Source organism: Callorhinchus milii, unplaced genomic scaffold (assembly GCF_018977255.1).
Source record: "Callorhinchus milii isolate IMCB2004 unplaced genomic scaffold, IMCB_Cmil_1.0 Scaffold1, whole genome shotgun sequence".
In the NCBI taxonomy this organism is placed as follows: domain Eukaryota; kingdom Metazoa; phylum Chordata; class Chondrichthyes; order Chimaeriformes; family Callorhinchidae; genus Callorhinchus; species Callorhinchus milii.
The window spans coordinates 60,510,288-60,579,247 of NW_024704742.1; the positions used below are offsets into that span (position 1 = coordinate 60,510,288).

Genomic DNA, 68,960 nt, shown 5'->3' on the forward strand with positions numbered 1-68,960 from the left:
ACCTAAATAGATCTGAACTTACTATCTGTGACATTACTATCAAGTTAGTTGTTATGTGAGGAGGAATACATCAGATTATAAAATGTGAGATGATAGAATATTCAGAATTAGAAATATACAGACATTAATGTTTGCAAATGTTGGGGTGAAATTACCAGCATTTCATAATGTGTCCTTCATCCTAATAATAATATAATAATGATCCTTGCATTTGATTAGAGCCATATCACACTATTGAGACATCTCAAAGTCTTTCATTGACTATATATTTTGTGTGCCATTACGACAGTCAATTGAGCACAGCAGTGTCCCACAAATAGTCGTGGGTTGAGTGATCAAATTAGTATTATTATTGTACTTATTCTATTTCTGGAAGGGACTTAGTTATAGTTAGATTACCATGACGAAAGTACTATGAAACATTGCAAATTTCACCCCATTATTTCTTAATAATGGCTGCCGCATTCGCCCACAAATATATACAGTCAATTCACTTTACAGTATATTCTGTGAAGCGCTTTGGGACGTCCTCCCGACGTGAAAAGGGCTATATCAAATGCGAGGATTATGATTATTATTTAAAGTGAAGGAACACTAGTCTTTAAATGGTTAAACTAATGACCATGCTTTGATGCATTGAAGGACAAAGTACTTTCTGTGTAAGTATCTCTCTATGTGTCTCTCTCACGCCTGACCTCTTCACTAACTCAGGGGTCGGCACTGTGCTGTGCTGTGAAGTGTGAGCGAGCTGTTCCATTCATACTGGCGTATTGCAGGACCAAAACCAGCTGGCTCCATCCTCCCATAGCCATTACACATGAGAGTCAGGGTTCCTATATCCATCAGGTTTTATAGGCAAATAATTATTTTATCCTTGCTGAGCAGCTGAGCCCCTTTCAAGGCCTGGGAATTTCATCCAACATGTTTCTTTTTCTTCTTCCAACCCATGGGAGTCCTGAACATCATACAAGGTAAAATCGCACTCAAAGCTGTCTCATCAACTTTAATGGATCTAGAAACAGAAAGAGTGTGAAAACCTTTAGTTCTAAACATTCAGAACTTTGAATTATGTATTTAGATCTGAAATTAGGGATTTCTAATGGGTTTCCTTAATAAGAGTCACTCAAATAGAAATTCCTCCTTGTAGCAGAATTGCATTAGACCAACCTGTGGGAACTTCACTCTGATGTGACCTACTTCCAAGATGGAATTGCTCCTCAGCAGTGGCAATTTCTAACTTATTAAGGAATAACATCAGAAATTCTGCATTTTAGACTCCATTATATTAAAAAGCACAAACATTATGCACTCTGATTCCTGAAGTAATAATAATAATAAAAATATCCCTACATTCTTTCACGTTGGGAGGATATGACACATTTTATATTCTGAAGTGTAATAGCTATATTTTGTAGACAAATGTGGCATCCAATTTGTACACAGCAATGTCCCATATTTCTGCTACATTTCTGACACAATGCAAATCAATATTGTGTTGTCCAAAAATAGGCCTATAAATCAATGATCACGTTTTGTTACTTCAAAAGTACTGTGATTGCTAAACATGGTAATTGTTTCATTAGGTCTTTATAATGAGATCTCACATTATAAGATTTAGTTGAATTATTTTTATATTGCCTGATCAGGAATTGGCGCCCTTTACCTAAATATTTAGTCAACATGTGGGCTTTTTATTTACTACCTCAGTCCTTGCCATTATTCTCAATATGTAAACCTCAAACACTGAGTTTAAATGATATGGTAATGTCCCATGTGTTGCCTTTTTATGAACGTGGTTAATATTTGATTTTTTTCACGTTTCTTCCTAATATAGTCTATGCTGAGACCCTGATGCAGTGCTGGGGGTGTGCTGCGTCGTTGGTAGTGCTATTCTTCAGATGAAATGTTAAACCGAGGTTCTGTTGAGGTATCGCTGTTCGAAAAGAGAAAGAAGTTGCTTACTGTGTCCTGGCTATGAATCTCCCAAATAAATATGGTCATTCACTTCTCAGCTGTTTGCACAGAAATGTAGAAATCTACAGCAAAGAAGGAGGCTACTCGACCCATCAAACCTTTCACCGGCTTACAGAGCAAGGATATTGTTTCAATCCCACCATCCCTTCAAGCCTCTTCAAGAATTACTGCTCTCCCCAGCTGAGAATTGAACCCCGATCTCCCCCCGTGACAAGAGGGGATACTAACTACTATAATACCAAGGACATTGGACATTGTTATGCGCAAATTGGCTGCTGCGTTCGCCCACAAACTGCACAGTCAATCCACATTACAGTATATACCTTGAAGTGCTTTGCGACAGCCTCCCAACTTGAAAAGCTCTATACCAAATGTCTGTGTAAGGATGTCTTTGCTGCCAGTCAGATGTCCTCCGACATGAAACGCATAATGTAAGTGTCACTTGTTGGATCTTGGCCGAGTCTGATTTACCCTCCTTAATTCAATAAAGAGACTTCTCCAGACCAAATATTTAAGTTCCAATAAAGGGTCAGACCTAAAATGTTACCAATCTTTCTCATTCAGATGCTGATTAACCTGCTGTTTATTTCCAACATTTTCTGGTTTGGTCTCAGATTTCCAGTATTCATGGTTTCAATTTTGACCTCAGATAGAGTCAAAGTTATTTGCTTTCAGTTTCATTTTAACAAAAGAGTCTGACAGTATGAGACGGCAGGCAGCTAGGTTCAGCCTTTGTAATTGTACTGGGGCGTGAGACTGGGGGAATAAGGGGATGACCCCATATAAAGGGGATGACCAAGCCCCCGAGAAGCTTTCTTTGCCCTGGAATGTAGCATGGTGAGGTGGTGTTGCCTCAGGAGGAGAGGACAAAATAGTGGGTTAGAATTTGGAAGAGTTTCTGTATGCCAGAGACCTAAATAAACCTTGAAATCTAGAAATATGTCCCTGTATGCACATTCCATTCTGTCTGACCCTGATTGGTGTTACAATATGTACAAATACAATCATTGAAAGATAACCAGCATCAATTGAGGAGTCAGAACATAAGAATTTGCTAAGCAAAAGAAGACCAAGATCCATCTAGTTCGCCTTCCACCATCCTGGCAGTCACTTAATATATTGGGTCCCAAATTATATACTGTATCCTGAGATATTATTTTCTATAAAATAATTCTATATTTCCATTACAGAGAATGAGTAATACTCCATAATTTGAAAATTGGACGACCTTCACAGGCGAGAGCATCTGCTCATTCTCTGCTAGTGGGTAAATTTACTGACCTTTGCAATGGGAGCTTATACTGAAATGTTCTTCTTCGGAGTTCAAATAACCACAGTTGGAAAATGCACAAATTGTCAAAGAATCATCCTGGAAGCCTGCGTGCATCAAATTTGAAAAATATTTAGACTTGGTTTCTTTTTGCTAGACCTGTGCCCTGAATATTAAAAATGCAAATATAAGATAGCAACTCGGGGGATCTAAAAGAGAAGTTAGGAGGAACTACTTCACACAGAGGGTAGTGATATTGTGGAACTCGCTGCTGTAGCGGAGGTTGAATCAGATAGAATAGAAGCATTCAAGAGGAAGCAAGACCTTCATATAAGGGAGAGAGGAATAGAAGTGTGTAGGAATGAGTATGGCATGGGTGAAGATTCAAATGGAGTATAAACACCAGTACAGACTGCTTGACGAGAGGTCTGTTTCCATACTGTACATTCTTTGTAATCTTTGTAATTTGCCTATGTTTATTTGGGTTGGTTTACTTTCGAACCTGTCATATTTGCAACACTATCAGAAACACCCAATGCATCACATGGGGTTTAGGTCTACATATCCATGAGCAGTAGTATTTACACTGCCTTTCTTCACCCCCACCTTAAACTGGCTCTTCATTGCTGAACCCCAATAATACATTGCCACAAGATAACCTTTGCTAACTTCAGTGGTGTGTATAACAATCATATTTCTGCCACGCTAAACACCCCAAACTACCACATGCCTGTATGACAAGATGCACGGCAGAGCACACACAGTGCGTTCACCAGAATGAAGCAATTATGCTGCCTCGATTTTCCAAAACCAACTTAAATAAACTGCTAAAATCACTTAATGTGTGGTATAAACAAGACAAATGAAGGGATTTGGTGGTTTTACAGAATCATAAATCACCAATGATTCAGGCCTGCAGAGCCCAGGAGATGTGGCTGGCATCACTCAGCGGTCTATTTTTCTCAGTAAACCATCAAATATTCCTGATTTCTATAACATGCTGCAATCTTTTAAAGTAATTGCTTTTGAATTTGACTTTTATTTCTCTGTGTGTAGTATCGTCAGTCGTGTCACTGATACTCAGTGCACTGCATGAGCAACTAATCAGTGAGGAGTCTCAATGCGACACACAGGGAAAAGGAAAAACCTTCAGACAATTTGCCAGATAAAGATTGATGGAGGGTTGTGGCTCCCGACCAGTCTGTGCAAGCTGTTGTATGTGGGCCAGCTTCTCCCTAGTCCTTCCCTTCAGGTCATTTCATCATGTCCTGAGGCTTTTCCGCTCTTCAAGGCACATACATAAGTAAGATGTTATTTTGAACAATGATTTTGACGTTGCGCTTGTGCAAGGTCAATGATTGCCTGACTGGTCGTCTTTGATTCTCATGGTCTCTAGCAGAGGCCAAACCTTTTCTCATAATCTCAGCTTTCAGATGAATGTCATCAAATGCAATATTTGGGGAAAAACATATTTAAATTTAGTTTTGTTCTGCAAAACTATATTCCAAGTTGTAATAATGAAAATAAAAAACAATAATAATCTGTAGGCTTGATACTTCATTCATGTTGGTAGGATGTCTGAAAAAGCTTCACAGCATTTACTATAATGTGTAGTGACTGCATTTTGTAGATGAATGTGGCAGTCAGTTGATAATAATAATCCTTGCATTTGATATAGCGCCTGATCATGTCGTCTCAAAGTGCTTCACACAATATATTGTGGAATGGATTGACTGTGTATTTTGTGGGCGTTTTGCAAACAGCAATGCCACGCAATCAGCAAGGTCAATTGTTCAATTTTATTTGGGGAAATGTTGACCAGGACACCGGGAGAAAGTCTTTTTGAGTCTTGTTGTGGGATCTTTAATATCCACCTGAACAGGCAAATGGAAATTTGGTTCAATGACTTATACGAAGCACGGCATCTACAACACAGCAACACATTGCCAGCACTGCACTGGAACATCAGGCAATGAAAATTAAGACGGAATTCCTAAAATTCTTTAAGATCTTCGATTTTAAGGCAATGATCTTAAGACAAAGACCATGAAGGGTTTCCAAACCTCTGATCTTCATGTTAAATTGAATATTTCTGCATTATTATAATGTTTAGACGCTAGTACCATGAAATGCAATGGAGATCCATGCAAGATACGTAATATGGTAGATAAAGAGGCATATGTACCCAGTGGACAGTATAAATCTTGCCAAGGGGTAAAGGGAAGAACCTTTATTGGGACCATTCCCTGAAAGAGATTTAGAAATTAGTTGGCTCATCACTTACCATGTCAAAAGAGCATGAGGCAGCAATAAACAAGCAGTGCTGGGCTTTATTGCCAAATCAGAAGTCATACTCAACTGCTCTGGTCAGGCCACACAGAGAGTGTTGTGTACATTTCTGATCACTGAGAACTGCCCAGATCCAAAGGGCAATGTGCAAAAGACCAATGCTCAAATCCCACCCACCCCATCCCTCAAACACACCAAGACATCAGATTTCAAAGCTGAAGAGCCCTACCTTGTCTAATTGTTGCTCATCATTCATTCCTCCAACACTGGGGATCATCCTCAGTGTTCTCCTCTCCACTGCATCAAATACTCCTTTCAGCATGTATTATTCCCATGAAAATAATATATTTTGATTTTTTTTAATTGCCATGCTGAGAAAATGATCTGGCATTGAGTAATTCAGCACCATGTATTATTTTGCTTGTTGGAACTTCATCATTTATCATTTCTGCCAATTTTCACTCCTCTTCTTCTCCTGAAGCTATTTTGAGTCCTCTGTTTCTCCTAGTTGAGTGTACATTCTATGAGCTTGCCCACTGGCACCTCCTCGCTCCATGTTGCTACTGACAGTGTGAGCCTTGATAGTTGGTGTTGTCGGCCCAATTCTGTCCTCACCTGACATCCACACTTTCCAACCGGATTTTCTGGATCATGATCAGTAGGCTGAAACTCCTGTCCGCATTACTAGCAGTGCCATTGATAATGCAAGATTATAATGCAGTGAAATCTCATTGAAAACTGACACTGCCAATGCTGCTACTCTTAATGCCCTCAGGAAATTCAGTCCTTAAGAGATGGAATCATGGCTGATTTTTCTCTCTCATCAATATAGAGACTCTGAAGGCAATTGTAGTGCTTCAGCTGCTGTCCCAGCAGCATTTATATTATGTGATGCATTTTTCCCAGCTCTCAACAGATATTGGGCTGGTTTTCAATAATAGAATATAGTATTATCATCGGGAGGATCTTAAAAGCTTACTTTTGTGGCAAATTTACTTCCTTGTCTTTGTTTTTTTTAAAAAAACTCTTAATGGGAATCAAAGACAATCCTTCACCTTTCATCAGCATCCGAAAGCAATAATGAAAGCAACTGTTTTCATTCTTGAATAAATTCAAGAATAATATTCGTGAAGAAATCAGGTGATATACGTTACTGGAGTGAACAAAAATAAGACAGATCAATGCAGAAAATTACCCAGTCACGTTTTAATACAGGCATCTTTTGCCCCCTTGTGGCAGTTGTTAGGTACTATTCTCAACAATGCATTTATGTCTCAAAGAAAACACTCACATATTTGTGGCAATATTAAAATAAATTGACAAATGAGTTAACGGCAATTAGACCAGTCAACCGTTTGAAGTATTTTTATTTAATTTAAACTGTAAAAATATATTTAAAATTTTGCTTTCAATTGCTAGCTTCTAGTGACATAATTGCAACAGAATACATATATTCTACATCTCTCTGTCGAAGCACAAGCCTTAAGATTATGCAGTTTTAGAGGACACGGCATAATGAATAAGTTTGTGCTACATTAAACCTTGTTGACATTCTTTTATTTACACGCGTTTGGTCTGATACCTTTATTAGGACCATCATTTTGGTAGCAGAGTAATAATAATTTTAATCCTTGCATTTTATTTAGCGGCTTATCATGTCATCAAGATGTCGAAAAGCACTTCTCAGGATATGCTGTAAAGCTGTTTTATTGTGTGTATTTTGTGAGCAAATGTGGCAGCAAATTTGAGCACAGCAATGTCCCACAAACAGTGGTGGAGTGCCTGACCAATTTTATTTAGGAGATCGCTTGGCCACTTGGATAAAACTCCCTTTTCTTTTCAAATAGTGCCTTTGGGAACATTAAAGTTCACCTGGATAGGCAGACACAATCTCAGATTAACACCTCAGCTGAAAGTCGGCACCTCTGATGATAAGGCATACCCCTAGCACTGCACTGGGGAGTCCATTTAGACTATATTGGTACCAATGTGGGGCTTGAATCACAACTTTCTGACAGAAATGAGAGTGCTTCCAGTAAGTACTTCACTATTGTCTTTGCACAAGTTGTTATTTTTCCACATAAACAAGTTAATTGTAAACGTGCAGCGATATATGAATGCATTTAGAAAGAAGATACACTTTTATAGCTCTTTCTCACTTAGAAGTGTTTCATAGGTATTTACTGTAAAAATGTAGTGACTGATTTTGTAAGCAAACTTAGTGGCAAGTCCCCAAAACAGCCATGAGGTGAATGATCAGGAACTCATCTGGAGAATTGTTGGTCAGGGCACTGGCAGAACCAGAATACATTTTAAATTTAGAATTAAAGTAATTAACGAGAGATCAAAGGGAGAAGGCAGATTTATTTTATGACGTGGAATGCTCTCCTTGGAGCCATAGTTGAGGCAGAATCTGTGTTCATTTTTCTGAAGGAATTAAACATGAAAAGGAGAATCTAAAAGGGTGTGGAGAAAAGGTTGTCAAAAGGGTTTAAGTGGATTGTTGTTCCCGAGAGCCAGCACAGGTATGAAGAGCCGAAAGGCCTCCTTTTGTGCTGCAAATTCCTAACCTTTCAATTGTAAGGTCAACATTTTTACCCTTACAAAGTTAGAAATTTGAAATAATGCAGAAAATACCAACAGTTAAACTAATAGGATGACCACCTCAAGAAGCCAAAGATACTGGGAGGAAATAACAAGCTTAAACCTACTAACCCACAGACAAAGAGTCAGCAAATGTGTAATTAACCGCCTGTGACATTTTGTAAACGGGTCATAAATAGTAGAACTGTATCAGTGAGAGGAAGGGGAAACTGAGAGCAATTTAAAATTACATCCCAATACAGTTGCACAAATTAAATTACTACTTCAAGTAAATATTGACCTGATTTCCAGAATGTTCTTCTTTTATTTTGTCCCCTCCCTTGCCTCCTTCAAGGCCCATCTCAAGACCCTTCTCTTCAACCATGTCTTTGATCACCCTCCTATCCCCACCCTTCCTGCCCTCCACCCTCCTGATCCCAATCTCTTGCTCAGGTCCAAATCCTGACTGTCCAATGCCTTGGGATGTCCTCTCGACTTGAAAAGTGCGATACAAATGGAAGTTGTTGTTATTTATATTCACACAGAAGCTATTATAATACTTAACATTATACTGAAAGGTCAAAGAAAGATTTGGAAATGCTACACATAGTATTTTTTTCAGAGCAAAAGAAAACAATTGCCTTAGGATTTTTCTCTCTTAATGCAAACCAATTCTAAATTTTCAATGGAACGGACTCTGGGAGTCTTGTGGTATGAATACAGGATGCATGCAGTTTCTGCTTTGATATCGGATAAATGCAACTTCATCCATTTGTAGCCCTGATTGTGATTGTTGTGATTTGACTGTAAGCCTCCAACAGTAGTTAAAAGGATGATTCTGCTCAATTTAAAATGATTTGTGTTGGATGACTTATGCCTTATTATTGATGGTATGCAGCTTTTTTTTGGATTTCAAGGCAGGTTCCTTATACCATGGCTTCTCTGCGGCACTTGAAGAAATTTTAAACCCATACCACTTCTGATAAGAAGGGAATTTCAGAAACAGCGTGTGATGTGTTTTATGAATGCAACAGTGATTTCAGCTGCAGTAAAATGACTTCTCTGCTGCTCAGTGTGGCATATATATCCAGCTGCTCCCCTGCTAAGATGTACTCCCAGGCAATGCCTTTTAATTTCCTGAAGTTGATTGCATTGTGAGGTTCCTGGTAATGTATTTGATTGGAACTTGCGGAGACGACACCAGTTGGCTTACGTTTCCATTGAAAATATGCATCAGGAATTCATTCCTCTTGTCCCTCACAACACAACAATTTCAAAAAGTTAATGTGTTTTTGGTATAAACTTTTGCATATATACTTGGCAACAATTGCTCTCAGTATCATGGAAATGTTAATAACCTTTTTTCCCGCATTTCCATTAATATGGTTAAGAGACATAAACAGGCCAGCAGATGGCAAATGAAGTTTAATGTGGGAAAATGAGAAGTAATTCAACTTGGTAGGAAAAATAAAGGAACCATCTATAGTCTGGATCAGTGGTGACCAACCTTTATGGTCGGCCACAAAATAAATGTTACTGATTAAATATTTCTTGTAAATCAAGAAATATTCAATCAAGACAAAACTGAATAAAACTACTGATAAACACAAGTGATAAACACAAGCGATTTCCTAAAGATAAGAAAGTTTTAATAATCAGTGACGGAATAAATGTTAATGTTTATAGTGAAAGAGAAATGACAGCACCTTTTACACAGCCCCCTTGTCCTGTAATAATATTAGTTATGGATATTATTAACTTTTAATGCTCACTGACACTCTAATTGATTGATGCTGTGGTTTCCCCTATTATTTGACAATTCTTAATGGAGTATTACCTCTTAAGCACACTAACCCCAGAATAGCATGGCCACTCAGTAACTTTTATGGCACATGAGATTGAAATTAAAGCGTTTATAAATAAATTCAGATGAAAGAAAGAGAGAGAGAGAGAGAGAAAATGTATTAAATGGTCATGTTAAAGTCAAATTGACTTCAAGCTTATCCTTCCAAGGTAACTCTTTCAGTGCTGAAAAAAGCCCATTTTGCTTTGCATTAAGGTCTTGCTCGCTCTCTTTCTGCCTTTATGTCCAACCTCAAATCCTTCTTCTTTGAACCTACAAGCACTTCCCACTCTTCCATCGGCCTTACTCAGTGTCCGACTCCATTCTTGTAAAGCTCTCTGAGGCATGCCCGAGGTGAAGGGCATTTTTTAAATACTATACAATACAATTTACATTTATATAGCAGCTTTCACTGTTTGAAGGACATCTCAAAGTACTTAAATGTAAGTTGTGTATTCATTCTGGAGTACATATGAAGCTTCCAGCAGGAAGCTGCTAACGCTCTATAATAATCCTTGCATTTGATATAGCGCCTTATCACGACTTTGAGATGTCTCAAAGCACTTCACAGAATATATTGTAAAGGGAATTTCCCTTTAAGTGAGCCAGGTTTTAAATGTGGTAGAAACGCTCCACTATTAATTACACCTGAACCCTCTAAATAAAAAACCTTCAGCACTTGTTTCAGTAACAGTCTATTCAGGATATGCTCTATTTCCCACTTAAATGGCTCGGAAGTGAAGCGTTGGCTGCCGTATGCAAACAATGAGAATTAGGCAACCGGAGCAATCAAAACCCTTGTTCTCCTGAAGTGTCTTCTTGCTTTTCATTATTCGACAATTAGGAGCATGACTGCAAGCAGTGCCTACACACTATCTCCAGCAGGTTATTTCCACTGTTTCTGGTTCTCCTTGATCTTGATCTGCCCTATTTTTCTCTTCAAATTTTCTTTTTTCTTTGTGGATTTATTATCTTACTTTTCTTTATTCTCTTTATGCAAAAGATAATCCGTGACTGGAATTGGTTGCCGGGAAATGTGATAGACGCCAGGACACTGGACTCATTTATAACATAAGAAATGTTAGATGATAAAAGACCAAATTCCATCTAGTTTGCCTTCCACCTTTCTGTTGGTTGCATGCACATATTGCCCAAACTTACCTATGTGCTATATCCCATTATGTTATTTCCTAAAAGAAAATCTAATCTGTGTTTGAAAGAAGCAACACTTCCTGCTTCAACCGTCTCCTGAGGGAGTTTGTAGGTTTACTAAAATAGTGCTTGCGCAGATTCGTTCTGAATTTACTCCCTTTCAATTGCGTGCCGTGTCCTCTGGTTTTAGTATTCTGGACAAGTTGAAACAGCCTGTGAGATGCTGTGATGGGGGGACAATAGGCTTGGTGTTTTGGAAGGATGACATTGGATGGGCCGAAGAGCCTTCTTAATAATAATAATAATAATCCTTGCATTTGATAAAGCGCTTTTCACATCTTCTAGACGTCCCAAAGCGCTTCAAGAATATACTGTAAAGTGAATTGACTGCATATTTGTGTGCGAACGCGGCAGCCAATTGTGCACAGCAATGTCCCACAAACAGTCGTAGATTAAAAATGACCAATTTATTATTGTTTTGTTTTTTTGGAGGGATTATTATTAGTCGTGTGAAGTAAGGAAACTTGCCCAAGGTTTCGCACTGCCTGGAATTGAACTTAGGTCTCTCACTTGCAAAGCGAGTGCTCTAACCACTGAGCTACAGGACTCCAAGAAGACTCCTTCTTCATGCAGACCAATCTTGTGATCGAATGTAAGAATTATTTGAGGAGAGGAGGAGATAGTGGCCTTGTGTTCTCACACCTTGCTTTTCTGCCATGCCTCTTGCCCTCTTCCCACAGTGCTTGTTGCTCTATCACTTGCTGTCCCATCATCTCCTTTCCCCCTGGCCAGCCTTGCTCTTGCTCTGAGTGGCGATGTATAGTTGGAATCCTTGCTGCAAAGTAGGACTGTCAGGCATGATGCGGACGTGTTCGTCCCTCATGTTTCTCACTGTCAATATGGTCATTTTTTAAATTTTAGACAGTGACAATTTTTGTTGATCTCTCAGACACTAGAATGGCTTTTTAACTTTAAAATTTTACCTTCAATAATATATTTTTTAGGAAAAGTACTGGGAAGTTGCAGGATTAAAGTCTTCCCAATCCACTAATATCAGGCATGTATCTTGCTTAATGTACAATATGAATGTCAGTCAATTAAAAGATCCGATCTCTTTCAATTTCTTCTTGAAGCTCAAAAGCTTAAAAGAAATGTCACAGCCTAAAATATATAACGGTGTTCAAATAAAGGGTGTATCTCGTGTATACTTATCTGATGAAGCACAGTGCATAATGTTACAAGAAAGCTTTAATTGTGTCACTTTATTTTTATCTCTTCTGAACAGAATATGCCTAATTAGCTTTCCATCTCCAGTAATCCTACTAGTGTGGGATGCACTTGTATGAGCAATGGTTGTGAAATGCAGAGAAGGAAACTGGATGAGGCTTGTTGAAATAATCCCATCTGCCAAATTGCTAAGGTTCCTTCTCTGGGCTAATAGGCTGCCAAAACATTAGCTGTGGATCAACAAGCTATTACCACAAACTGTGTAACACACCGCATGGCAGAGCGAGGGGAGCACTTGGAGATTAGTAAAACACTAATAAACTACTGAACAAAGCCAATCCATCAATCACCAAACTACTTGAGACAGCACCTTGACCAAATGTACACTGATGTACTGGTAGTGCAGATCGCTGTGTGCAATTTGGCTATCGCTTTCACCTACAAGATACACAGTCACACCACTTTATAGTGCATTGTGTATCTTTTTTAAGCTTTTGAGCTGTGCTCCTGACGTGAAAGGCGCTGTATCAAATGTAAGCATTATCATTATGAAATGTAAGCATAAGCATTTTATTATGTAAGGATTATTAAAGATTACAATGAGCCTCACTACTCTTGATTCCAATCCCCAGCTCGGGTGCAAACCCTTAGATGTCCATTGCTTTGGGATGTCCTTCCAACATGAAAGGTGATTTATAAATGTCACTTTGTGGTGTTTGTTATTGTTGAAACTGAAGTCTAATATTGGGAATGATGCATGTCTGCTTGGCATAAGAACATCCAGCAAGCACCCAGGACAACAGTTTAGAGTGAACCCCGTGAATCATTTTGAGATGTCCTCGCAAAGTTAGAGGTGCTATATCAAATGCAAAGATTATTATCATTATCGAAGCACTGAACCTTGTCCATAGAGCTAATGTCGGTGCTATCTCCTCTCTTGGAACTATCTACTCTGATTTCAATTCCCTGCTCTATCCCCATACTCGTTAACATTATTTCTTTTCAACAATTTATTCAATTCTTTTTTTAAACATAGTTATGATTTTAGGTTTAATAGCTATGTGTGACAAAGCATGCCATTTTATCTAACCTGCGCATCAAAATTTTCTTCTAACCTATCCTTATTTGTATTTGTGATATTGATAACTGTCTCCGTCCTGAAGGTAGTTAACTTCTTTCAATACCAACGCCTGTGACTCTGACCTTCACTTTTCTGACTCAGTGACTCAGTGTCGTTAATGAAGACCTGGAGCAAAGAATATAGTTATGTGGCACATACTGTGAGTAATGATTTCTGCTGTAAGAACTTCAGTGCCTTTCAATTCAACTGTGTTTTTACAAATTTACAAGCTTTCATTTGCCCCCATGAAAGGTATATCCTCCTGATGTGAAAGATGCTATATAAATGCAATGTGTTGTTGATTTTGTTGTTGTTGAATAAATGGGAGAGCACAGTTATGGGCCACAGCAGCTATAATTCAATTGTATTACAAAATGTACCACTATCTTGAAGAAATATTAAATATGAACTGTGCAGTAGAATAAATTCTGTGCTGTGATAATGATAATATTCTTTACATTTCATGTAGTCCCTTTCACATCGGGAGGATGTCTCAAACCGTTTCACAGGATTTATTGTAAAGTGTGGTGAGTGTATATTTAATAGATGAAGAATATCCACACTTAATAAAAACTGGAGAAATTATATCTTATAAAAGCTTGTTTGACATATATATGGAGGTATACTAACTTATAATGCTCAATATTCGGACCAGATTTTATATGTGTCAGCTTGATATAGATGGTAACAATTTTGCCTCTGAGTCAGAAGGTTGTGGGTTCAAGACCACCTTAGGACTTTGAACTTATATAGTCTATGCTGATACTCCAATATTGTGCTGGGGAATACTGAATGGTTGGAGGTGCGGTCTTTCAGAGGAGACATTAAACTCACCTTTTTAGCTTCAGCTAATATAGCTTAGATTTTTTATGTTCTGATGATACTGGGGCTAGACTTTGGAAACCATCATAGCATCAGTTATTAACAAATGTAGCAATTTCCCAGGAAACTTGCTTCCTTGCAGTTCTAAAGGTCAAAGCAGTACCTGTGATAGGTGATGATGTAGTACTTACACTGTGTCGCGCCTGATAAAACAGGAGGCTTTTAGAAGGGAACTAAATTGAATCAGGTTTAGGTTAAATTTATAATAATCAGTATTAGATATTACTAAATCAGTTCATGGCTGTACTTCGTTGTTCTCTTTCAAAAGGTTACGAATCCTGATATTTCTTTCATTGCTCTGGAACATGTGAGCTTTTCATCTAATGACACTATTAAATGTAACGTTTGTGACTTTGTTCATTGTCAGTTTTTCTTTAAAGGGCAGCAAAGCTGAATTTTACCCTGGGCGAGCAGAAAGGTCACCCATTATCTAGGTCATTCACACATTACAATACAATTTACATTTATATAGTACCTTTCATGTCGGAAAGATGGCTCAAAGTGCTTGGCACTGCTGCCTGGGTACTCGAGCTGGGAATGCAAGCCAAGTGGGAAGGGAAAAGATGAAAGTATGGTCAAGGAGGTATATTTTGAGATGGCCGCTGAATGAGGGGGGTGAGCAAGCAAGTCGGGGACCTCTGGGATAGACTTCTAGAGAGTGGGGGCAGAATGGCTGAAAGCCCACCTACCATTGATACTGCACGAGACATGAAGCATAATATTAATTTATCGTCTCATCAGAGCAGAATCTGATTTGCAAGATTCACGCTGACCCTTTGGAACATCGTTCGAGCATTGAGCTCAATCTTATGAAACAGTATTGGAGCCAAGGACAGGCTTCAAATTCTATACATGATAGTATCTTTGTCACTGTAAAATTGGGCATCAAAGCAATAAGGCATTCCTACCAATGTTCCCGACTCTTTGTGGGAAACTGCTGTGCGCAATTGGCTGTCTTGTTTTGCCTACAAAATATACAGTCAATCCACTTTACAGTATAATCTGTGAAGTGCTTTGAGATGTCTCAATGACGTGATAAGGCGCTGTATCAAATGCAAGAATTATTATTTAGCATTATGTAAAATTCTTTCTTCCCAACTTTGTTTTGTTACAAAGTACAAGAAAGAGAAATGTATAATAGCAATAATGTTACATGTAAAACAGTTGGCTTCATATTTGTAATTTGGTATTTCAGAATTTTAATGATTACAAGACAGGCAAGTACAAATTTTGTGGCATTAGAGTTTGTACTTCTCTTATTGCATACTCTATGCTTGTAAAAATGCTAATTTACAGCTCTCTTACAAATGGATAGTAAAGCTACATTTCTAACTGTGGGCGATAGAATAGAATCACATCAACTGATATAGCACGTAAAAGATCATTCAACCCAACTAGACCCATGAGTCCCTACCACTCCTATTCCCCTCTCCCACATCCTCCATTTCTCCTTCCTCATCAATACATCACATTTCCTCTTAAATACTTAATGCTTTCTGCCTTCAACAAAAGCTGATTGCGTGTATAATATATAATCACTAACTACACTTTTAGATTGGATCCTGTGAAGTGCTTTGAGACGCCCTCCTGATGTGAAAGGCACAACATATAAAACTCAAGATTTATTATGATAATCAGTCCAAACAAATGTATATCAGAAATGTGGACCGTATGTGTAACTGACTCAGAGGAGTGGGAGACAAATCTGTCTAGGATTAATACAATACAAAACTTAATTTGTAAAACCCCTTTCATTCAGGGGGATGTCCCAAGGTGTTGGACAGTCAAGGATTTGGACCCGAGCGGTTAGCAGGTCAGAGAGGTAGGAAGGGGCAAGGCCATGAAGAGGCAAATACAGTGATTATGGGACTTTGCTGCCATTGCATTCATACCATGTATCTTATTCTTGGTAAGGGAATAAAGCTCTGTACTTGAAGATGTGAAAATCACATAGGAACATCATGCTTGTCAGAGCTCTGGCAGTTGATCACAAGACCCCTCTGCACCAATATGGTTTCTAATAATATATTGTTAAAGGCTCTATCTCATGAAAACATGTTTATTAACCCAGGTTTTATTTGGGGAAGGAGAATAGCACAAGGATCTGTTGGTGATTTCATTAAATTGCCATGTGCCTGGACACAACGATGCACTTCATCACAATTTATGCCATTTCAGACAAATGATAAAAGCTCTGTTAAATAGCTTGCCATGAGGACAGTTCTCCATTAATGGTTTTATAATATATCAGTGCAAATTCAAAGGGTAAAGGCAGGACTCATACATTTTTAAATACAGTACAGTGATGGGTGATAGCCTCAATACAGGAGCAGTTTTATAGCCAACTCTAAACCATTAGTGGTGGTGTATAACCCCTGGGGTGCTGGTGATGAAATAACTCATTTCAGTGTTCTCGCTCTTGCTCTGATGGACTGTTATCGAATCAAGCAGACAGGGCCCCCAACTTTGTCGCAAAAATCATCACAAGATTGACTTGGTTGCTTCAATAACATGCCTGGAACAAGCTTTAATATACTTTGAAACATTATTGTTTATGAAAGGCGCTATCTAAATGCAAGTTGTTGTTGTAGCAGATGAAATAGATTCCATTCTTCAGATGAGATATTAAACTGAGGCCCCATCTGCCTGTTCAGGTTGATGTTAAAGATCCATGGCCAAGGCTATAAAAAAAATCATGTGCCTAGATGTTGTTGCGGAAACTGCAACCTTTAACACACAGCAACTTTTATGGTTGCCACAACGTTTAATGGCTACAGTGAGTACGCTAGCATTGAATCACAGAGTCATAGAATTATACAGCACAGAAGGAGGCCGTTCGGCCCATGGTGTCTGTGATGGCTCTTTGTAAAGAGCTATCCAAATCAATCCCACACCCCCGCTCTCTCCCCATAGTGCTGCAAACTTGTCCTCCCTAAATAATTATTTGGGGACCAAATGAACCATCAACCCACCCTTCATTCCCATTGATTCATCCACCTGTCAATAGGATGGTCTGATGAGAGTGTGGGATGAGTTGATGGACAGGTGAATGGTCGTATAGGAATGTGTAATTGAACTTCAACTGTCCTACCAAAGCCACAACTTTAACAAACTGAGGCAGCAAAAGGTACAACTTTCTTACAGCCTTACCCATGGCTGTATTTGAAAAAGGAAGGGACTTATTCCTGGTGTCCTGGCCAACAATTTCCCAGATAAAAAAGTGGTGTCTCACTTTATGGCAGTTTGTGGGACATTGCTGTGCACAAATTGGCTACTGGATTCACCTACAAACTACATTATCACTGCACTTTACAGTAAATCCTGTGAAGCACTTTGCAACATTTTGACATGACAAGGCACTAGATCAAATGAAAGGATTATTACTATATTATATTATAATCAATTTAAGGCTATTTTTCCAAAAGTGAGTGGAGGTCCGAAATGGAAACATTTTTGTATAAAATCTTAGTCTGCTTAAACTACATCGCTAAATTAAACAGACTTCAGAACAATTTATAAACCAGTTGCTCTCATTTAATAAGGATTCATTTGCCATCCCTCCATACTGTATTTGTTTTGTTAATTGAAATTTACAGAATTCTAAATTGCCAGTGGGCAAAATGAGAAATAGTCCAGGATTTGATTCCCGCCAATCTTTTTTCACCTTAGATTTGCAGGGCAGAGCTTACAAACCAGAAATCACAAAGTAAAAATTGTGACAAATCTGGTTTCCAAATCAGTCTGCTGCGTGGAAATGCTGATCTGAGTATAAAACAAATTAAAAGTTATCTTAAATATCAACAGCGACTAGGTGTTTCTGATGTCAGAGCATGTGACCAACGTTCATACGTCTATATTGGCAACATTCAGTTATCAGCTAAAATGTCACGCTAAATTTGTTCTGCATTTATCAGAATGCAACTGTGTAGCTTGACTGACCTTCCAACAACAAGAAGTTGAATTTACATAGCGTTATTTCCTGGGGTACCGTCCTGGAGTGATTTGTTGTTGTTTTTGTTGTTTAGACCTTAGAATCCTCTGGAATTGTAGCCTGTTATGAAGTCCAGTATTTGTTATTATTATTGAGATACATTAAATGCATTCCACTTTCATTAATACAAGCTCTTAAATTGAGAGACATTGGAACTTATAATGTGCTATTTGCTAACCGTAGCAACATGTTTTATTGTGCACTTATAATGGGAAATCCCATTACAAGCCTGCAATAAAACATTTGTAATAACTAAAAGACACATTACTAACCACAAGTGCCTACTATGGAATGAAAGGTATAATAATAATAATCCTTCCATTTGATATAGCATATTGTTGAGATATCTTAAGGTTCTTCACATGATATATTCTAAAGTGTATTGTCTGTGTATTCAGTAGGTGAATATGGTAGTCAATTTGCACACACTAATGTCCCATAAACTGCTATGAAATGAATCTGGAGTGAAACTCCATTTTCTTTTCAAATATCTTTAACATCCACCTGAACAGGCAACCAAAATTTTAGTTTAATGTTGCATCCAAAAGATGGCACCTCCGACAATATAGTGTAACCTAGTCTAGACTGTGACCTCAAAGTCCTGAAAGAGGCTTGAACCCACACCTTCTTTCTCAAGACGAGAGTGCTACCAACTAAGCCAGGGTGTTACCTGTGTAATTTAAGTGGAGCCATACATATTTCCATATATCAAAAGTATAATGCATAACAAGTACTTTTATCAGATTAAAATCACTTTACTAAAGACCATTGGCTGAAGCAGTTAAATTAGCTGTTGCTGCTCACTTCTAAGCATGTGATTATAGAACAGCATCTGCAAATATGAAGCAGTAGGGAAAATGCACAGCACAGATTAGAAAATAGAAAATGCAGCAAATCTTTTCCGTTATTTTACATATTGGCAAGTGTCAAGCTCATTCAAGTCCTTTGACATGAAAGGATCTCTATAAATGTAAAATTGGATATTATGGCAACACATATTAAAGACTGGGGAATGATTTTGCTATTTTTAATGTACATTTCAGAATCACAAGAGAATTCCCCAGGTGAACTTATACAGCAAACATACTGGCAGCAGAAAGAAAGTTTTCTTTCATTAGTAGTAAAGCTCACAGGCAACTAATACATGTAATTTAGCTCAAGTTATTTCAGGCAATGATCTCTTTGTAACTCCAAATAGTTTGCTGCAGCCTCTGGTAAAATAGTTCCTTTGTAGATGAATAGAGAACGCTGTGCCAAAAGATTGCTGGAAGATATGGGCTATCTAAAATCAATTTGTCTGACTCCAGGAGATAGGCCATTGTAACTTAACACATTGCACTTAATGGAGATCTTGGACACATGGGTTTCACCAGGATGTCAATTGCTCTGCTCGTATCTACTGATTAGATGCTAAAATGCTATTTGGTTGACATTCACAAATGGCACTTAAAAGTCTTTTAAACTGTCGGTACCTCAAATTACTATACAATATAATTTTCAAATTGAATGGAAACCAATACATTTTACATTTAAGATTTCTTTATCCTACTGTACCACAGGATACTAATGATATCCACAAGTCAAAGTTTCATGGGAAGATTTAAAAGTTGCTTAACATGCATGACACTTGGTGGACATTGTCAGCCTGTTGGGTGCTATCAGTTTGTTTCTCTCATTTTACTAGAGCTACATATTAGTTTTCCAATATTTGTATGTACTTTCGTTGTTAACCAGTTTATTAGAAGTTCCTCCAATGTATGTAAAGGTATCCCTGTTGATTACTGGACTGGATAGTTTAAAATTCATATTACTGTATTATTTCATACTAATATCAGAATTGTTGTATTTTTTAAAAAATTGTGTTTAAAATATATGAATCCACACAATAGATAAATGGAATTAACGACCAAAGCGTTGGTGGAGGCAGAATGTGAAAACAAATTCTAAAGGAAATTACATAGTTACAGTACTTGGTGAACAATTTTGTTGAGGGTTATGAGAGAAATAACGCAGCATTATTTAGTTTTTTTAAATGTATTTAGTTCTAATATTTTTTAACTTTGGCGACAATAGATCATAATGGTCTTTTCTGGACCTCTACATTCCTATGTTGCTGTGATTAACTAAAATAATACATCTATATTGTATAATGTACACCTTTGAAAACTGCTTAAAAATAAACAGTTCAACAAAATTCATTAACTGAGTACTTTCTTACCTTAGTTGAAGTATGGGAAATATATATTTTAATTATTAAGGAAGCTCTTTCAATATATTTAGCATTTTCAGTTCAGTCATTTTATTTGTGATGCACAATTATCAATATTTCAGAAATAAAGAATTTTCGATGAACAGTTTAGGCAATTCAGTGACTTGAATAATTGCGATGTAAAAATTCATGACAAGGTACTGCAATCAAACACATCCTTATTTAATTTAAAATCTAAAATGTCTTGAATCAGTTTTAAACTGCTGTATTAGACAATGGTCTTTCTGTAGAGCGTAAACAGCTGTCACTCTTGCCGACCATTAAGAGACAATTATAACATTACATTTTCTGTGCCAAAGGCTACAAGCCTGAGGGAGAGGAATAGACGTTTTAAAACCTTTGTGATATTGAAGTACCATTAGCCGGTGGTATGAACCATTTTGGATGTCCCTTGAGAAATGCTCTGTATGGCAATAAACTCCAGTATGACTTGTTAAACGAGACTTCCCATTTTCCAAAGACATTTTTGTTGGGCCGCCGGATGTCTGACACATGCGGAAACCCATCAATAGGGTTGAAAGTATCCAAGCCAGACTGAAAAATGAAACCCACGCGGAAACCGATTGCCGTGTTCAACGATTTCCGAACTGAACCGAGATTTCCACTTTACGCTTTGGCAAATCCCCTGAATTGGAAGGGAATGCGCGCGGCCCCGGAAGCGCGTGTCCTGCTTCTCTAATCCAGGAGTGCATCGGTTGCCGGCGGGAAAGAGCTGCGGCTTGGGGACCGCGGCAAGTGCATCGGGGAGAAAACCTGTGAGTGTAACCCGACTAAAGCCGCGTAGCTCCCCAGTGATGTCAGTGTCTGACAAACTTCCTCACTGCGTGTCACTACAGCGAGGACCACCGCACCCTCCGGGGCTTGGGTTTGCAGTGGGGGGGGGAGGGGCTGATCACACAGTGGGGGGAGGGGGAGGGGCTGATCACACAGTGGGGGGGAGGGGCTGATCACACAGTGGGGGGAGGGGAGGGGCTGATCACACAGTGGGGGAGGGAGGGGGAGGGGCTGATCACACAGTGGGGGGGGAGGGGCTGAGCACACAGTGGGGGGGAGGGGGAGGGGCTGAGCACACAGTGGGGGGGGGGAGGGGGAGGGGCTGATCACACAGTGGGGGGAGGGGGAGGGGGAGGGGCTGAGCACACAGTGGGGGGAGGGGAGGGGGAGGGGCTGATCACACAGTGGGGGGAGGGGCTGAGCACACAGTGGGGGGAGGGGGAGGGGCTGAGCACACAGTGGGGGGAGGGGCTGAGCACACAGTGGGGGGAGGGGCTGAGCACACAGTGGGGGGAGGGGCTGAGCACACAGTGGGGGGGGAGGGGCTGAGCACACAGTGGGGGGAGGGGGAGGGAGGGGCTGATCACACAGTGGGGGGAGGGGGAGGGGCTGAGCACACAGTGGGGGGAGGGGGAGGGGCTGATCACACAGTGGGGGGAGGGGGAGGGGCTGAGCACACAGTGGGGGGAGGGGGAGGGGCTGAGCACACAGTGGGGGGGAGGGGGAGGGGCTGAGCACACAGTGGGGGGGAGGGGGAGGGGCTGAGCACACAGTGGGGGGAGGGGGAGGTGGAGGGGCTGATCACACAGTGGGGGGGAGGGGGAGGGGCTGAGCACACAGTGGGGGGGAGGGGGAGGGGCTGAGCACACAGTGGGGGGGAGGGGGAGGGGCTGAGCACACAGTGGGGGGAGGGGGAGGTGGAGGGGCTGAGCACACAGTGGGGGGGAGGGGAGGGGCTGATCACACAGTGGGGGGGAGGGGGAGGGGCTGATCACACAGTGGGGGGAGGGGGAGGGGCTGATCACACAGTGGGGGGAGGGGGAGGGGCTGAGCACACAGTGGGGGGAGGGGGAGGGGCTGATCACACAGTGGGGGGAGGGGGAGGGGGAGGGGCTGATCACACAGTGGGGGGGGAGGGGGAGGGGCTGAGCACACAGTGGGGGGGAGGGGGAGGGGCTGAGCACACAGTGGGGGGAGGGGGAGGGGCTGATCACACAGTGGGGGGAGGGGGAGGGGCTGAGCACACAGTGGGGGGAGGGGGAGGGGGAGGGGCTGAGCACACAGTGGGGGGAGGGGAGGGGCTGATCACACAGTGGGGGGAGGGGGGAGGGGCTGAGCACACAGTGGGGGGAGGGGGAGGGGCTGAGCACACAGTGGGGGGAGGGGCTGATCACACAGTGGGGGGAGGGGGGGAGGGGGAGGGGGCTGATCACACAGTGGGGGGGAGGGGCTGATCACACAGTGGGGGGAGGGGGAGGGGGAGGGGGCTGATCACACAGTGGGGGGACGGGGGAGGGGGAGGGGCTGATCACACAGTGGGGGGAGGGGGAGGGGCTGAGCACACAGTGGGGGAGGGGGAGGGGCTGATCACACAGTGGGGGGACGGGGAGGGGAGGGGCTGATCACACAGTGGGGGGAGGGGGAGGGGGAGGGGCTGAGCACACAGTGGGGGGGAGGGGCTGATCACACAGTGGGGGGAGGGGGAGGGGCTGAGCACACAGTGGGGGGGAGGGGCTGAGCACACAGTGGGGGGGAGGGGGAGGGGGAGGGGCTGACCACACAGTGGGGGGAGGGGGAGGGGCTGAGCACACAGTGGAGGGGAGGGGGAGGGGCTGAGCACAGTGGTGGGAGGGGCTAAGCACACAGTGGGGGGAGGGGGAGGGGCTGATCACACAGTGGGGGGAGGGGGAGGGGCTGAGCACACAGTGGGGGAGGGGGAGGGGCTGAGCACACAGTGGGGGGAGGGGCTGAGCACACAGTGGGGGGAGGGCTGAGCACACAGTGGGGGGAGGGGCTGAGCACACAGTGGGGGGAGGGCTGAGCACACAGTGGGGGGGAGGGGCTGAGCACACAGTGGGGGGGGAGGGGCTGAGCACACAGTGGGGGGAGGGGAGGGGCTGAGCACACAGTGGGGGGAGGGGGAGGGGCTGAGCACACAGTGGGGGGAGGGGAGGGGCTGAGCACACAGTGGGGGGAGGGGAGGGGCTGAGCACACAGTGGGGGGAGGGGGAGGGGCTGATCACACAGTGGGGGGAGGGGGAGGGCTGAGCACACAGTGGGGGGAGGGGGAGGGGCTGAGTACACAGTGGGGGGGAGGGGGAGGGGCTGAGTACACAGTGGGGGGGGAGGGGCTGAGCACACAGTGGGGGGGGGAGGGGGAGGGGCTGATCACACAGTGGGGGGAGGGGGGAGGGGGAGGGGCTGAGCACACAGTGGGGGAGGGGCTGAGCACACAGTGGGGGAGGGGCTGATCACACAGTGGGGGGGAGGGGCTGAGCACACAGTGGGGGGAGGGGGAGGGGCTGATCACACAGTGGGGGGGAGGGGAGGGGCTGATCACACAGTGGGGGGAGGGGAGGGGAGGGGCTGAACACACAGTGGGGGGAGGGGGAGGGGCTGATCACACAGTGGGGGAGGGGGAGGGGGAGGGGCTGAGCACACAGTGGGGGAGGGGCTGATCACACAGTGGGGGGGAGGGGCTGAGCACACAGTGGGGGGGAGGGGGAGGGGGAGGGGCTGATCACACAGTGGGGGGAGGGGGAGGGGCTGAGCACACAGTGGGGGGAGGGGGAGGGGCTGAGCACACAGTGGGGGGGAGGGGGAGGGCGAGCACACAGTGGGGGGGGGGGGGGGGGAGGGGCTGATCACACAGTGGGGGAGGGGGAGGGGGAGGGCTGAGCACACAGTGGGGGAGGGGAGGGGAGGGGCTGAGCACACAGTGGGGGGAGGGGAGGGGGAGGGGCTGAGCACACAGTGGGGGGAGGGGAGGGGGAGGGGCTGAGCACACAGTGGGGGAGGGGCTGAGCACACAGTGGGGGGAGGGGCTGAGCACACAGTGGGGGGGAGGGGGAGGGGCTGAGCACACAGTGGGGGGAGGGGGAGGGGTTTGGTATCGCTGCCGCTGTTGTGAGCTCAGGTCCTCGGCAGCACTGTAACAGCGGGACTGAGAGAGAGAGAGAGAGTACAGACACACACACACGGACACACGGACACACAGGCCATGAGGCCGGGCCTGGGCCTGGGGCTCGGGCTGGGGTTGGGGCCGGGCCTGGGGCTGGGCCTGGGGCCGGGCCTGGGGCTCGGGCCGGGGCTCGGGCTCTGGGCGGCGCTGCTGCTCGGGCGCGGCTCCCGCTCTGCCCTCCTGCCGCTCGTCATCAACACCTGGAGCTTCAATACGGCAACTCAGCGAGGTCAGTGCCCCCCACACACCCTCACACACACACCCTCACACACACCCACACACACACCCCCACACACACCCACACACACACACACACCATACACCATACACACACACACACACACATACACCCACACACTCACACACACACCCACACACACACCCACACACACACCCTCACACACACCCTCACACACCCCTCACACCCCCCCCACACACCCCCCCACACACCATACACCATACACACACCCACACACCCTCACACACACACACCATACACACCCCCCCCACACACCATACACCATACACACACCCACACACACACACACACACAACCTCACACACACACCCTCACACACCCTCACACACACACTCACACACACACCCACACACACACACTCACACACACACCCACACACACACACTCACACACACACCCACACACCACACACACACACCCTCACACACACACTCACACACACACTCACACACACACACACACTCACACACACACTCACACACACACCCTCACACACACACCCTCACACACACACCCTCACACACACACTCACACACACACCCACACACACACACTCACACACACCACCCTCACACACACACTCACACACACACCCACACACACCCCCCCACACACCATACACCATACACACACCCACACACACACACACACTCACACACACACACCCTCACACACACACTCACACACACACCCACACACACACACACCATACACACCCCCCCACACACCATACACCATACACACACCCACACACACACCCTCACACACACACCCTCCACACCCTCACACACACACTCACACACACACCACACACACACACTCACACACACACACCCTCACACACACACCCTCACACACCCTCACACACACACTCCACACACACCCACACACACACACTCACACACACACCCACACACTCACACACACACACCCTCACACACACACCCTCACACACACACCCTCACACACACACTCACACACACACACCCTCACACACACACCCTCACACACACCCCCCCACACACCATACACCATACACACACACACACCCTCACACACACACCCTCACACACACCCCCACACACACCATACACCATACACACACCCACACACACACATACACACCCTCACACACACATACACACACACCCTCACACACACACACCCACACACACACACTCACACACACCCACACACTCACACACACACACCCTCACACACACACTCACACACACACTCACACACACACACCCACACACACACACTCACACACACACTCACACACACACCCTCACACACACACACTCACACACACACCCTCACACACACACCCACTCACACACACACCCACACACACACACTCACACACACACCCTCACACACACACTCACACACACACCCACACACACCCCCCCACACACCATACACCATACACACACCCACACACACACACACACTCACACACACACACCCTCACACACACACTCACACACACACCCACACACACACACACCATACACACCCCCCCACACACCATACACCATACACACACCCACACACACACCCTCACACACACACCCTCACACACCCTCACACACACACTCACACACACACCCACACACACACACTCACACACACACACCCTCACACACACACCCTCACACACCCTCACACACACACTCACACACACACCCACACACACACACTCACACACACACCCACACACTCACACACACACACCCTCACACACACACCCTCACACACACACCCTCACACACACACTCACACACACACACCCTCACACACACACCCTCACACACACCCCCCACACACCATACACCATACACACACACACACCCTCACACACACACCCTCACACACACCCCCCCACACACCATACACCATACACACACCCACACACACACATACACACCCTCACACACACATACACACACACCCCTCACACACACACACACCCTCACACACACCCACACACACAGACCCTCACACCCCCCCCCACACACACACACACACACACACACACGGAGGCTAATAATTGCTTCAAAAAATAAATAATAATAATAATTTGGTCACTTCAATCCACAACTGTTTGTGGGACACTGATGTGCGCAATTGGCTGCTGCGTTTTGCCCACAAAATATACAGTCAATTCACTTTACAGTATATTCTGTGAAGCGCTGTAAGACGACTCAATAACGTGATAAGGTGTTGTATCGAATGCAAGGATTATCGTTGTTTTTATTATTATCAAAAGCCATTCCTTATAGGTGTAGAGGAGATGTTCAAGCTGCATGCCATGTAGACGTTGACGCACAGCAACCCGTGACAAAAAGTTTCATGAACACGATGAAAGACATCTCCTATTATAGCTGCACACCTATGAATGTTACCTTAAAAAAGAACATAATTAATAATTAAATCCCTCTGCCTTTCCCCCTCCTTCGCCTCTTTTAGTTCACAACTAAAGACCTTCCTCAGCAAACTCCTGCCTCTCCCCGGCTCGGTGTCAGGCTCCACCAATGTTAATCTCTCTGAGACGCTGCCCCGAATGAATGGGTGCCATATAAATGCAAGTTGCCTCTCAGGGCTTTCTGACTTATTTCCTTGAGCCCTACAGTACATTAAAGGGACATTTAATGTGCAGCCTAATAATAATCCCTCCTAAACCAAAAACAATCATAAATTGGTCATTTTCAATCTACGACTGTTTGTGGGACATTGCTGTGTGCAATTGGCTGCCGCGTTCGCCCACAAATATACAGTCAATTCACTTTACAGTGTGTTCTGTGAAGCACTTTGGGACGTCCTCCCGACGTGAAAAGCGCTATATCAAATGCAAGGATTATTATTGTTATTATAGCTTCAAGAGATACAATGTTGACCCCCAGAGCTGTGATTTGAATGAAATTGTGCAGTTCACACTTTCGTTCAAATCACCTTTAGCACGCACTCTCTCCTCACCTGAAAACAAAGCCACATTACATTTTTTTTACCAGCAACCATTAAAAAAACAGACAGGTGGCCATCCTCGAGACATTGTTAATTGCAAGGAGGTGGTGTAGATTTCAAACAAAAGTTTTAGTGATGCTGGTTGCTGCGCTCAGTTCCTCCTTTTTTTTTATTTGGGAGAGTTGCGAAATTGAGAGATGTGTCAGTAGCAAGGAAATCCAGTACTGGAGATGGCATTCGTTGTCAGAGTGCCTGCCTTCAGGTTAGACGTTAAACCAAGGTCCCATCTGCCTGTTCAGGTGCACGTTAAAGATCCCATGGCATAAAAACAGAAGGGAGCTCATCCAGCTGTGGCCACAATCCCCCCAAATAAAATTGGTCACTCACTCCATGGCCATCTGGAACATTACTGCGTAAAATGGCTGCCACGTTCGGCTGCACATAGTTACACCACTCTACGGTATATCCTGCAAAGCGCTTTGAGGCAGCGCGGCAACATGATGAGGCGCTATACGAATTTGCAAGGATTATTATCAGATTTAGAACAACTACAATTCTTTGCGCCTGTAAGACAAAAATCAGATGTGTTGATTGCTACTTGGTTCTTATACCACTTGTTTTTCAAGAGTTAAGTAGTTAATGGAAATTTTGCAAGTGGGATTTGTGATATACTGTGCAAACACGTAATAGTGAGTAGATGGTAATTCAGTCTGTGGGCACTAAACCTTTTACCAACGTTCTCTTGGTCAAGGTTGCTTCTTGTGAGTGAATGCAGCAATTTCTGCTAATAGGTGACTTAATTTACTGCCAGATTATCTCTTTGCAGGTAATTTGTCACATTTTTTTCACACTGATGAGGAGGTTTCGAAACTGAATGATTAAAGGGGATGAAAGTTAGTAACTCAGTGCGATAAATTAACCAGAACTGCTGGAATTGTATATTTTTTTCACGTGAGATTGTAGTAGCGAAACATCACTATTGCCTCAACAACCAATGACAGTCTTAGCCCCAGATGTGTGAAGATCGTGTTGACGATTCTAAAAGTCAGGATTTTCGGAAACAGCCCCGGTCAAGGTGACAAATGACATTCTGCCCATCAGTGACCAGGGCTCCTCTGTCTCCTTAGGAAGGAGGAGATAGCGGGAGCCCACATCACCATATCAAACTATCCACTCCCTCTGCTCAGCAGATGTCCCTTACCCGGACCACCTCACCATCAGCGGATGGGCCTTCAGCCTCTCTGTCCCCACCCTTTGGAACTCCATCCCACATTCCCTTTGCCTGTTCCCTCCTTTGGCTCCTTCAAGGTACGCCTCAAAAACCCTCCTTCGACTCTGCCTTCGGCCACCCTCCAACCCTTTCTGCCCTCCACCTTTCCTGATGCCAACCATCCCCCCCCCCCCCCCCCCCGCTCGGGTCCTAATCCCTGACCTTTAAGCACCTTAGGACGTCCTCCTGATGTGAAAGGTACTTTACAAATGTAATATTGTATTGTATCTTAGCTATTTGTAATCATTAAACTCATATTTTTGGTGGGAGGCCTGGGAGTATTATTCCATGCATATGTTTCAATACTCTTCACGGAGTCCTGTCTTCTGTAACTTAGTTATAACAACAACAACAACAAAATTACATTTGTATGCAATGCCAATGAGTACAGCGAATGTGTCACGTGCATCGCTGTGAAAATACAACCCATGCTGCATTCTTGCACAAATGATTTGGACAATCAGTGCAGATTAAATCATTTATTTGATGGAGTAGGGAGTAACAACAACTACATCAATTTGCAATTATACATCGCCCTCACGCCTTCAGCCACTATATCCCGTAACTTTGGAAAAATCCCTGCATCAATCCTCCACCTTGCCCCTCTGCCCGTCTTTAGATCACACCTCAAAACGTTCCTCGTCTATGGTTACCTCCCCTTTCTCCCAGGTTCGGCTTCGTGCCACAACATTATTAATCTCTCTGAGACTCTACCTCATGTGTAGGGCTCTCTATAAATGCAAGTTGTTGTCCTTTGCAAGTTGCAAGTGCTTTGAGATACCCTCCCAACGTGTAAAGGCTCTTTATAAATGAAAACTATTGTGTATAAATTATGTTTTGTTATATTTTACGCTCTGCTACTGAAAATGTATGAACGTTTGTTATTGTTAAATGTTTCATATTACAGCCCCTGCAAACTCTGACGATAAATATCCATATCTAGTGTCAAGCAGTCTGTCACTGCTACATCCTGCAGCATGATATTCTAGAAATGGGAGACCTCTTTTTGAGTTCAAGCCATAAAATGGATTATTTTGCTTTCACATATAATTGATGAAGTGAATGTTTTCAAAATACTGTATTGTGTTGCTGTTTAAAAAAAGCAGATGCCTCTCACACATCCTCAAGTAAATGTTCAAGCTTGTGCTTCCGATGAATGAATCGGTTTAAACCTTTTTTTGGAAGTGATGTGTGTCATCGCCAGTTATTAAATTGAACGTCTTTTGTGTTTTTTTTAGCCTGGAGCACCCTTCAGTCTGGAGGCTCAGTATTAGATGCCGTGGAAAAAGGTTGTGCTCAGTGTGAAGTTGACCAGTGTGATGGCAGCGTGGGATATGGGGGAAGCCCAGATGAACATGGAGAGACGAGTTTGGATGCTATGATTATGAATGGGTAGGCAATGACAGTAAATCCTGTTAAGTTCTTTGAGATGTCTTGATGACGTGATAAGATGGGCCCATAACAAATTGCGGCTGCAATTTTTCTGTGGAATCTGCAGAATCCAACATTTCTATTGGTTCGGCAATAAGGCAGTATATCAAATACAAGAATTATTATGATTCAACGTTTTATCCTATCTTTAATGACATTCTACTCAGATGCTCACATCTCTCTTTCAATCCATACTGGCAAATGTGAATGTCTAATATTTCAACTTAATCTTGCAATAATTTTTCAAGGCACTGAATATAAATCATGTAAATATTAAAGACTACTTTTTCATTGTAACTATTTATGTCTTGTCACCGCGTAATGATATGCAAAGTTTCAAATGAAAGCGCAACAGATGTGAAAATCATAGACAAAATAAAAACGTGGAAGGATTAAAACTCACAACATGTCACCTCTTTAAGGGATTAAAATATGATATGTCTGATATCCACTGCTGTTGAACATGTTCGGGTTTGATGTGAATATTTATCTAAACTGTGTCCTTCAGCAACACAATGGAAGTTGGGGCAGTTGCAGACCTTAGAAGAATCAAAAGTGCAATCAGTGTGGCTCGAGCCGTGATGGAACACACCAGACATACACTGTTAGTGGGAGAATCAGGTAACCAATGCTATCCTCTTTATTAGACGTTTCAAAGTGCTTCATCGAATATATTGTAAAGTTACTATATTTTGTGGGCAAAATATGGCAGCCAATTGATTCTTTAAGAGGCATTTGAAGAAAGGAAGGACATTGGTTTAGAGTTGCAAAGGTCAATTTCAGGATAGATACCGGGAAGTTTTCTTTACGCAGAGAGTAATTAATGATCAGGGCTCCAGCATGAGGATTTTTAATGACAATTTATGCTGTACTGTGCTATTTGCAGAGAATCATGTCTAAAAGGAACTTTGTATAAACAAAGTATTTATTGAGCAAGTATGTTGAAACTTTAAAGGAAGATAATAATAATGATCCTTGCATTTGATATAGTGCCTCATCACGTCTTTGAGACGTCTCAAAGCATTCAGAGAATATACTGTAAAGTGAATTGACTGAATATTTTGTGGGTGAAACGTTAAAAATCTTGTCAGTGCATGTTTTCATTCATCTACAGTTGCTATACTGAACAGTATATTCTGTGAAGCACTTTGAGGTATCCTAACGTGAAATATGCTATATCAAATTTAAGAGTTATTATTATATCTACCAGGGGCAGCCATGCAGTTTATAAACTACCTGTTAATTTTTTTTAAGAATCAATGTCAAATCTTCAGTAAGTTATATTAAATGTCACGGAGGTCAAAAAACTTTCATTCTAATTTCATTCATTCAAAATGTGACGGTGTTCCACAAACAGTCATGGATTTTGATTGACCAAAAGCTCAGTCGCCTAATTGTTATTATATTTAATCATTATTGTTATCTCAGTCAGAAATTGATGGATGTCATGCATATGGATTTTCATGAAGCGTTTGGTGAAGTGCCACACGTAAAATAATTAGCTAAAAATTAAAGCACATGGAGTTGTAATATTCTGCTGTTGGTAGGAAATTGGTTGTGAGACAGGAAGCAGAGAGCTGATATAAAACGGTGTCCTCTGATTGGCAAGCAATAACAAGTAGTGTCCCCAGGAGTTGATGGGGCCGGCCTTTCACCCTATATATCAATGACCTTGAAATAGGAATAGAGGGGCCTATTTCTACGTTTGCAGATGACACTAGGGTTGGAGGTGTTGTAAATTGTGAAGAAGACAAGTGAAAAATACAATGTGACATGGCTTAAGCAAGTCGGCCATTAATCTATGTCGGAGAATTTTTAACACCGCAAAGTATGAAGTAGTACACTTCAGGTGGAAAAATAGCAGTTGTGAGTATATTCTAAATGGGAAAAGCCAAGGAGAGGTGGATAACCAGAGAGTTCTGCTGACTCAAGTCCATAGATCGTAAGATCCAGTTCGCAGATGCAGAAATCAGTACTATACTGTAATGTCCTTCAGCACAGTACTGTAATCAGCTTTGGGCACCTCATCTTAGGAAAGATATGTATTGTGCTATAGCAGTTTAGCTCCCCATTTAATTGTGATAAATACTTGGAGGGTGTCTAGCAAGGTTCACTAGATTAATACCCAGGCTTTATTGTAAACTGAGGCTGAGAATGTGATTCTGTTCCCTGAAGCAGAGGTTTAAGGGGTGATTTGATTGAATTATGTAAAATAATGAAAGGAATTGACAAGTTAGATAGTGGAAATGGGAGGGTTCAATTTGAAGGGTGCAAAGCCTTACAAACAGAACTAAAACAGTTAGAACTGAGGTCAGAGGCTGGGACGATGTGGAATGGTGTGCACTAGAAAGCTGTAGAGGTGGAATCAAAAATGTGTCTTTGTTTAAAAGAGAGACACAACACATCTTTGGGTGATAGAGATATTAAGGGGTATGATGAAAGAGCAGGGCATTGGGATTAAGACATCCACCAAGATCTAATAAACTGGTGGAACAAGCTTGCTGGGTTGAATGACTTCCTCCTGTTCCTGTCTCCCTATCTTTCTTAATGATATCTTGTTTTATTCACAAGAAGGAAGCGGTAAATTGTATATAAAGCTTATGCATTTTAGTATTAATTCCCAACTACAGTAGGTGGCCTAATATTAAGACCCAGATATGGGAGTTAAGCCCACATTTCAACTGTAATTAATTACTGAACAGCAGCAGCAACTAATGAATTTGAAAAAGGATAATTTTTTTTAACTGGTCAATGAAACCTAAGATTTATCAGTTATGAAATATTAAATTATGATCCATATATTCGCTCACAAAACATAGGCACTGAACTTTACAGTATATCCTGTGAGCGCTTTGGGACATCCCCCTCACGTGAAAAGTGCTGTCACCCAATATTAATAATAATAATCCTTGCATTTGATATAGCGCCTTATCACGTTGTTGAGACGTCTCAAAGCGCTTTATAGAATATACTATGAAGTGTAGTGTCTGTAAATTTTGTGGGTGAAATGTAAGGATTATTATTATTTTATTAGTTTTTCCTTAACTCCTAAATGTCTTCGGGTGCCCTTCCACTCCCTGAAAATATCCCTTACCCATTAAACCTAATGCATCATATTTCAGTAGTCTTGCATCTATTTCTGTTCAAAGCAACTTTCATAATTTAAGAAGTAATGAACGATTTAGTGCTGAAAATAAGCAATTATTTTTTAATGCATTTTATCACAAAGAATAAATAAACAATATTCATCTCCACATGCAGCTACAATTTTGGGGACCATGTTAATTAAATACAGTAAAATAAAGTCATATTTGAATCAATGGGAATCATGGCTTTGTTACCTTTGAAATAAAACTCCTGTAAGATAAATATAGAGCTTGAAGTGACAGAATATTTGTTGCTCTACCTTTTGAATCACATTTGTATTCCCATAGTTATTGCCTAAACATAATTTGGATAAATTAACTTGTCTATTCCACATTCATCAGCATAAACATCGAAAACAGACAGAAGTGTCGCAGAATGTGTGTATACCATGAGTTATTAAACTTGTGTCAGCTGCTTTGTCTGGTTAAACTTCACTTCAATGGAGCAATTACTGTGGTGAAGCAAGGTCTGTTTCTAATCTAATAATCAAGATATTGGGTAAACTGTACTTTGGAAAACAAACTTTGAAGTTACCAATTATCCCTATGTTAACCTGGCTGTGTTGGTAACAATCTCCTCCGTCAGAAGGTTGTGGGTTCAAGCCCCACATTGGCACTTTGATTTTTGTTTGATCAGCGGGTGTCTAACACATGTACAAACCCATCACTGTGCTTTAGAGTATCCAAACTAAACTGAGATTTTCCTGCGTCCCATCTACACTTGGAAATCTCAGAGATAGATTGTTAGAATTGAATGCACACTCTCTCCCTGGAGGGTTGCATCCTGCTTCCCTAATTCTGGAAAGTATTAGGTGCAGGTTGACAAGAGCCAAGGCTTGGGGACTCCAAGGTGTGCGTTGGGGTACTGCTGGAGTCTAACCAGCTAAAATCACATAGCTTGTCATTGATATTGCGATCTGGTAAGCTTTCCCGCTGCTTGTCCGGCTAGGACCACCCTAACCGTTGGAGCTTTGGCTTGCAAGGTTAGCTGAGGAGCTGAGTGACTCCCTTCCCCCAGTGATAAGTCTGTCCTTCCAGATCCTGTGCTGTCATCAGCAGTGCCCTGGAATCTGTGGTCCCACCTGGCTCAGGAACCGGACTACTGAGACCCCTGCAGAGGGCTGGCTCTATTCCAACATTGCATTGTTGGGGAAATCACCTCGGAGCCAGTTCAGCTACAAGGAGACCCCGCTTACCTCCCACCGAGGAGGATTGTCACTAGTTGGTCATTCGACATCCGAGAAGCATGGGTTTGAGCCTCACTAGGCCAATGGTAGGTACAGCGTACTCCCTGTGAGCTTCCCAGTGGGCAACACATCTCAGCATGAAATGCGTATGAGTATTGCCACCGTTTTCCTGTCCATAGCTCAGGCAACATCCCTTCCCATTGAGCGATGGTACTTGGAGCTCATATCCAGGCTGATAATCCAGTCCAGGGTTATATTTTATGTTGGAGGTGCGATCCTTTGGATGAGAAGTTAAACTGAGGTTTAATCCAGCTGCCTTTTTAGGTGGATGTTAAAAAAAAGGCAGATTACAGGAATCCCATGGCACTATTGAGATGAGAAGGAACTATTTGAAAACTGAGGGAGCTTCACCTGGTGTCCTGATCAACAATCCGCAAATAAAATTCACTTCTTGGCTGTTTGTGTGACATCGCTGTGGGCAAATTAGCTGCCGCATTTGGCTGCAAGTATGCTGTCACTACACTTTACAGTAAATTCCTGTGAAGCACTTTGAGATGTTTCGACAAATTGATAAAAACGCAATTCGAATCCAAGGATTATTATTATGATAAATGAATGGATCCTGATCTGAAACAGAAAGTGTTCTAATAACGCAGAGAAACAATAAAAGTGATCAGATGTTGCATGTATATTTTTTGATGGTGTGAATTATTCGCAAGACATTGTTAATTTCTCGGATGCCTTTTGCTTTGAATGAACTCTCATGAGAAATATTATATTTTTCCAACAGCATCAATGTTTTCTCAGAATATGGGTTTCCTAAGTGAAGATTTAACAACTAATAATTCTCTGTCTATACACGCAAAATGGCTGGCCAACAATTGCCAGCCAAACTTTCGGAAAGTAAGTGTCAATTCCATCAAAACAGGTCTTTTTATTAACCTTTTAGATGTATGTTGTAGACTGTATTTAAAAAAAGGCAATATAATTACTGATTGTTTAAAAGCACATACAGTTAAACTTGCATAAGTCTTATCTTTATTAATAGTACAATCACCTAAGTTGTACATTCACCCAAGTCCCATTCAGTTTCCTACCAAAACCACTTAGATTTCTTTGCACTACTTGTATTAATAACCTCCTAACTCATAACATCACTCCCCTACCCTCCATAACTCCCGTACGTACTAGTTGCATTAAATCGCGGAAAACATAGCCTTGCTCCGTCACGACATGCTCACTTACTGACTGGATTGAATTACGCATGCTTAGTGTAGATTATTGATTAACTTGGATTTAATACAACTTATACAGTTTGCCTGCAACTCGAACTTCGCGTAAATCATATTAAATGTTATGGTCCCAATTATGTGAGTTTTCCTGTATTTGTAGAGCGTCTTTCCGGATCCGGAAACATCTTGCGGTCCATACAAGCCAACTGAGAGACGACAATCCAAAAAACTGAAAAACCTGAAGCAACGCATCAATTATCGCAGCCATGACACGATTGGCAAGTTTGTTTTAATACCCATATATTTATTATTTGCTTACAAAATATAGCCACCACACTTTAAAGTAAATTATGTAATGTGTTTTGAGACATTCTCCCAACGCAAGATGTTCTCATCAAATACAAGGGTTATTATTTATTATTTTTAAGAGTGGCCAAACCCAATGTACAATTGGAAAATAAATGGGATTAGAAATCCATTATTTCTCAGCATGAAGAATGGAGTTGGGGATTTCTGCAGAATTTGTGCTAATCTTTGAGAATGTTTTGAATTTAGGTATGATTGTGATAGACAAGAACGGAAACGTAGCAGCTGGGACATCAACTAACGGTGCGAACCATAAAATTCACGGGTGTGTACTTTTGATTAGGTGTTTTACAAGCTTAAGACTTTAAAGTGAATAAAGCGGATTATTGTTCCTACATAAACTTTGATTGGGGAAGATGATGCTCCCAAACCTTTCATTGTTTGTACTGTGGTTCAAACACACACAAAAATATATATTCACATTCATTTATTGACATTCTGTAAGTTAAACCCATGTCCAACATCCACTTCAATAAACCTTTTCACAAAGGTCTAACTTACATGAGACGATGGATAAAATTCAGCTGGTATTGAATTCCAGTCGCTGGGAAAGAAATAGTTTCTGGTGTAGGTCCCAAAAGTGCCTTTCACACCCCTGAATTTGTGCCCTTTTATCAAACTATCTTGGCAATTCCTTCTGCTTTTTAATAAAAACTGCTCGTTCCGTAAGTTCCTGTCTCCATTTATCACTTATCCCAAACAATCCCACTGATATCAGGACTTTCTGATTTTCCACAGTGCAACATAACAATTTATTAGCCACTCACTGTGCTATAATGAAATGTAATGGTTTACCATCTCTTATTATTTACAAACCTAGGCAGCATGTTCTTAGAAAAGATTTTCCCTTTATCAGCGAGTGGCTTGCAAGTCGAGTAAATATACTGAACAGTGGGAAAAGAAATATAAGCTATTGAGGTAAATAAATATACTCTAGAGATGAGATATTTGTATATTTGTTAAAAATGTAATGCAACTTAACCTTGGCTGTTTTATTTGTGTTTCTTATCTGAAGTGACTTTAATCTTCCAGCCGTGTAGGGGATTCACCAATAGTTGGAGCAGGTGCTTATGCTGATAGCACAGCTGGAGGTGCAGCTGCTACTGGAGACGGTGATATCATGATGAGATTTCTTCCGAGGTGCGTTGTCTTACCAAATAAGTATTTTAGTGGAGGATGTGTTTTAAACCTGTTAGCCACTAATAGATCAGAACATCAAAGTCCCAGTATTTGGAGGAATGATAGGTGTTCAAGAAAATCCAAAGCCCAGGGACAGAAAGATAAACCTGTGAACTACAGTCAGTAGTGGAGAAACTTCTAGAGACTGTAATCCGGGACAAAATAAATTTTCACTTAGAAAAATATGGGATAATAAAGGACATCCAACACGGATTTGTTAAAGGTAAATCATGTCTAAGAAACTTAATAGAGCTTTTTTGATGAAGAAACAGAGAGGGTGGATGAAGATAGTGCAGTAGATGTAGTTCACATGGATTTTCAAAAGTCATTTGATAAAGTGCCACATAAGAGACTTGTAAGCAAAATAAAAGCCCACGGTATTAAAGAGACAGTGGCAGCATGGATACAGAACTTCTTGGTAGACAGAAAGCAGAGAGTGTTGGGGAACGGTTGTTTTTCTGACTGGAGGGAAGTGTGAAGTGGTGTCCCCCAGGGGTCAGTATTGCGACCACTGCTGTTTTTGATCTATATAAATGACCTGGACTTGGGTATAGGGAGTACAATTTCCAAGTTTGCAGATGATACTAAGCTAGGAAAAGTAGTAAACAGTGAGGAGGAAGTAGCAGACTGCAAGAGGACATAGACAGACTGTTAAAATTGGCAGATGAGGTTCAATGTGGATAAATGCGAAGTGTTGTATTTTGGGAGGAAGAATGAGGAGAGGCAATATAAGCTGATGGTAGAATCTTAAAGGGGGTGAAAGAACAGAGAGACCTGGGGGTTCATATAAGTAAATCTTTGAAGGTGGCAGGACAGGTAGATAAAGCTGTTAAAAAAGCATATGGGATACTAGTCTTTATAAATAGGAACATAGAATACAAAAGTCAGGAAGTTATGATGAACCTTTATAAAACACTGCTGAGGCCTCAGCCAGAGACTGTGTTCAGTTCTGGGCACCACACTTTAGGAAGGATGTCAAGGCATTGGAGGGTACAAAGGAGATTTACCAGGAATTAAGGACTTCAGTTATGAGGAGATGCTGGAGAAGCTGGGATTATTCTCCTTGGAGCAGAGAAGGTAAGAGGAGACTTAATAGAAGTTTTCAAAATTATGAGGGGATTCAATAGGGTGAACAAGGAGAAACTATTTCCACTGGCGGGTGGGTCGGTAACCCGATAGCACCGATTTAACATAGTTGTTAAAGGAAACAGAGGGGAGGTGAGGAGAAATGTTTTCACACAGTGAGTTGGTCGGATCTGGAATGCATTGTCTGAAAGAGTGGTGGAAACCGATTCGGTAACAACTTTTAAAAGAAAAGTAGATAATTATTTGGGGAGGACAAGTTTTCAGGGCTATGGGGAGAGAGCGGGGGAGTGGGTTTGCTTTGGACTGCTCTTTTCACAGAGCCGGCACAGACACGATGGTCCAAATGGCCTCCTTCTGTGCTGTATAATTCTATGAACTAAGCAGCCCTGATTTCTGATATGAATTTGGGCAACAACGATGGGTTAATTTAATGACTGCTGTTAAGGTTACTGGGTTACATTTCCACCCAGTGATAAATAAATAAATAAATAATCCTTGCATTTGATATAGCGCTTTTCACGCCTTCTCGTGAAATAATGATGTGAACAAAGGTTTGTGGTTTAGCTATCACATGGACGCTCAGGGTTTGTGTGAAATTGCGGTGAACTGTTGTGCACGAAAGAATCCTACGAGATTGGTTTGCTTGAGTTTGTCGCTTGTTAATTTCTGAATTTCAATCCTGCAGTCAGATGAGGTGCTGTGAGGCATATTTCAGCAGGGATGGAAATATTGAAATTTGTGCTACCCTAAATTGATATAACACATATACCTCATAGTTGGTTTGAAAAGCAATGTCAGAGACCTGGGGCAGGTCATCAACCTGCCTTCACAGCCAAGGAATGGTGCATTGTTTGGAAGAGGAAAATAAAAGTTTTTTTTAAAAAAATCTGGTTCCTTCCAACTGGAACAAGTTATTTTTAGTTTGAAACTCAAATATTCATACCATTGCATGCTATTGTGGTTATCACAGTAGTATTACAGGGTAGCGGAATGTACTAGCCTTCTTATATGCCCACCCATGAGAGCCTGAGAGAAAAAGCGCATGAATGAGACCTTACTAAATTAAATCGAAAGACCTGTTTAATACTTATATAGGATTTTTTTTCTGCAAACCATGTTTGACAGCAAATCACAGAAATGCTGGGGAAACTTTTTGGAACAATAGCACCCTCTAGTGAACAGTTTTACACCTTCAGGTAATGGGTGGAGGTGCCTTTATTTAAATACAGTACAAAGGTATTTTTCTTGTATGACTTGTTTTATTAAAGTATATTTTGGATGTGGGGCGCTAACTTAATCTTACATGTTTTTGTTTGTCTCTCAATCTAGCTACCAGGCAGTGGAATACATGAGAATGGGGCTTGATCCAACCATATCTTGCCAGAAGGCTGTTACAAGAATTCAAGTGTATTATCCAAAGTTTTTTGGCGCACTTGTATGTGTCAACAGAACTGGGAGTTATGGTGAGTTTTTGGAATAAAACCTATGTAGGTACGGTTCATGTGAAATAGTTTCCTTCAGAGAGAAACAAAGCTGTATAATAAATAGCAAGAGATCGCAAGCATAAAACCCTTGTAATGCAAGGAAGAGAGTTGAAGGGACAGAGCAAAATGGGTGAAAGTTTGTCTGTCAATGGTGAGACTGAGCAGGTGGATGGCATACAGCAAGCCAGAGTTGGCAGAGTGGAAGAAGTGGTTGTGGGATTAGGGCTGCAGAGATATGATGGGGCAAGGTCATGGAAGCATTTGTAAGTAATAATGAGGATCTTGAAGTTAATCGCTGAGGGATAGCAAGTCAGGTGTGGATGGGGGTGAAAGTTTTGAGGATCTTAAGTATGAGAGAGGATGTGGGCTGTGAAGTTCTGGAACTTGGGGTAGATGGAGCTTGGGCTCCGGCAAGCAGGGCATTAGAAAATTGAGTCTGGAGGTGACAAAGGCTTGGATGAGGTTTTCAGGGCTGTTTTGGTGGGGAGGTAGTGCTGGAGGGCAGTGATGTTGCAGAGATGGAAGAAATCAGAATCGGTCAGAGCCAGCTAAAAGGTACAACTGGTTGAGACTCGAACAAAACATTGAGGTTCTATACAGGCTCCATCAGTTGAAGTGAGAAACCAAGGAGATTGACATAGTTAGCATCTGAGGTGAGGGGTTACTGACAGAAGCTGAGGATAGCCTCAGTTTTATTAGCATTAAAGTTGGAGAAAGTTACTGCTCATTCACGACTTGATTCCTGATGGCCAGTCTTTCTAACTAGCAGTGGTCTTTGCTACATCACTGAATCACTAGTATATTTTACTGCAGGTATAGCTAAGGTTTGCTGTTTGAGCTGTGAACAAGCGCGTTACAGTCAAGTTATGATGTCTGCAAACGTCATGCTTCAATTGTGTCATTTCTAAGCAACGCAAGTGTATTTTTTGTTTGCAGTGGAAATTGTTGAGAATAGCTGTATTCCACTGACACTGGTATGCCATCTACTTTGAAATGCCCAAGTGCAAAGATTAGATTAGAAGGTTGAAAGATGACATTGCTTGGAAGGGCTTTTACAAAAGCTCAGCATTTTAATAAGCCTGAAAGACTACTCTGCAGAATAGATGCAGAGGGTCATCATATTGTATGACTTATTTTTCTTTCGAATGAAAATTTTAGGAAAATATAATGTTTTATATAGAGAAACAGGAATATAGAATTCTGGAGTTAGAAACTAATTTGATAACTTGCAGATTCTACAGGACAAGCTTTGACCTTGATATATCTTACCCGAATTGTATCATCCAATTGTCCCTTATAAAGTTTCAATAAATGACTACTGCTGATATAAATATATGTGTATATACATATTGCTTAAGTAAGTTTTCAGTATAGTCAAATCGCCCCCTGCTGGGCTGTGGACATTCTATATTTCAAAGAGCAGTATAATTATGCGATGACTTCTATCGGCAGTAGTAATGCCATAAATTCCTAATTGTGTTCTGCGCATATAGAAACACCTTTCATACACAGTCTAAATATCCAAAGTGCAAAGGGAAATGGAGCACCAAAACTCCATGGCAATTTAATTCACTAGGACTTCAGTCAAGCTTAATGGTGTCAATCTGTTAATCCTATGCCCATTTTGTGAGAAAAACACTCTACTAATTTAATTGTATTCCTATCAAAGCTGGGTGGTTACATCTGGACATAACACTTTGAGCTACACTTCTAGGTTTTTTTTGGTCAGCCGGGTGTTTGACACATGCAGAAACCCATCACCATGCTTCCAAACCAAACTGAGAATTCCATGCTTCCACCTACACAAGGCCAGAGTGTGTTGGGGGTACTCCTGGAGTCTTTATCCAGTTAAAACCACATAGCTTGCCATTGAAATTGGCAAGCTTTCCTGCTACTTGTCCAGCTAGGACCACTCTGCCCAATAGGGCTTTGGTTTGCAGGGTTAACAGGAGCTGAGTGGGATGAGTCCCTGTTCCCAGTGACTGATCTGCACTTCAGGAACCAGACTATCGAGACTGCCATAGAGGGCTAGCTTGATTCTGACATCCGTTGCCAGGCATGTCACGTTTGGGGCCACTAAGTACTAGGCATGGTGGTAAGGGAACAATTTAAGGCAAAGAATTATCACCCACAAAGTGTATTGATATAACATTTAAGCATGATGGATTCTGCTATTTTTCTGGTACTTGTACTATTAATGGTAAATAAATCTAGTTGCAGCACTGACATTTATTTATGCAGCGTTAAATAAGTAATGTACTTCATGGACATGGTCATCTAGTTTACAAATTGAAATTGTGATCACATTGTGATGGAAACCCCTTGTTTGATGAAGCCAAAATGGGCACTAATAGAGCAAATTATTTTTATTTAATGCTAGCCCATAAAAAGCATGACACTAATGAACATATTATCTCGTAGAGTTGAAATACTTGGTTCTTTACCAATTTAGTTAGATGCATTAGAACTGGAAGAGAAAAAAAGCTAGAACCAGGTATTGAATGTATTTTCGGGATTGGCATAACAACCAGATAAATTTAACAACCAGGTTTTCCTACAGCACTTCATTAGAATATCAGTTTGGACCATAAGGTCAAAATCCCTTATAAACATTTGATTCACAGCAAGGGTGCTACCAACTAAACCAGGCTGACACCACAGTGGTATGTGTAGTATAAACCTGCATACTTATAAATTCAGATATGAAATTGCTTTTTTTTAGCAATCTGGAACCTCAGCACATTATTTATTTAAGATTGTTCCGCATACCTCCATATCATTCTGAATTATAATATAGCATGGAATGGCTTCAATTGCTTGTCACAAAGATAACTTGCATGAACCATGTTTAAGACTCCAGGAGAAATGGATCCAAAGAAATGCTAAAAACAGTTTAAAATGTTAATCAGAATAAAAGAAGTCTCACCTTTTACTTTTGAAAAGAATTACTATTTGTAGTAGGATGACCAATATGGTACCAATATGTGTCTTGTACATGACATTTCTCAATTAATAAAAAATCTCGGGTGATTTCACTTGAGGGAAGGTCTGTGCAGGGAAATTGAGCGTCAACAGTTCGTAGTGATTGTCTGCTTCCTATTGATGGGATGGGGGGTGGGGGAGGAGATGGAAGGTAAACAGATTTTCCTTGGAGATGAATTGGCTTCAACAAAACATGCGTGACAATGGAATCAAGTGAATCCTGTGGCAGTCCTGGTAGTCCATCCAGTTCTTGATACAGACTCGTCCAGAGTAATGCAGCACACTGCTGATGACATACCAGCCAGCCTGGCTCATCGGTAGGACTCGGAGGGGCAGACTCTATTGGATCATTGGAGGCAGTGATTTTTCCCACTCGGCTCCTGTAAACCTGCAAGAAAAAGCCCCAACAAATAGGGTGGTCCTAGCTGGACAACAGCAGAAAGCTTTCAGACAGAGCTTTTACTGGTAAGCTAGGTGGCTTTAGCTGGTTAGTACCCCAGTGCAAACTCCCTGGTTCCCCAAGCTTTGGCTCTTGCCAATCTGTGCCTAATATTCTCCGGATTGGTAAGCAGTATACGTCCCTCCAGGGAGAGAGGGTGCATTGCATTCCAAATACCAGATTTTCCATGTGTAGGTGGCATGTATGGAATTCTCCCTGGTTTTGATGCTCTTAAGCATGGTTAATAGGTTTCTACATGCACCCAGCTTCCCACTAATAAAGGTCAGACTGAGTAAAGGATCAAGGTTCAAATTTATGCACCTTCAAAACAGTTTTGTCAAGTAGACTCAAGATCGTTGACTCGTTGAGCTTTCCACTTTCTCAAATTATTAACTGTGGTGAAAGAAGCATTAAAAATCAATACAAAGTTTTATTAGGCTTAACAGATTCACTTTTTTGAAGGACATTTTCTGATCTTTAACATCAGATCTTTAACATCACTTGCATTTATTATTGATTTCATCAGGTCTTGAAACAGAATAAATGTAATACCTGTACAAGTATGAAAGTGTTTCAAAAAGGTCAAAGAAAAACACTTGAAAGGGAGTCCTGTAGCTCAGTGGTTAGAACACTCGCTTTGCAAGTGAGAGACCTGAGTTCAATTCCAGGCAGGGCGAAACCTTGGGCAAGTTTCCTTACTCCACACGCCTAATAATATTCCCATCAAAACCAAAAACAATAATAAATTGGTCATTTTCAATCTACGACTGTTTGTGGGACATTGCTGTGTGCAATTGGCTGCCGCGTTCGTCCACAAATACAGTCAATTCACTTTACAGTGTGTTCTGTGAAGCGCTTTGGGACGTCCTCCCGACGTGAAAAGCGCTATTTCAAATGCAAGGATTATTATTATTTATTAATAATAATCCTTGCATTTGATAAAGCGCCTTATCATGTCTTTGAGACATCTCAAAGCGCTTCACAGAATATACTGTAAAGGTGAATTGGCTGCATATTTTGTGGGTGAAATGTGAGAAGTCTCTAGTCAGTACGTTTTCGTTCACCTGTAGTCACTACACTGAACAGTATATTCTGTGAAGTGCTTTAAGACATCCTCCCAATGTGAAATATGCTATATCAAATCTAAGGGTTATTATTATTATTATGTGTACCAGGGGGAGCCATTCTGCTTACAAACTGACAGCACTACCTATTCATTTTTTAAAATCAATGAAAAATCTCCAATAAGTTGTATTAAATGTCCTGGAGGTCAAAAAAACATTCATTCTAATTTGGAACCATTAGAAAATAAGAAAAAGACTATTAACGAGCTGGTTTGAAAAACATTTATACAGATACTTGTTATGTAATCCTTGAATTTTTTTTTCTTTTAGGTGCTGCATGCAGTAAAACTCCAGGATTTAATCAATTTCACTTCATGGTTCAGAGTCCTGCACTAAATGAAGCTTCAGAACATATGGTTGACTGCATTTGAAACTACTGACATTTTCATAGCTTATAAATGGCTTGTGAAATTTAAACTGTTTACACTCATTATGAATTTAATGAATAAAATTATGCTGTAATCTTCTGAATTCAATATAGAATATGAATGTTTGTAATTTGACTTGAAACATGAGGTGTAGTCTATCTATTTGACAAGCACATGCAAACTATATTGTAAAGCTTCAGAAGTTTCTTTACAGCATATTTACTTTTGCATATTTTTATGAATGTTAGATATTTGCAGAAACCAGTTAATCCTTCAGTCCTGTGAGATATTGATACTAGGTAACCACCAGAAGACATTATTTTATGAAGAGATTGGAACAACAAAAAGTGGTTCAACCTTAAAAACTGAAAAGTCAAAATTTGTGTCTCCAAACCCCTAGGAAATTAAATTGAATCAATTCCAGACAACGTTTTGTCCTGTCAATTGATTGAAGTGTGGATTAATGGGAAAACTGCGGGTACCTGATCTTATCACTGTGGAGGGGGTAGGAAAAGGGAAACACGGACTGGCCTTTCCTTATTAATTTACGGACACAGATTGAGTGATCAAAAAAAAGCAAATTTATGATAACTTGTTAATGACCCAAGCGCTCATTCAACAAGACTGGAGAGCACATACAATGGGGAGTTGTAAAGAAAGGGTTTGTACATAGACATCATCATGGGTTTGATTCCCGGCATGCGAAGCCTTGGGCAAATTTCCTTACTCCACACGCCTAATAATAATCCCTCATGAAAAAAATAATAAATTGGTCACTTCAATCCACGACTGTTTGTGGGACATTGCTGTGTGCAATTGGCTGCCGCGTTTCACCCACAAATATAGTCAATTCACTTTACAGTATATTCTGGAGTCCTGTAGCTCAGTGGTTAGAGCACTCAGTGGTTAGAGCACTCGCTTTGCAAGCGAGAGATCTGAGTTCAATTCCAGGCACAGGGCGAAACCTTAGGCAAGTTTCTTACTCCACACAGAGCCTAATAATAATCCCTCCAAAACCCAAAACAATAATAAATTGGTCATTTTCAATCTACGACTGTTTGTGGGACATTGCTGTGCGCAATTGGCTGCCGCGTTCCCCCATAAATATACAGTCAATTCACTTTACAGTGTGTTCTGTGAAGCGCTTTGGGACGTCCTGCTGACGTGAAAAGCGCTATATCAAATGCAAGGATTATTATTATTATGTGAAGCGCTTTGAGACGTCTGGAAGACATGAAAAACGCTATATCAAATGCAAAGATTATTATTATCAATATGTTTGGACTAAACACATGTTCCGTAACAGCCAGCAAACATAGTTTGAACTCCAGGATTGTAACCTTAAATGAACCAGACATTTGGTTAGGCTCAAGGGGCATAAAACTAACAAATCGGGGAGTCCTGCAGCTTGGTGGTTCGAGCACTCGCAAGCAAGAGACCTGGGTTTGGTTCCCGGCAGGGCGAAATGTTAGGCAAGTTTCCTTACTCCACACGCCTCTGTTTACCTTGCAATAAGTAGGTACTCGGTTGTTAGTCAATTGGAGAATCGCTTTTCCCGGGGTAATAATCCCTCCAAAAAAAATAATTTGGTCACTGTGCAACAATTGGCTGCTGCATTTCGCCCACAAAATATACAATCAATTCACTTAACAGTTTATTCTGTGAAGCGCTTTGAGACATCTCAAAGACGTGATAATGTGTTATATCAAGTACAAGGATTAATATTATTATAAATCCCCTGGGGTGTTGAACTGTACCCCAGGGTTCTTGGAGAGACAAGGCAGAAGGCTTGCTCAGTACTAGTATGAGGGAGTCAATCAGGATTGGGGAGGTTCCAGCAGATGGAGGTAAGCAGATGTTGTCCTCGTATTCAAGAAGGGCGGCAAACCAAAACCCAGCAACTCGCCTCATCACAATAGTAGTAAACATTATGGAGGCAATCATCAGAAAGGAGGTGGAAGATTACCTATATAAAAATAGCCTAACAATTGACAGCCAACACAAGTTAGGAAAGCATGGGTATTGTCTGACCAACCTCAGACTTTTTGTAGATGACAACCTAAATTGACTTAGTGAAGCCATGTAACATAATACATTGAGTTCCAAAAGCTGTTTTAACAAAGTACCACATGAAAGATTCCTGTATTCACTGGCCATCGAGGGTCAAGACATGGATATGAATTCAGTATTGGATGAAGGCAAGGAAACAGAGTCTTTGTCAGGGGAGCTGGGTCAAAATGGGGAAGAGGTATTAAGTGGGATGCCTCAGAGGTCTGTATTAGTCTGTTGCTCATATAAATGGGATTTGCAGACCCAGTGTAAGGTTGTTACAATTGCAGATGACACCAAGTTGGTGGGGTGGGGGTGAACTGTGGAATCAGAGGAGGCAGCAATTATCCTACAAAGAGAATTTAAGTTATGAACATGGCTTGATAACTGGCAAATTAAGTTTAATATTGATAAATGCAAGATACTACAGATAGGATCCAAGAATAGGAATGACAAGTACTCAATTGAAGGGACTTTACTTACCAAAGGGGAAGATGAAAGATCTAGGGCTGTTAGTTGTCTCGTCACTGACCATGTCAAAGCAGTGTGAAGCAGCAATAAACAATGCAAATAGGGTTATTGGGCTATATTGCTAGATAATTTACCCCACAAAATATGGTCAATCTACTTTACAGATATCTTGTGAAGCGCATTGCGATTTCTTGACATGATAAGGTGCTACTACATCAAATGCAAGAATTATTATTATTATTATCATTTGAGTTTAGATTCCCAAATATCATTCTCAGGCTGTACAGTCCTCTGCTCAGACCGCACCTTGAATACTGCATACAGTTCAGGTTCACCATGACATCAGAGGGCTGCCAAAGCCCTAGACACAGAGCAGAGAACAACAAAATGATCCCCAGTGTTAGAGGAAAGAGCTATGAGAAATGATTAGATAAGCTAGGGCTCTTCAATCTTGAGAGAAGACAACGTAGAGGGGACCTTGTGGAGGTGTACACAATTTTAAATGAGATTGAAAAAGTAAACCCAGATCAATACTTTAGGACAAGATAGACAGTAGAACAAGACATTACTTTGGAGTTGTAAAGAACAATTTCATGTCTGACCGCAGGAAGTTTTTCTTTATGCAGACTAATCAATGACTGTAAAAGGTTGTCAAGACCAGGCCACTACTCTCATTTAAAAAGTAGTTTGATGCAGTGATAAGGGAACGATAAGATGGGTGTTCTGGAATAATGAGACTGAATGGCCAAAGGGCCTTCTTCATCCAGATTTGTGATCAATATGTCTTAAGATAGTAAATAAGATTGTCGTGGTCTGTAGCTCAGTGGTTAGAGCACTTGCCTTGCAAGCGAGAGACCTGGGTTCAATTCCTGGCAGGGCGAAACCTTGGGCAAGTTTCCTTACTCCACACGCCTGATAATAATCCCTCAAAAAAAAATTGGTCACTTCAATCCACGGCTGTTTGTGGAACACTGTTGTGCGCAATTGGCTGCCACATTTCACCCACAAATATAGTCAATTCACTTTACAGTATCTACTGTGAAGTGTTTTGGGACATCTAGAAGACGTGAAAAGCTCTATGTCAAATGCAAGGATTATTATTATTCTAAGGTATTTACACAAAATCACCACGATTATATATAGAGTATAAAAATCTGAAAGTTTATTGATAATTATCAAAAAGAAAATTCAGTAAAAAATAAAACAAGGAATACAGCAAGTCGTCTATACAGTATTCAAGCTAACTAATCACAAATAGTGAAGATAAGGGAACAAGGAAGTTTACTACTTTTAAAAATAAACATTTAAATGAGATTGAAAAAGATTGAACCCAACATGTCTTCTTCAAAGACCAGAAAATAGCATACCGGATTAGCACATAAAAAGTAACATCATTCTAATTATTAAAAGAGTTTTCCTCCATCCACCCCTCCATTTGAAGGCTTGTATGCTATAAATTCACTATTCTCCTTTTTTAAAATCTTTTCCTAGGTTCGGTCTAAATAAAGGGACAAACAAGGGATAAAATAAAGATGTTTTAAAGACATGATCTACCCAGGTCAAGGACAAATAGTAAGAAGGAAAGATTTTGGATTTTTATAGCACATTCGAGTAGTCCAGTTATCCCTACACCAAATCACCTCCCATCTATATCCACATGGGCCTCAGAAGCAGACATCGGACATGGGCTGCAAACGTGTCAGAAATAAACAGTGCAAATCTGAGTCTTACCCAGTACTTTTATAGGGTTAAAGTTAGAAGGATATTGAGGAAAAATGAGAAGCAAATAAAGAGATTTAGAAAAAGTCAGGCAAAAGCTGGCACACGTGGCACTATTGTATCATATAACTCCTAATGGAACAATTGTTTTATCACTGAAGGCAATTTGTACTTTGGATGATGTCCAATTATCCACACTGTTTGTTAACCACAAATAGGGTCAGTTCCAATTAGTGCAGATAATCAGTATGTCTCTAAAAGAGTTTGAAATGTCTGAAATTACTGCCAAGTGTAATTATATTGTAGGCCATCATAATACCCATTTGTGCTGGTAATGTTTTGCAAGTAACCATGAAGTGAATATCCAATTAAACTGGAGGAAAGTTTGACAGGTTCTTTCCTCCAGTTTATAGCACAATGCAGTGGGAGTCCCAGTTCTTCCCACACCAAATCACCTCCCATCTATCTAAGGGGTTGAATACACTCCCTTCTTTTTTCATAGGATTTTTAACACCTATCTGAACACGCCGGCAGGAACTCAGTTTAACATCTCGTCGTTCCCCAGTAATACATTGGAGTGTTCATCTAGACTGTGAATTCAAATTCCCAATGAGGGACTTCAACCCATCAACCTTGTAACAGGCAAATGTACTAACAACCAAGCTCAAGTGGGATTCAATAAAAAAACTACAAAATAAATTCAACTGTAAGTAATTTCTGCTTTAGAATTTTACCTATTTTCCAGAGATTCCTGCAGATATACAACAATGTCTTAAAGGTTTCTCTCTGTTTCACAGTCAGTTAAATCTTGATCCATGTTACACCCACTTGAAGAAGTTACACTGTTTGTTCATTCCTTCAGAACAAACATAAAAGTTACGTCCATTATTTGGCCCAAGCTTCAGAACTGTCCTCATAATGCAGCGTTTTCCATGATTACAGAATGGAAAATCCAAGTCAGTCCACTGGGAAAAAAAGATTTAAAAATACTTACAAACTGTATTTTAAACCAACAGTTTACATTTATGTAGCACCTTTCATGTCAGAAAGTGCTTCAAAGTGCATATTCACACAGCTGACTGGGAGGTTGAACTTAAGGGACCTGTGGGAGCCTGCGAGCATGGTTGAAGAGATATGTATTAAGATGATTTTTGAAGGAGGGGAGGGAGGGACAAATACAAGTGGTTAGTAGTTAAAAATGTAACTGCCACCTGTTGGAAGGAAAAGTGATCACGAAAGCTCCACGATAGACTTGGTTAACTACAACTTGTATTTCCACCTCCCAATAAAACAGTTTTGTCAGTTGGAAACTGTAGAATTGTTTATAGCATGTGGGGAGGCCATTCAGCTCATTGTTTGTATGCTGGTGCTTGCCGGTCATTTCCTTCATTATACATGAGTATAGAGAAATGGGCATCAGCGGCAACCTAAGGACCTAGAAGTCAGTTTTTTAAGTGTGGGAGTCAGGCGATGTGCATGAAGTGATATGGTTGTGTGACATGCGCAGTGAAACTGGCTCTCAGGGCTTCATTATAATGCGGGTTGGGATTTTAAGCATCACAAACTATTGCCTTATAATGACTGTCCACTGTAGTTGAATTTGATAGTACACTGACCAGCTATTGTCAAGCATAAATTGCAAAAAGAAACCTGGGATGGACAGGAGCTGCAGGATTTTCAAATACTGAACTTCCTCAATTTCAGGATTTTGATGATGTTGAACTGCCCTCTTCAGACCATTCAGTGTAATAAGCATTTTCTACATAAATACAATCTGCATTATATAGATTTCACCACCTCTGCTTATAATACTTCAGCGTTGCCACTGAACAACAACTTGCATTTACATAGCGCCCAACTGACACTTTTATAATCATTAGGAATGTCAGGAAGGCTTATTATGTTTTTGTTACACAGTACTTTGTCTACATTATTGTAAGAAAGTGGGTCATTGTCAGCATGTTTCTATCATTTGTTTCACAGGTATAATTCTATTTGTCTAACCCACTGAAATTTAAAAGAAATATTTCTAAATTCTTACTTGAAAGAAGTCACACTGAATTCCCTGAGGTAAGGAACATGCATAGAAGCATCTCCCCTTGTTGGCACCTTCTTTCTTAACCACTCTCAGCGAGCAAGAGCGAAAATGTTTAGTGCAATATGGGATTTTAGGGTTTAAAGCATCAGTTCCATCATTTATATTAGTACAAGACACCCTGTGTAAAGGAAATAAAGTTACTATAAAACCTTTGCAACAATAGAACAGCTTAACACTTATCATGTCAAACAACTCAAAGCATTTCAAAGTTTTGCATAAACGTATATAATTGACTACGTATAATGTCAATTAAGCTACTTTTGACATAGATGTCATGCATGTCTTAAATTCCATGAACATAATTTTCTTAAATAAAAAAAGCCAGGGAATATCTACATTAAAATATACTGCTTTTAATCTTTTGTTCTTATCCTCCCTAGGTCAATAGCTGTTTTTACTTTGCGCACAGCAACGTTCCAAAACCTATATCTGGGGGATTGTTGCCCAGGACGCCAGGAGAAAAACTCCCTCCTCTTTTCGAACAGTGTCATGGAATCCAACATCCAACTGAACAGGCAGACAGCATCTTGGTTTAATGTTTCAGCTGAAGGACAGCATCTCTGACAACGCAGCATAGGTATGCCCAAAGGAATGAAGATCACAAAACAATTCTAATGTTATTTTTAAAACTAAAATCCAACTTTCAAGAAATATAGGTGGGGACTCACCTGAAATTAGAATCTGTAGTCCTGGTATTTGAAGTTAAAATTGAATCGTGATTGGTTTTCATTCTTTTGCCATGCTGATGAAATGAACCTTGGTCGATACAACTGAATGGTGAATTGTGGATAGTTTCATTTGCAAAACTACTAAAAGAAGCATTTTCCCAAAGGCTCTGTTCATTTTTAAAACATTTCTCAGATAAAGAGAGAGTCTGATATGAAGTATCGCTACTGAATGATGGCTTGTTACTTTTCAATTTACCAAACGCTGAGAAAGTAGAGTTAGGATTGGCAGGTGAAGTAACATTACCATTCAATGACGACAGAACCAATGTAGTAGTACCAAAAACTGTCTTCCGATTCAGCTTGAGTTCTACTTGGGGCTTTCCAAATCCATTGCATGGGTATTTTATGAGATCATTATTAAAACCAGAAGTTTGATGTGGGGCTTTCTGTGTAAAAGCTGCAGAAATAAAAACAGTCACTTTATGAACACGATTAATTTATCGTGGGTAGCTTCAGTCTTGTCAAGACAGAAATTTAACGTTCCATTTTCTCAGTTACAGAGACTCAGTCACTGCAGAGTAGTGGAGATGCTTCATAATTACATCAGTAATTTACAGGATTACCCAAGGCAAGGGCAAAGAGGCTACAGGTTTGGCGACCAATGATGTGATGAAAATCGAAGGGACATGGAACAAGCAGTTGCAGAGAGGAAGGAGTAGGCAGGAGGTACAGAAATGTACGAGTACAAAAGCAGGAAGGCATCTTGAGTTAGAACGAGGCTGGGGGAAAATGAATTTATTGCTCTGCAGCAGCCATAGCTCCTCCCACGTCAGGACCTGCTGAGTGACACTGCAATCGAAAAAGTCAGTAATATGATCAAGCAAAAAGGGGAAATGGGCAATAACAGTGAGAGCAAGGAAAGTAGATTATTATACCAGGTAAAATGTTTGAACTCATCCTAACCCGATTATATCTGAGGGTTGACTACCGATAGCTGCATCTTTTCACAAACAGGTTAGCTCCCATGAGGATGGTTACTGGACATCTAGAGTATTGAGTTCCCATTCGTCTGGATATTAAGCAACTACTGTACTAAAATTATTTTAGTCATCCTTTGTAGCACGTTTACGTGGCAGACTACTTACTGACAGGCCTTGGTGACAAGCAGGCTTCACATGACTTGACTGAAGCCATGTTTACCAATGTGCAAAGTGCACATGTCCATTCTTCTTCCTCTTTTTTGGCGATGTTGTCAGCAGAATAGCTTCCAGTACTAGACACCCATCCTAATAGACTATTTCTTCTAGGCAAACTGCTGTAGGAAAAAAAGACAGATATGAAAGATATTAAAAATACTAGTTTTTATTTCTATTTCTGAGTTTTTTTTTTAAACTCCGCTGACAGCAAATATTTTAGAAACAAGTTAAAATATGATGGACTTCAAAATTATTGGAAAATTGACATCTCTTTTTAAATCTTAAGAATCCTAGTTTAAGGAGAGAGAAATACAGTTAAAAGACACACAGCAAAAAAAATCACCAAGTCGTCTCATGTTTTATGGGCCATCTCTGATGGTGTAGCAAATAGGGCTGCAGCTTACAGACCAGGAGCTCGCAGATTGTACAGGTGAGTAGCATCCAGGTAGGGAGAGGTCAGGCTTGGCTATGTGACGTTTTCTAGGGTTGTGTTGCTTGTTGACCATCACCGCCAAGATTCACACGTGAACAATGGGCACTTGGTAGATTACAGGAGGGCAACCGGTACCCAAGTAAGAGGAGGTCAATCGGGAATAGAGAAGCATATGCCAGAGGGTGAAAATTAGAAATGTAATTGGACACTAATCTTTTTTTAAAGAAAGTATGTGACCGACTATTTACTGAACTCCACAGAAAAAAAATAAAATGAGTCAAACATTTGAAAAACTATTCCAGTCTGCATTGCCTGGCCATCTTCAACGATATAAATATTTGCCTTGCATAAATAGTTTACAATGTTTACAATAGATTGACAGCTATGCTCTACCTGATATCAACCTGCGACAGATCCTCCTTCTGACAAAATGAGCAGAAATAAGTCATCCGGCTGTTCTCACCTAGGCGGCAGACAGTTATTTGACCTTTACACTGTCCACATGTAGATCGCTTGTAAACTTTGTAATGCTTATACAAGGCTGATCCTGTCTTACGACACTAAAAAGTGGAAGAAACAACCAATATTCAATTTATAAATTAACATTATACATGCATATTGGATTTAGGCAATAAACATATATCTAGTTCCAAGATATAAAACAGGAAAAATATTACAACTCTAAGGCAGCTACACATATATACATTACATTATTTTTGTCTCAAGACTACAATATCTGAACAATTCTACCGTTTCTAGTTACTCATGAGTCATGACCTGGAATTTCATACAATATTTACCACATATGTACATGTGCCATAGCTACTTTTAATACAACATACTGAGCTGTTCAGATAGCCCTCTGGGGGAGGAGCTCTGGGTTGTTTAGGCCAGTGAGATGCTGAATCTCGGTAGGAGAGTTGAGCAAATGCAAATTAATGATTGGTTTTGCCAACAATCTCAACATACTCCTTGAGGTGCACAGGAATAATGCTAAAGAGTTTCCCTTCAGATAATATTAAGGCAAAAAGCACATTGTAAGTTGTCCGAGGATGATATTGTGCATCTCCCAAGTGTAAGTTACACATCCAACATATGCCACAGAATATTCATGTCCTTTTTATGCGCAATTAATAGGTAACAATAATATTAAGCGACTCATGGGTATACATTGAGTTCTATAATTATCAGAGCAAAGGGCATTCAAACATCAACAATAGTGAGCTATTCATTTATAAACCTCGATTAGCTTATTTTTGCAAATATTTTAAAGAAATGTACTCGTACCTTATAAAAGAGGATTGTGAAATCGCGAGTCATTTTGACAATATGATGTATTTGTTCAGCAGATAACTGGCAGATCTGCAACATCAAGAACATGCTACTTTGAAATAATGCTTTCCCTACCAACAGCTTGACTGGTAATGAAAAGGGACTTCAAACATGGTCTCCTGGGGTTAAACTGACTCCAGGGTGATAAATTGGCAATAAAATCTCAGAATTGGGTGAATCTTCAGTGGTGGTCATGGTAGTCTCATTCCTCACCCAGGCAGGATTGCAATATTCCAAGCATTGCTGATGAAAGCCCAGAACATCTTGGCTCATCAGCGGGTCATGGAGAGACAGGCTGTGTACTGGGATTATTTCCATTTGGCTCCTGTTAACCCCTCCCTAATTAGTAGGTTGGTCCTACCTGGACAAGCATCAGGAAGATCGCCAGACATGCTTTTAATGACAAGTATACAATCTGAGCTGGTTAAATTTCAGAAGCACCTCAACCCACATTCTAAAGTCTTGGCTCTCGCAACCAGCACCTAATACGGAAGCATGGTGGGTTCCTCCAGGGAGAGAATGCGTACTCCATTCCAGATGCTGAGAAATTTCAATGCATAATTGGCATTTATATGAGGAAATCTAGTCTGAATACTCTTAAGGGTGATAATAGGTTTCCGTATGTATCAGTCACCCACTAAAAAATATTAAACACAGCGCACAGTTCAGTGTGAAACACAGGAATGATTTACCTTAACAGCTGGATGGAAGCCACTGTCAAACAAGGATTCGTTTTTTATGATGTTTCCTACTCCAGGTAATACAGTTTGGTCCAAGAGCACATCACAGAGCATGCGTGTACAATGCTGCCCCAATTCATTCTCTGCTCGGGAGAAACTGAACTTTGGAGAACAAATGTCTAGTTCTTCCATTAATTTCACCTTGCGCTTACACTCCAAGGCACTCCTAATAGGCAATAGGAAATGGTACAATTGATCGGAACAGATACACATCTCGTGTTTTACTATCTCTACGTTTTTCCCTATTTCAACAAAAATTCACACTTATATAATCTATTGTTTTTCGCACTGGGAGAACATCTCAAAGCACTTTAGAAATTCAGTGAGAGCGAGGAGCTGAAAGTGTAGTCAAAGAAGTAGATCTTCACACGAGATTTGAAAGTAGAGAGAAAGGGATAAGGCAGAATTTTGGGAGGAGTTCTAGAGAGATGGGCCAAAGTAACTGAAGGTTCAACTGCCAATTGTGCTCTGCACCCACTTGTCATAAAAACCAGATACCGCAATTGTAATTCAGAACTAATATTATCCAAACTGGATATGAGTGGGATATAGTTCCTTAAAGTTGAATTATCTGCTTTTAATTGAAAACAGAAACACATTTGTTAATCTATAACAGATATATATGTGCATCACTCCAATATTTATCCATTTAAATAGCATTACTGAAATTAGTGTCAGGTTCAATGAAGTTGTTTCTACTAATACAACCAACACAAAAAGTGATGCCTCAATGGTACCTATTTTATTAATTGAAAGAACCCAGTACTTGTAAATGCATTCAAGAGTTAAGCAACCTACAGAAATTTTTCAAAAATATGACTAAATTAACAGGTACAAAGTATTTAGTTAGTACATTTTTTCATTTAAAAAATCCACACTTGAGGTTTTTAAAATTAGAATCATAGAATTAATGAGAACTCAGTGAGCTGGACTGAAAACTGACATGGCAAATGAGACTAAAGGTGAATCATAAATATGGCAACCTGTTGGGGGAGGAGGGGAGAACAAGAATAGTGGAGTCCAGGGATCCACATTCTGGATCCCTACTCTAAAAAAGGAGGGAGAGAAGAGGTATTGGGGTTTCTATGATGGAACCAATTCTAAAGCCACTCAACTGGCAGATCCATATGAATCCAAGGGATTGAAATTGGAGGTAGAATTGTGTAAGATAAACTTGAACAGGTAGTGGTCCCAGGTGGATAAATGTTATCCGGTCTGCTCCACGTCCCCCGCCCCAACCGCCCTACCATCGGTGGTCGGGCCTTCAGCCTCTCAGCCCCCAGGCTCTGGAACTCCATCCCCCAGTGCCTTCGCCGCTTCCTCCCATTCCTCCTTCAAGGCCGGTCTCAAAACCTTTCTCTTTGACCGTGCCTTCAGCTCCCTCTCGACTCTCTTCCTCCTCCTCGCTCCCTCCCTTCCCTCCCTCACCCTGACCATTTCCCCTCCTCTCTCCCTCCCTTCCCTCCCCTCACCCTGACCATTTCCCCCCTGCTCGGGTCATGACCCAACTGTGCAGCGCCTTGGGACGTCCTCCTGACGTGAAAGGCGCTCTATAAATGGAATCTTGTTGTTGTTGTTGTTGTTATGAAACGTATCAGTGCTCCTGTAGCTCAGTGGTTAGAGCACTCGCTTTGCAAGCGAGAGACCTGAGTTCAATTCCAGGCAGAGGGCGAAACCTTGGGCAAGTTTCCTTACTCCACACAGAGCCTAATAATAATCCCTCCAAAAAAAACCAAAACAATAATAAATTGGTCATTTTCAATCTACGACTGTTTGTGGGACACTGCTGTGCGCAATTGGCTGCCGCGTTCGCCCACAAATATACAGTCAATTCACTTTACAGTTGTTCTGTGAAGCGCTTTGGGATGTCCTCTCGACGTGAAAAGCGCTATATCAAATGCAAGGATTATTATTATTATTATTATTATTTGTACAATAAGCTGTGTGTATATAGTTAGAGGGTAGATAACATAACAGTGGCTATGTCTTTCATTAACCTTACTAGACAATTAATCCTACTTACTTAATAGCCTAGTGTTTCTTGCAGCATAACTCTGCAAAATAAAACGAAAAACTAAAATAGAAATCAAGTGTAAATGTTATTTGTACAATTCCTCACCTGATTTCTACTGTGGAGTCAAAAAAGCAAATCAGATCATTGCTGAGCTGGATCTCCAAACCAGCTGCTGCTCCACTTCTGTTGGTTTTCTCAGATGGATTGATACGCATGGAGCCATTCATGCCAAAATGTATCCTGGAATCGTACATACATGTTCAGTAAGACTTCAATAGTCCTTGTGGAACAAAGATGCATCATAACATTTCCTAGATATGTTTGCAGATGAACACCATTATAATTACTTATAAATAGCTAAGGGAGCATCAACTCTTCACATCTTCCTTTCCCAAATCCGGTAAGGAGCTCACTTCAACTAATAAAGCAGGTAGCAAAACAGAGTAAAGGTGAACATTAAATAGAACAATAAGCAAGAAAAAGATAATTATTCTGCCATTATATAATCACTAGAAAGACTATCTGAAATAGTATGTGCAGTTTTGTGACTATGTCTTCACAAGGATGCTAAAACATTGGTGTGGAATCAACAAGAAGGAAAAGTATCAAGAACCATACCTTAAGGCTGTTGGGCCAAAATAGAGAAAGAGTTCTTTGCCTAATGTCTCCACATCAGTGTAGACCTTTCCTTGGAGCAGACTGATGTCACTCCGATTGGAAACCTTCTGTCCATTACTTTGATTACACTGAAAAAAGTCAACATCACAGTCATTTGCATTTTGTTTTGTGCAAAGGAGCAATTGATAATCTGTAAGAACTCTTTCTGAGCTGTACTATGCATCCAAATACAAAACGTAAGTGCCACGATAGAGATCTTTCAACTCAGTTTTACCGATTTTCACCATATATCCTTGAATTTTTTTTTCTGAAAGTTAATCTGTAAAAAAAAATGTATTTCTCTGAAAAAAAAACTGGATCGTCCAGCTTTTTCTGCTTTGGGGATGCATGTATCCCATAGCCTTGTCAATACGCACATTCGAGTTTACATTAAGAAACAACAGTAAAAAAGGTGGGCTCAAGAGTTTACCTGTGTATACTTTCAAGACACGTTCTTGGGTCACCAAAATGTGATTTGGCGTCAGAATCGCTTGAATTTGCTGCTCGTGGAATCACTGTACCAGGGAATCTTCCCACTCACCTTCCACCCTGCAAGCAAAGCCCTAACGCGTAGGGAGGTCCGTACTGGACACCCAGCGGGAAAGCTGGTCAGGCAGTGCTCTCAATGGTAAGCTATGCAGTTTTGCAGTTTTAGCTGATTAAATTCTAGCAGTACCCCAACACACACTCTGCGCCCCCGAGCCTTGGCTCCCGCTCACCTGCGTCTAATACTTCCCGAATTTCAGAGTCCAGGGAGAGAGAAAATACACGATACCGATAAACATCTCTCGAATTTCCATGGGTGGGTGGGGATGCAGAGAATTCTCAGTTGGGTTTGGATACTCTCAAGCAAAGGTGATGAGTTTTCACGTGTATTAGACACCCGACTGACCCCCAAGAAATCAACACCGAAAGGTCTCAAAGCGCTTCACAGGATTTACTGATAAAGCTTAATCTACGACTGTTTGTGAGACATTGCTGTGTGCAATTGGCTGCCGCGTTCGCCCACAAATATACAGTCAATTCACTTTACAGTGTGTTCTGTGAAGCGCTTTGGGACGTCCTCCCGACGTGAAAAGCGCTATATCAAATGCAAGGATTATTATTATTATTATTATTAAGCGAATGCAGCAGCCAATCTGCATATAGCAATTTCCCACAAACAGCCACCAAGTAAATGACCAAACTTATCAGAGGGACTGTTGGCCACAGACACCGCGAGAAACTCCTTCCCCTTCTCGAACAGTGTGTGTGTGTTTGTGTGTGTATATGTGTATCTGTGTGTGTATCTGTATCAGTATGTGCGTATCTGTGTGCACATCCCCCGTGAGGCCCGTCAGCCCGTGAGGTGGGACCGAGTCCCACAGCCGTGACACTCACCGCCTGCCCTCCCGCGCGGTGTGTCACACGGAGCACCGTCTGTCCGCCATCCACTCCGCTTCTCAGCGCCGCTCCGTATAGCGCACAGTCCGCGCCCTCCACCATAGCTCTCCCTCTGCTCTCCTTCCCGCGCTGCTTCAAACCCGCCCCGCCCACGGCACGTCACAGCCCCGCCCACGGCACGTCATCACACCGTCACAGCCCCGCACACACCCACCGTCACAGCCACACCCACCGTCACAGCCCCGCCCACCGTCACAGCCCCGCCCACGCCACCGTCACAGCCCCGCCCACACCCACCGCCACAGCCCCGCCCACACCCACCGCCACAGCCCCGCCCACACCCACCGTCACAGCCCCGCCCACACCCACCGCCACAGCCCCGCCCACACCTACCGTCACAGCCCCGCCCACACCCACCGCCACAGCCCCGCCCACCGTCACAGCCCCGCCCACGCCACCGTCACAGCCCCGCCCACACCCACCGTCACAGCCCCGCACACACCCACCGCCACAGCCACACCCACCGTCACAGCCACACCACCGTCACAGCCCCGCCCACACCCACCGCCACAGCCCGCCCACACCCACCGCCACAGCCCCGCCCACACCCACCGTCACAGCCCCGCCCACCGTCACAGCCCCGCCCACACCTACCGTCACAGCCCCGCCCACACCCACCGTCACAGCCCCGCACACACCCACCGCCACAGCCACACCCACCGTCACAGCCCGCCCACACCACCGCCACAGCCCCGCCCACACCCACCGCCACAGCCCCGCCCACACCCACCGCCACAGCCCCGCACACACCACCGTCACAGCCCCCCCCGCACAGCCCCCCACACCTACCGTCACAGCCCCGCCCACACCCACCGTCACAGCCCCGCACACACCCACCGTCACAGCCCCGCCCACGCCACCGTCACAGCCCCGCCCACACCACCGTCACAGCCCCGCCCACACCCACCGTCACAGCCCCGCACACACCCACCGCCACAGCCACACCCACCGTCACAGCCCCGCCCACACCCACCGCCACAGCCCCGCCCACACCCACCGCCACAGCCCCGCCCACACCTACCGTCACAGCCCCGCCCACACACACCGTCACAGCCCCGCCCACACCTACCGTCACAGCCCCGCCCACACACACCGTCACAGCCCCGCCCACACACACCGTCACAGCCCCGCCCACACACACTGTCACGCAGAAGCCTCAGGAGCGCGCGACACTTCCGGGTCCTACACGTTCAACTGTCAGAGAAACTGCCGCTCGTCACCCGACTGCCAGTCACCGACTGTGTGTATCTGTACCTGTGTGTGTGTGTACCTGTGTGTGTGTGTATCTGTGTGTGTGTCTGTGTATGTATCTGTGTGTGTGTGTATCTGTGTGTGTGTATCTGTGTGTGTGTGTATGTGTGTGTGTGTATCTGTGTGTGTGTGTGTGTGTGTGTGTGTGTGTGTGTATCTGTGTGTGTGTGTGTGTGTGTGTGTGTGTGTATCTGTGTGTGTGTGTATCTGTGTGTGTGTGTATCTGTGTGTGTGTGTGTGTGTGTGTGTGTGTGTGTATCTGTGTGTGTGTGTGTATCTGTGTGTGTGTGTATCTGTGTGTGTGTATCTGTGTGTGTATGTGTGTGTGTATCTGTGTGTGTTGTGTGTGTGTATCTGTGTGTGTGTGTGTGTGTGTGTGTGTGTATCTGTGTGTGTGTGTATCTGTGTGTGTGTATGTGTGTGTGTATGTGTGTGTGTGTGTGTGTGTGTATCTGTGTGTGTGTATGTGTGTGTGTGTGTGTGTGTGTGTGTGTATCTGTGTGTGTGTGTGTGTGTATGTGTGTGTGTGTGTATATCTCTGTGTGTGTGTATCTGTGTGGTGTGTGTGTATCTGTGTGGTGTGTGTATCTGTGTGTGTGCATCTGTGTGTGGTGTGTGTGTGCATCTGTGTGTGTGTGTGTGTGTGTGTGTATCTGTGTGTGGTGTGTGTGTGTATCTGTGTGTGTGTGTGTGTGTATCTGTGTGTGTGTATCTGTGTGTGTGTGTATGTGTGTGTGTGTATCTGTGTGTGTGTGTATGTGTGTGTGTGTGTGTGTGTGTGTGTGTGTGTGTGTGTGTGTGTGTGTGTGTGTGTGTATCTGTGTGTGTGTGTATCTGTGTGTGTGTATGTGTGTGTGTGTGTGTGTGTGTGTGTGTATCTGTATCTGTGTGTGTGTGTATCTGTGTGTGTGTGTGTGTGTGTTCCCTTCAGGCTTTCCCTCAAAATCCTCCTTGTTTACCGTCCCCCCAGGCCTTCCCCCACCTTCCTCTTGGACGTTTCCACCCTCCTATCTTCCCTCTCCCTCTGCTCTCTGAACGCCTCTTAATCTTAGACGACCTCCATTTCACCCTCTCCTGCTCTACCTCTGCCGACTCCACCTGCTTCCTCATCCACTCCCCCACCCACGACCATGGCCGCCCCCCTTGACCTGGTGATCACCCGGGGCCTCACCGTCTCGGACATCATCATCATCGACAAAGCCACTTCATCTCCCTCAACACCTCCATATCCCTTCCCTTTTCCCAACCCTCTGCCATCACATACCGTCCGTGGAAAAACATTTCCTCCCTCTCCATCGTATCTATAAAGGTAATCTTGAGAAAATAGTTTTGAACTATTAGGCAATTGCTGATCACTTTCTGCCCTGGAGTCATCTGAACTCCTTCACCTCTGGCCCTCACTGACCGATCTCCCCTCCTCACTCTCTTTTCTCCACAACTCCCTCTCCACCATTCTGGACTCCCTTGCCCCCCTCACCTCCCGAACTGCCTCATACTCCCGTAAATCCCCCTGATACACCAGTCACCTCCGTTCCCTCAAGGCACAAGTGAAAGCTGCTGAATGCGCCTGGACCAAATCCAAACTAACCGTCCATCGGCAGATTTGGCTTCATCATACCAAGATCTACCGTTGCGCTCTTGCCTCCGCCAAATCCTCCTTCTACTCCAAGGTTATCAGGGCTCCCTCTGCCTCCTTGTCCTCCTCGACCTCTCTGCCGCCTTCGACACCGTCGACCACTCCATCCTCATACACCGACTCTCCGCTTTACTTAATCTTTGCGGACCTGCCCTTGCCTGGTTAGATTCTTATCTCTCTCACCGTCTCCACTTTGTTGCCTCTAACGATTTCTCCTCCAGCCCCCACACTGTCACGTCTGGCGTCCCCCAGGGCTCTGTCCTTGGCCCTCTCCTCTTTAATCTCTACATGCTCCCCCGTGGTGACATCATCCGCAGACACGGGGTCAACTTCCATATCTATCTTTCTGCCTCCACCCTCAACTCCAGGGCCACTGCTGTCCTGACAGACTGTCTGTCGGACATCAAGTCCTGGATAAGGGCAAATTTCCTACAGTTGAATGTGAACAAGACTGAGGCCCTCCTGATTGGTTCGTGCCAACGCCTCAGCACCTCAGGCTCTGCCAGCATCAACCTCCATGGTTGCACACTACAACTCACCAGCCAGTCAGGAACCTGGGTGTCTTCGATCCTCAACTGTCTTCTTCCCCACATCATCTTCCCCATCACCTGCTCTGCCTTCCCTCACCTCTGTAACATCAGCTCAGGTTCCATCTCCATCCAGTGGAGGCCTGTGGCTCAGTGGTTAGACCACTCGCCTCGCAAGCGAGAGACCTGGGTTCGATTCTCAGCAGGGCAAAACCTTGGGCAAGTTTCCTTACTCCACACGCCTGATAATAATCCCTTAAGAACAAAAAAAATGATTTGATCACTCAATCGACGGCTGTTTGTGGGACAGTGCTGTGCACAATTGGCTGCAGTGTTTTGCCCACAAAGTATAAAGTCAATTCACTTTACCGTATATTCTGAGAAGCACTTTGAGATGCCCAGAAGACGTGAAAAGCGCTATATCAAATGCGAGGATTATTATTATTATAGCCCGACTCCGCCACTACCTCACCCCTCAGGCCACTGAAACTCTCGTTCATGCCTTCATCACCTCCAGATGTGACTGCAAATGTCCTGCTTGTCGGCCTTCCCAACTCCTCCCTCCACAGGCTGCAGATAATCCAGAACTCTGCAGCCCATGTCCTCTCTCGCACCAAACTCCGTGACCCCATCTCCCCCATTCTCGCCCGACTCCATTGGCTCCCTATCCTTCAGAGGATCCAGTTCAAGATCCTGTTCCTCACCTACAAAGCCCTCCATGGCCTCGCCCCACCCTACCTCTGCGACCTCCTAACCCCCTGCCTTCAGCCACTCTGCCCCCAACCTCTGGAATTCCATCCTCCAGTCACTCCGCCAGAGCATCTAGAACTCTGCAGCCCATGTCCTCTCCCTCACCAGGCTCCGCGACCTTATCACCCCTATCCGCGCCCGACTCCACTGGCTTTCCCATCACACAGAGGATAACAGTTCAAGTTCCTGGTCCTCACTTTCAAAGCCCTCCATAGCCTTGCTCCTCCTACCTCTGCAACCTCCTACCAACGTGCCCGCTTCCTCCACTCAGCGGACTCTAGCCTGCTTCACGTTCCCCACCTCGCCTGCCCCAGAATTGTCGGGTGAGCCTTTAGACACTGCCCCCACCTTCTGGAACTCCATCCTGCAGTCCCTCCGCCTTGCTCCCTCCCTTGCCTCCTTCAAGACCCATTTCAAGACCCTCCTCTTCAACCATGCCTTCGGTCACCCTCCTTCCCCCCCTGCCCTCCACCCTTCCCGAAACCGACCCCCAGCTCAGGTCCGAATACAATATTACATTTGTAAAGCACCTTTCACGTCGGGAGGACATCCCAAGGCACTGAAGTCAGGGATTAGGACCCGAGCAGGGTGGGGGTGGGATTTGGGATCAGGGAGGGTGGAGGGTAGAAGGGTGGTCGAAGAGGAGGGTCTTGAGGCATACCTTGAAGGAGTCAAGGGAGGGAGCAAGGCAAAGGGACTGTAGGATGTAGTTCCAGAAGGTGGGGGCAGATAGGCTGAAGGCCTGACCACTGATGGAGCAGGCCAGAGCCCACTGAGCGGAGAGATTGGACAGTGTGATATGGGGTTAGCAGGTCGGAATAGTAGGAAGGGGCAAGGCCATGGAGGGCCTTGAAGGTGGGGACGAGAATTTTGAACTGGATCCTCTGACTGATGGGGAGCCAGTGGAGCCGGGTGAGGGCGAGTGTGATGGGGTCATGGAGCCTGGTGTAGGAGGGGACATGAGCCTCAGAGTTCTGGATGATCTGCAGCTTGTGGAGGGAAGAGTTGGGAAGGCCGACAAGCAGGCCGTTGGCATGGTCAAGCCTGGTTGTAATGAAGACATGTATGACGGTTTCGGTGGTCTGGGAGGTGAAGCATTGGCAGTCGGGCAATGTGGAGGTGGGGGAAGGTATAGCAGATTCATCGCACAGATGGTGAGAAAGGATAGTTGAGGGTCAAATAAGACGCCTAGGTTCCTGACTGGCTTGGTGAGGTGGAGTGTGCATCCGTGGATATATAGAAAAACTTCTGTAAGAATTAAACTTTATGGTTTCAAGTGAGGAATGTTCATTTTAAAATCTTTGTCCTCTAATTCAGCTTCCACAGTCAGATAACCTGAGTCGGATAAGTCAGATAACCTGATTGCATCAATATCATCTATATAGAATCCCTCCCCCCCAAACAAAATGATAATAATGTGGTCACTCAATCAACGACCTTTTGTGGAAATTGCTCTTTGCAATTGGTTGCTGCATTTCTTTTACAAAATACACTTTACAATATATTCTGTGAAGCGCTTTGAGACATCTCAACAACTCGATAAGGTGCTGCATCAAATGCAAGGATTATTATTGTTCAGCATATGAAAAAGCCTGTCCACCTTCAGCCACACAATAAAATTGTGTAAAGCTCTTTGAAACATTTCAATAGAAAATCCTGTGAAGCGATTTGAGAACATTTTACAATGTAATTTGCTATCAAATGACAGGATTATTATAGTTACCCTGATACTATTTTAATTTTGTGATGTAGTAATCTTATAGTGATTGTAGAGGGAGCTATAGACACACTATATTATGGTTTGGCAAGTTTATTCCTGTTTCTCAACATGCACTGACACAGTGTAAAGTAGAACAAATAGCAGGATGAGCATTCTATGCCACAACCTTGTCTAGATGGTAAACTGACAGCAATTGTCTTGTTGATCGGTTTATATTGTTGAATATATGATGGGTCTCACAAGTCTCACAAGTAGGTCAAGGTAGCTCAAAATCTGGGAAAGGCAAAGAATGCATTTGGATACATGTTATTTCTGTGTCAAGATCCAGGAAACCCAAAATATTCTTTGAAAAACTAAAATGAATTTTAACTTTCTCAAATTAGTTTTATTAGCCTAAATTCTGGATGTGCTGAGACAATAATAATAATCCTTGCATTTGATATAGCGCCTTATCACACCTTTGAGATGTCTCAAAGCGCTTCCAGGATATACTGTAAAGTGAACCGACTGCATATTTTGTGGGTGAAATGCAGTAGCCAATCGCACACAAACAGTCGTGGATTGACTGAGATGACTGGGACATCTCAACGAAGTGATAAGGCACTATATCAAAAACAAAGACTATTATAATATTTTAGTTTTTAATTATATCTATTATCATAAATTTTACCCCCGTAAATGCCAGTTGATGTCAGCTACTCTAACACCAGCTTATATCCATTTGTGGGGTTGGTAGTACTATTGTATCTACTTTTATATTTGTACAATCACTGACAGACGTAATAAGAAAGCTCTCTCAAATAAAACATAGCTAATACTGAAAAGAGCTAACAAAAATAACACCTTACACTTATATAATGCCTTTCGCATAGGGAGCACATTTCAAAGACTGAGTGGGAGTAATCTATACAAACCTGTTTATATACATAAAATGGCTACATTTTTATTTTAAAATATGAATTTGATTGTGCTGTATATTAACCAACTGTGTGCTCTCTCGTAGCCTGGCCAAGCATACAGTCTCACCACATAAGGCAAAATGAATGAAAACTGACATTCTTAATGTTTCACATAGATCATCTACGATCATCAGAGGTCCTTTTATACTCCAGAGCTGGCAGGAGGTGAGGAGCAGATTGAGGGCTTTAATGACCCATTCCATTGGGAGGAGGTGATCTCCACACAGGAACCTTGCTAATGGCAAGGTAGCGGGTTCAGACAGCATTGATGTTGAGTTCCTAAAAACTGCTCGGGGTGGGTGGTGGGAGGAGAGCAAGAAGGGACAAAGAATGGTGAGGATCTTACAGACCCAAGCCAGAAACCTCCAACTCAACGTGTAGTTGTCCTCATACTGCTGGTCAACAGGACTCTCTGAGGCAGCAACTCCGTCAGTGTTCCAGAATGCAACGGTGGTTTCTGTCCACAAGGCGGGTGACCCTAGTGAGACTGAGAATTACACAGTCACTGATGCATCAAACTCATTGGAGGATCGTGGTTTGATCAGGAAGGACCAGGCTTCTGTTCTTGTGAGGAATGTGTGGGATAATTTCAATAGTTTGATTAAATTGGAAAATTCTTGTAAAGAATTCTAGCAGTGATACTTAGATTTTCTGTTGACTTTGGGTTTGAAGGATTGCAATATGGATATTGACGTGTATAAATCTGAATTAGATAACACAATCATGCACATGGATCACAGTTGCATTGACACAGGAGTATCTTAATTCCCTTTCCCACCTGCTCTATAACACTAGCAAGAACCGAACTTCACTTACCACACCCTCCGCTAGCTGGTAGGAATCCTATAGATGAATCTCTGCAATAAATCTACCAGATTCTCCCCATTAGACCGGCACAGTTGGATGGTTACATCACTGTTTCAAGCAACATATGGCATCTCTCCCCTCACCATTTCCTCCAAAGGAATCATAGCACCAGAGATCAGATAAATAATCTGTTGTGATTTTGTTTCTCCATTCCACTGGCTGCCAGCCAATGAGTCTCAAGATTAAGGGTCAGCCTTTTTAAACTGAGTTGAGGAAACATTTCTTCACTCACAGGGTAGTGAATTCGTGGAATTCTCTACCCCAAAAGGCTGTTGATCCTCAGTCCTTGAACATATTTAAGGCTGAGGTTGATACATTTCTAAAGGATAGAGGGATTAAGGGATATGGGAATAGGGCGGGTAAATGTAATTAGGTTAGAAGATCAGCTATGATTTTATTAAATGGCGGAGCAGGCTCGAGGGGCCGAATGGCCTGCTCCTACGTCTTATGGTCATATTTATATCCCAATAATTACAAACTTGCTTTATTATTTCACCACCTGTAATGGTGTATGTATGGTAAGTGAACATCTACTGTTACAGAGAGTATTGCAGTTACAGGATATACACAGGAGTACAATGCACTCATAAAGGAGCATTGACAGCCTTTTTTTTGCTCCAAATCTCCTTCTAATTTTCTCTCCTTATGTCTCCTGCTTCAATGTAGAGATTCACCCTGGGAAAAGTTCCACAGCAGTGGTACTCTGTGTACGTATCCCACAAATGCACATTATTTATATGTGAGTCTGGACCATGAGTATCAGCCAGCTATTCAACAGCTCACCCCAATCCTTTCCTTATTTAGAGTCCGTACACACATATCAGATCATTATAACTTTGTTGAAACATTTCAGGATTTCATTGAATTTTGACCAATTATGGCACTTTTTCAAATAAAAACAAGTTTGGCAGAATACTGAGCTGTAAAGAACCGCAAGATCCCTTGTTCATTCAGTCCCAACTGAGCCTGTTATCTGATCTCAAACAATAGGAAGCAATCAAACAGGTGTCCTGTTTCTCAAACACAGCTAAATACCTATCCCCATAGAAAATAAAACAACCTCTGCTAATGTTCTGAGAGCTGAGCTGTATGCATACTTTAGTGAACACCTTTCCTCAGTCAGAAAATTTGCCTGTTTCAAAAACTCAAAAAAGATGTTTGATCACTTGACCCGAACTATTTTGTTTTTGTTAAGGTAAAAGATATAGCACAATATTGACACCTGTTCTGGAATTGGTCATTATCTGCCTGCTGTTCTTAGACCTCATTTGTGTGAACAAAAGAGTAAAATAACATAGATATAACAAGTCTGACTTGTCCCAACTCTTAGCTGGGATATTTCCTATGTACAA

The 68,960-nt window shown here is 42.4% G+C and overlaps 2 protein-coding genes across 2 annotated transcripts; one reads left to right on the forward strand and one right to left on the reverse strand.

The window, feature by feature from the left end:
- Nucleotides 1-24,594: 24,594 nt before the first annotated feature.
- Nucleotides 24,595-45,506, forward strand: aga (aspartylglucosaminidase). The gene is made up of 9 exons (XM_042341700.1): nt 24,595-24,784; nt 30,293-30,446; nt 30,994-31,106; nt 35,609-35,721; nt 36,211-36,328; nt 36,606-36,681; nt 37,449-37,556; nt 40,011-40,144; nt 44,981-45,506. The coding sequence occupies exons 1-9, from the start codon at nt 24,595-24,597 to the stop codon at nt 45,079-45,081; spliced, it is 1,107 nt and encodes a 368-aa protein (XP_042197634.1). The 3' UTR covers nt 45,082-45,506.
- A 3,254-nt stretch (nt 45,507-48,760) lies between these two features.
- Nucleotides 48,761-59,978, reverse strand: neil3 (nei-like DNA glycosylase 3). Its single transcript, XM_007895922.2, has 10 exons — nt 59,836-59,978; nt 58,417-58,544; nt 57,904-58,038; nt 55,737-55,950; nt 55,000-55,074; nt 54,106-54,272; nt 53,229-53,398; nt 52,084-52,540; nt 51,359-51,533; nt 48,761-50,282 (listed from the first exon to the last, which is right to left on the reverse strand). The coding sequence occupies exons 1-10, from the start codon at nt 59,938-59,940 to the stop codon at nt 50,136-50,138; spliced, it is 1,773 nt and encodes a 590-aa protein (XP_007894113.2). The 5' UTR covers nt 59,941-59,978; the 3' UTR covers nt 48,761-50,135.
- Between the last annotated feature and the right edge of the window lie 8,982 nt (nt 59,979-68,960).

Bases quoted from the DNA above. Each gene is read 5' to 3' on its own strand.
- neil3 (XM_007895922.2), bottom strand. From the start codon at position 59,940: ATGGTGGAGGGCGCGGACTGTGCGCTATACGGAGCGGCGCTGAGAAGC. The intron at 55,075-55,736 runs GTAAATCATTCC...TTGATGTTGCAG, and splicing joins GCTTCCATCCAGCTGTTAAG to ATCTGCCAGTTATCTGCTGA. The intron at 51,534-52,083 runs GTGAGTCCCCAC...TCCTTTACACAG, and splicing joins ACTACAGATTCTAATTTCAG to GGTGTCTTGTACTAATATAA.
- aga (XM_042341700.1), top strand. From the start codon at position 24,595: ATGAGGCCGGGCCTGGGCCTGGGGCTCGGGCTGGGGTTGGGGCCGGGC. The intron at 24,785-30,292 runs GTCAGTGCCCCC...TGTTTTTTTTAG, and splicing joins CAATACGGCAACTCAGCGAG to CCTGGAGCACCCTTCAGTCT. The intron at 40,145-44,980 runs GTGAGTTTTTGG...TTTTTCTTTTAG, and splicing joins CAACAGAACTGGGAGTTATG to GTGCTGCATGCAGTAAAACT.